Source organism: Mustela nigripes, chromosome 1, assembly GCF_022355385.1.
Source record: "Mustela nigripes isolate SB6536 chromosome 1, MUSNIG.SB6536, whole genome shotgun sequence".
Taxonomy (NCBI): Eukaryota; Metazoa; Chordata; class Mammalia; order Carnivora; family Mustelidae; genus Mustela; species Mustela nigripes.
The window spans coordinates 161,703,344-161,775,432 of record NC_081557.1 but is presented as its reverse complement, the minus strand read 5'-3'; the positions used below and the strand labels follow the sequence as shown (position 1 = coordinate 161,775,432).

Genomic DNA, 72,089 nt, shown 5'->3' with positions numbered 1-72,089 from the left:
TGAAATCATACACAATATTATCACCATAGCATATGTGTCATTTTAGATTTTTTTTATTCTTTAGTTTTATATCTGTGTAGCTGCTGTGAGTCCGATGTCTCTATAGGGTTTGAGAATTCCCTCAAGTGAATTTCTTCTTTTAAATATCTTTACTCTAGAGAAGCAATGGGGTTTTCTATAGCAATAACTAGAAATAACTATTATTAGGATCTAATAGCTATTAGTACTATTGCAGTGGTATATGGAACAATTTCTTTTCATGAACCATAAATTCTGACAATCATAACTCAAATTTGAAAAATGTGCAAAAAGCATTTAAAAATCACTTTGTAAATTATTTTGACTTTAATTATTTCTTTTCTTCTGTTGTTCTCAAATGAATATTTGCTAGTATAAAAGTAATACATAAGTACCGTAGCATTGTAAAAAGGATTCTAGATTCAGAACTTTTATCTTGGCCCTGTAACTTATAAGTCACACAATTATCATCAATCTTTTTGCACTTTAGTTTCCTCTTCTGTAAATAAAAACATTACGTGATTCTTCTAAAGATTAGATGGCCATAGATTATACACTCTGTGACTGTTAATTTTCTCATCCTACAAGTTATTTTGAAATATAATGCTCCCTTTTTCTGGATTATGAGTTGACTTTATGGGTATGGTCAAAAAGATCAATGCAGAAAACCTGCTTATTTGAGCTTTCCTGGGCACAAGTGTCCTTTGATTGATGGCTATATACAAATACCTTTACCTTTTTTACCCCCAGCACTGCCTCCGTTCTTAAGATTGCTTGATTAACTACAAAGTCTGAAAAATGAAACAAAACAACTTAAGGCTTATAACAAGCAATGGAGAATTTATGAAATTCTTTGAATGAAGAATTTATGAAATTTGTAATTGTATGAAATTACAAAACTTATTTAAAACTATGAGTAATTGATCAAAAGTTTTACCCGGAGACACTAGGGAAGAAAAGTAATAAAAGTCATCTAAATTTTTTAAATTAAATTAAAAAAAATTTTTTTATAAAGATATAATGTATTATTAGCCTCAGGGGTACAGGTCTGTGAATCACCAGGTTTACATACTTCACAGCACTCACCATAGCACATACCCTCCCCAATGTCCATAACCCCACCACCCTCTCAAAAGACATCTAAATTTAAAAGGAAGACATAAAATGATCTCTATCTGCAGATGAGATAATCTTACATGTAGAAAACTAAAGATTCCAAAAAAAAAAAAACTGTTAGAACTAATTAATTCAACAAAATATCAAGATATAATATCAACACCCAAAAATAAGCTGCATTTCTATACATTGACAATAAATAATCTGAAAAGGAAATTATGAAAAACAATTCCACATATAATAACAACAAAAAGAATAAAATGCTTAGAAATTAACTTAACCAAGGATATGAAAGATTTGAACAATCACAACTATAAAACATTGTTAAAGAAATTAAAGAGACATAAGTGGAAACACATCCCATGTTTATGTATTGGAAGACTTATATTGTTAAGATGTCAATACCACCCAAAGAAATCTACAGATTCAATGCAATCCTTATCAAAACCCCAGCAATGTTTTTTTTGCAGAAATAGAAAAACCAATCTCAAAATTCATATGGAATCAAGGGACCCCAAGTAGCCAAAACAATCTTGTAAAAGGAGAACAAAGGGGCACCTGGTTGGTGCAGTTGGTTAAGCATCTGACGCTTGGTATCAGCTCAGGTTGTGATTTCAGGGTTGTGAGACAAAGCCCCATGTCAGGCTTCTTCTGGCCCTCCTGCTCATACTCTCTCTCTCTCTATCTCAAATACATAAATAAATTTTTTTTTTAAAAAAAAAAGAAGAAAAAAGAAAAAGGAGAATTAAGTTGGAGGAGTCACATTTCTTGATTTCAAAACTTATTATAAAACAACAAGAATCTAAGCATTGTGGTACTGGCATGAAGACAGACATAATTATCAATGAAATAGAATAGAGAGCCCAGAAATAAAACTTCTTATATATGGTTCAGTGATCCTTGACAAGGGTGCCAAGACCATTTAATGGAAGGACAGTCTTTCCAACAAATGGTGCTAGTAAAACTGGATATCTACATGCAAAAGAATTAAGTTGGATCCTTACCTAACATCATACACAACATTTAACTTAAAATGGATCGAAGGTCTGAATGTAAAATTGAAAACTAAAAAACTCTTAGAAGAAAACATAGGGCAAAAGCTTCACAGAATTGGATTTGGCAATGATTTTTTTGGACATGTCACCAAAATCACAGGAAACAAATGAAAAAATAGACAAATTGAACTTCGTAAAATTTTTTTAAATTGTGTATCAAGAGGCAATATTAGTAGAATAAAAAGGAAACCCACAGAATTGAAGAAAATATTAAGAAATCGGTATATCTGATAAGGGATTAATATCCAGACCACATAGAGAACTCCTAGAACACAGTAATAAAAAAGCAAAGAACCCAATTAAAAAGTGAGGGAAGAATTGAATAGACATCTCTCCAAGGAAGATTACAAATGGACAATAAGCACATGAAAAGATGCTCAACATCTCCAATCATTAGGGAAATCAAAACTACAATGAGACTTCTTCTCAAATCCACTATGATGGCTATTAAGATTTGAAGAAACTGGGTGGTGCCTGGTTGGCTCAGTTGGTTAAGTGTCTGGCTCTTAATCTCAGCTCAGTTCTTGGTCTCAGAGTTGTGAGTTCAATCCTTGCGTTAGACTCCACACTGGGCATGGAGCCTACTTTAAACCAAGAAAAAGATTTGAAGAAATTGGAACCCTGGTACATTATTAGTAGATGTGCAACATGGGACAACTGCTGTGGAAAGAATATGATGGTCCTCAAAGAGTTAACAATAGAATTACTATATGATCTAGCAATTTTACCTCTAGGAATATACCCAAAAGAATTGGAAGCAGAATCTTGAAGAGGTAGTTGTATTCCCATGTTCACAGCAACATAATTGACAGTAGCTACAATATGGAAGCAACCCACATGTCCATCAACTGATGAAGGGATAAACAAAATGTCATAAACTATACAATTAAATACTATTCAACCTTAAAAAGGAAGGAAATTCTGACACATGCTACAACATGGGTTAACCTTGAGGACATTAAGCTAAATAAAATAAGCCAGTCACAAAAAGACAGTAATATTTGGTTTTACTTACATGACATACTTAGAGTAGCCAAAACCATAGAGATAGAAAGTAAAATGGTGATTTCCAGGAGCTAATGTAAAGAGCAATGGAGATTTATTTTTCAACGGGTATAAAATTTTATTGACAAGATGAAAAGAGTTCTAGAGATAGTGGTGATGGTTGTGCAACATTATAAATGTAATGTACCCAATAACACTGAACTGTACACTTAAAATTGATTAATACAGTACATTTTATGTCATATGTATTTTACCAAATAAAAACAAATTGAAAAAAGTTTGAGTAATGATTATCCCTAAATTTTCTCCATCTCTTTTCATTTATGTCCATCCTTTACAGTTTTCAGTACCATGCTTTGCCTAATATACTGGGTATGACCTGAAGAACCTTGTAGGTGTGTTCTTTGTCCCCCATTTGTCCTCCATTTGTCTCATGGAGGGAAAGAATAAAGAACATCCAACCTTATTTGCAAAATTAAGTTCTGGCAGCTTAAAATGGATTCTGGTTTCCACTACTGCAAGAACCAGCAGAATTCCTGGTTCCTTATAGATATTGAGGGATACCCAAATATGCCACCATAAAATATACCTCTTTGGCATATGGATTATTTTGAAGTAGAGGACATTGAAAACTAGCAGATGCAGAAAAAGCCCTAAAAATAGGACACACGTTTTCTTATTTTAAAGGAAATTACATTTATAAAGGAAATTTTATTTTTTTGTTTTCTTTTTAAGTTTTTATTTATTTATTTGACAGAGAGAGCACAAGCAGGGAGAGCAGCAAGCAGAGGGAGAGGGAGAAGCAGGCTCCCTGCTGAGCAAGAAGGTCTCTGGATCTCTGGGATCCAGACCTGAGCTGAAGGCAGACCTAAACCTGTTGAGTCCTCCAGGTGCCCCTTTATTAAGTTTTTATTTTAATTACAGTTGGCTAACATCATTGTTATATAAAGGAAATTTTCACTTCTGGAGATGTCCTCAAGTCTCTCCTACCACTTAGAGGAGGACCCTTAACAACTGATCAATCCAGAAGGCACTAACTTAAATCTGCGTAACAAATCTCACCAAACAATCCCTGTTTACCATACTTTTCTTAGTCAATTCCACATAATTTGCCTATTTTCCCTTACCTACAACATCCTCTTTTTCTTTCTGTGCACCAACCATGGTTGGGTCTCTTTTCAATCTGGGTTGAATTCATGCTGGCCCTGTACCTGTGTCACTTTATTTTTTTCTCTTTGATAAAGCTTAAGGCTAAAAATACCTTAAGTTGAATGTGGAACCAAACATTCCTGTCTGTTTTCTTTGGTTGGCCTGAGAAATACCCACTAGCCAGGGATGTATATGTAAGTTTATCTTTTAGGTAGAGATTAACTATTTAATGATTATTCTAAACTAGTGGACCTTTTCTTATAAATGGCCATATAGCTATAATAGCAGCATGTTCTAACATTTGTTAATTTTCATTTTTGGTCTGAAATTCTTAGCTCAACTGTCTTTCAGAGGCAGATAATACTTTAAGGAGTCTCTGCCCGTTGCCTTTTTGACTTAATCGTATCCAATGGAAAGTCAAAAGTCTTTTATTAGGTGACAATTGATTCAGGTATGTATCACCAACGGGTACTAAAACTATCCCATTGATAAAGAATTGAGTATCTAGATGGTCTCAAAGTATCTAATCACAATTACTAATTAATTACAAAAGGAAAACTAATGATTTTATAATGGAAAAACTTGTCAAACATCACCTTAAGTGAGCAATCAAAGTTAACATCACCAATAGTGGGAAAAGTCAACACCATATGCTTTGTGATGTGAAATAATGATAAAAACACAATTTCACATTTATAGTATTCCAGTAAAAAATGCATAGCCTAAATATAATCATCAGATGAATCTAAAGTGGGGACATATAACTGGCCTGCACTCTTCAAAAATACCAATATCACAAAGACTAATGAATCATTTTAGACTAATGGAGATAAAAGGGACACAAACACTAAATGTAAAGTGTGACCCAGACTGGATCCTGTTCCAGATTTTTGTGTGGTTTTTTATTTATTTATTTATTTTTTTGCAGTAAATGAAATAAGAACAACTGGCAAAATTTAAATTTAAATAATATTGTTTAATGTTAAGTTTCCCGATTTTTTTTTAAAATTTATTTATTTATTTATTTATTTGAGAGAGAGACCGAGAGAGAGAGAGAGAGCATGGAGGGGTGGGCAGAGGAAGAAGGAGAGAGAAACTTAAGCAGACTCTCTGCCCTGAGCATGGAATCCAACACAGGGCTCAATCTCATGACCTTTAGATCATTACCTGAACCAAAACCAAGAGTTGGACCCTTAATTGATTGCGCCACCCAATGCCCCTAAGTTTCCTGATTTTGGTCATTTTATTGTGGTTATGTGATCAAATTACCTTGTTAGGAAATAAACGGAAGCATTTAAGTGTAAAAGGACATAATGTCTACAACTTTTTCCCAATAGTTCAGAAAAATTGTAATACATATATTCTTTTGAAGACTATTTGGTTTCTTTTGCAACTATCCAACTCTGCTGTTTTAGCTGGAAAGCATTCATCAATAATATGAATATGAATGAGTGTGACTGTTACAATAAAATTTTACTTAAAAAAACAGGCGGTGGACTGAGTATGGCTTGTGGGCTGTAGTTCATCTATCTCTGCACTAGACTGGCATGTCCTTGACATTAAGGATGGTGTGTTCTTATGTCTCTGCTTCTCTAGTGCCCAAAACAAGACTTACCATTCAGGAGGTCCTCAACAAATATTTGACTTGTAAATGAAGATTGTCCTGTCCTACCTTTGTGCTGGGTCTTTGGTTTCACAGGTCATATAACTTTGACCTAATCATTTGCTACTTCTTTCCATAGCCACAAGATCTCAACTTTAACAGTAATGACACGAGCTGTGCCTACTTTGTAAGTCTGCTGTGGAAATCAGAAGTAAGAGCTTTTTTTTGCTGTTGTTTTTTAAAGTAATCTTTACATTCAACGTGGGACTCCAGCTCACGAGCCTGAGATCAAGAGTTGCATGCTCTACCCACTGAGCCAACCAGGTAACCCCAGAAGGAAGAGCTTTGATACTATTTCATATGAAGGCCAAGTTGACAAAAATTCCCATGGAGGTCATGGGAAAGAGTATATTTATTTTACCTATTTCCTGGTAAACCTGTTAGAGTTTAATTATAATCCTGTTCCAGAGCAAGTGATGTTGAGAGGTTTTTTGTTTGTTTTAATTACAATCTTACTCTGAGTCTCTGACAGAAAGAACTTGGTAACTTGGTTGAGAAAACAAAACACTCAGAAATGAAAAAATTATGGGACAGAAGCAAATCTTCCATATACCTGACAACATTTATTTCATTCCTCCCTGCCTCAATGCTCAGATGTCATTGATCAATTAGACGTAATCTCCTTTTCCTCTTAATTCCCATGATACTCCATCAACAGCCTGGATTATAATTATTGTGCACATATTTCCTCTATTGGTTTTCCCACCAGGGATAGCCCTGCCAGCAGGACAAACATATTCATCCCTGTATTCGGGTGCCTGGGTGATTCCATTTTTCTTTTACTTCCATACCCTTTCAATACTTCCTTCCCTTTTTTATGGATATATTCTTTCATTTGCCATGCTAATATACTCAATAAGATACATCTTGTAAACTTGACAAGAGTTCTGTCTTACGGGTGACTTTGCCTATAAATGAATTGTATGTAAGTACATAGTTTCATTCTTTGAGGACCATCATATTTACCCAATATCCATATTCTTTAGAGACCACCCCCAGTGGCACTCTGTACTGACATTTGCAGAAAGTAAATTAATGTTTTACTTATACCTGCATTGAGGTTGGCATCATGTTCTGGACATCAATATTCTGATTGTGTAAGATGGTGTTTAGGAAATCTCTTGAGCATTGTTCCTCTTTGAAATTATTTCACTTGAGTTTAGGTACCCTGCTGTTGTATTATGCATTTGCATATTTCCATTGTGATAAACATCTGCATTCATCCTTATTTCCTTCCTTCCTGTTTCAGGAGATGAAGTGTCCCCCCCCATTGCTCAGCTCACAGCAATCTGGCTTCTGCTTATCCTCTACCTTCTTCACTCCATGACTGAGATTATCTTTACTGATATAAATAATGCATTAAAAATGCCAAATTCAGTGGATCCACTTCAGTCTTTATCTTACTGAATCTCTCTTACTTGTGATTGTTGGACAAACAGTTTTCAAAAGTTTATCCTCTATGTTCTTGGCTTTCCTGACATTATTCTGATTTTAATCATGCATGTCTAACCAATTTTTTTCTTTTTCCTTCACAGGATCCTCTTTGCCTACAGATCTTTACTCTTGGTTGTTTCTGAGGGTTCTTCTATCTTCAGGCATTGTTTATCTCTTTTTGTCTTCTTATGTTGGGTGGCCATTAACAAGGTTTTAATTCTCTCTCATATGCTGACTTTCAAATCTCTGTGTCAATCCTGATCTTTCCTTTCATACTTACATAACTAACTAGTTAAAAATTCCCGAGTATTGACAATGTTTTGGGATTTCACAACATGATAATAAAGCATCACTTTTGTTGACCAAACTTTAAGTTACTCAACAATATGTATAGATATTAGGTATAAATTTTTCATGTCATTACAGAAATGTCTTCCATATAATCTTCTTTTGGATGTTTTCTAGTTCATTAGATAGATGGATTAAAAAGGGGAGAAAGTTAAACACTTTATTAAATTTTTGAGAAATTAAATAAGTACACAACTACAGTTGGATATATGTTATCTTAAGTTTCTCATTTCAAATTTCAGGTTTGTTTTACCTAACACTGGGTCTCTAAAGTAAATGTACTAGTTTTATATTAATAGGTCGATCACAATATTTTGTCCGTAACAGATACCCTCCCTCAAAGTGGCTTCAACAACAAAGAAATAATCTCACATATCAGTTATTCTAGAGGTGGAGTGGGTTCCAAGTTTAGTCTCTTCAGTCACTTGAGGACTTAGGTTTACTCCACTTTCTAATATGCTTATGTCCTACACATTATTACCAAGTAAGTTTATCCTGTGACAGTAAGGATGATTTAGCTTTAGGAATTTCAACAAAATATTTCTATACATCCACAAGTTAGTTCCAACCGCTAGGTCCAGACACACTAACATTTGAAAAAAGAAGAGACCATTATTTTGTCCTATGGCTCTTTCATAGAAATACAACTTCCTCAGAATCACTAGCAGACTATATTTTACAACCCTTTGGACACTGGATTTTTTTCTATTGCTGTCATTACAAATTACCACAAACTTAGTAGCCTATAGCGACACTCATTTATTATCTCATACTTCTGTAGGACAGAAGTCTGGGTAGACTCTATTGGGCTCTCTGTTTAGAACCTCACAAGGCTAATGTCCAGTTGTAGGCTGGGCTGGGCTTCTTTCTGGAGGATTTGAGGAAAAAATTCACTTTCAGGTTCATTCAAATTTTTCACAAGATCGAGTTCCCTGTGGTTAGAAGACGGAGGTCCTCATTTCCTTGCTAGCTATTAGCGAGGGGTTGATCTGAGCAATTTGGGGCTGTCTGCATTTCTCACAACTGGTTCCCTTCAACCCTTCTTGTACTTGGAATCTCTCTTCCTTCTGCTTTTTAGGGCTTGTATGATTAGATTTTAGGTTAACCCGGAATAATTTCCATATCTTGAGACAACTGTGCCAAATAATAGGACATAAACATGAGAGTGATATCTCTCTTTATTCACAGACTTCAGCGATTAGGGTAAGGCATCTTTAAGAGCAAATTTTCGAATTATGCCAATAGTAGCCACAGTTAGGTCACATACCCTTTTCTGAACTAATCATTGCCAAGGGGAATGAATTACCATGATTTGCTCAGATTATTTTCTGGGGTGGAATGGATATGTTGGGGAAAAACCCACAAAGTTCTCCACTAAGTGCTCATATTATAATGCTTCTCTTGAGAAGTGACAAATGGGCTCATATATTCTCTCTACAATGTACATATTTTTCTTACAAAAAATAATATATCCTGTTAGTACTCTATTTTCCTCCTTATTTATCATAATGCATAGTACACATTGGTTAAGATATCAGTTATACATTATTTTAGGGGAGGAGAAAAAAGTTTTTGAAGCGAAGCCTAGCATTTAGGAAAAAAAGAACAAAGTCTGTCTTTCCTAGTCTATCATGGTATTTTAAAAAAAGATAGCTTATTAACCTGTTGGGTTGATGGATGGCAACAATGTTATGGGTACAGATTTGGAATTTCTTTCATGTCTTTATGTAAAGCATGTAGTAGAATTTGGCAGATATGGTGCTGGTATTTGTTCAGCTGTTATAGGTGAGTAAACATTGATGTCTGGGAAAAACTTTCTGTAAGAAATCACTGTCCACTTAGCATTACTGTTGATGAACTATTTATGGAATCATTAACTTTCAAGGATCTCCAGTATTGCTTCGAGAGCTCCTCTCTAATAATTATCTAACTTCTTGTTTTCTCCCTCCCTCAGTCTATGCACCACACTGCTCTGCCTAGTTTGTTGAAATGTAAGGGCGATCTGGCTGTATTTACTCTGTTAATGCTTACTGTAGCCTAGGAAAATCTAGCTAACAATGTAGATGTCATTTTCCTTACCTCCCTTTTCATACATGCTCCTCCACAGCAAAGGCTGTTTCCTTTGCCCATGATGATGACTTTCCTCCAAAGAGGAAACCTTCTCGTTATGCAAGAGTAAACATTTCCCTATTAGAGTCCCTTTCATGAGGATTTACCACAGTTGATTGTACCATCCGGCAGAGGTATTCACTATGTAATTAGGGAAGATTTCTCAAGAGCTCGAACCAGGGTCGGGAGATAGTCTAGGTGAGGGATACGTTCTGCTTATTTGACTGATATGTGTCTTGCATGTCAAGATATAGCTCAAGAGGGAGCCTGGGTGGCTCAGTGGGTTAAGCCGCTGCCTTCGGCTCAGGTCATGATCTCAGGGTCCTGGGATCGAGTCCTGCATCGGGCTCTCTGCTCAGCAGGGAGCCTGCTGCCTTCTCTCTCTCTCTCTGCCTGCCTCTCTGCCTACTTGTGAGCTCTCTCTGTCAAATAAATAATAAATAAAATCTTAAAAAAAAAAAGATATAGCTCAAGAACTGATAAACTTTGTCAAATATAAATAATTTCAGGAAATGAAGTGGTAGTGAAAACATAGTTAGACCTGGGACTTTTGCTGTAAATATGGTACTTTTAGCCAACAAAAGGTCAATTGCCTGCTAAATTAGGTAGGCCTTAGACATTTTCTACTGTTTCTGGTTGAATTTGTTCATTTTTAAGTATGAGGAAACAAGGGTCTTAACTGGATATAATTAGCTTAAGGCAAGCAGTGAAGTAAGAAAAATTCACTAACACCTGACTTAAAGTATTCAATGTCAGTGGAATCATTAGTCCACTTTATTATAGTGTTTTATTATATACTAGTATAAAAATGTACATTTGGTAGACGTCAATATTTAACATCCATAGATTTTTGATGTATTTCACTATAGAGAGATGACTATTTTCTCTGGGTTTCTTAAATTAATTATCCAATGCAGGAATTCTGGCTATTGTGTTCACGAATAAGGCCATAAACATGGTATATTGGAAACATTATATTGTCAGAAACTTTTTATTGATATATAGGTTTTCTGTTAAATTATTTAGATGTAACTATTTATAAAGCTGAATTATTTTTATTTGTGAATTAAGGAGAGGATGAATGACTATTAGCATAAATTGGTGAAATTGTGCCATCTAGTGCCTTTATTGAAAAAACTTTTCCAGGATTTTAAATATAGACCGATTCTGGAAACTGAATCTTAAATATACTAATTAAAAATGAGTCTAGAAATCTATTTTTCCAACCCCTAAATACTAGTGATAAAAATATGAGTACAAAAATGAAAATAAATTTAGGACACTTGTTACTGGGAGAGTGTATTCCAGGCACAGGAAAGAATTCTAGTGAATCCCTAGGAACTGGCGTGGTCATTCCAAGTATTTCCTCAGATTTGTTTACTGCACCTAGTATAACATTCTCTGTGGAGTGTGTGTATTAGTGGAGAGTAGGACTAAGAAGAGACAGTACAAAGAAGGAGATTCTTAGTTGGTGGTGGTGAAAGGGACAATCTTAAAGATTGAGGCTGAAAGATTCTTCTCCCTGTCTGATATATTGCCACCTCAGGCCCTATCCTGAGAGCTGGGGGAAGACAGAGTTGTGTGATGGCACGTGTTTTAATGAAAGGGGAAAAGAGTTGTCATTACAATAAATGGGGAGAGATGAGGGAGAAGGTACAAAGAAGGAAAGATTTCATTTTCGTGTGTAGCTGAAATTAATTGACAGAAGCCTTTGGAGGAGTCATGTTTATCTGGGTTTGCGTTTGTGTGAGTTTGGAATTACCTGACGACTTTTAGAGAATTTTCACATGCTAAATAAAGGTAGGGGTAGAAGCAATGAAAGGTAAATTCAGGAACCTTATAAAATAGCTGTATAGAAACATAATGACATAATGAATATCAATTTCTTTCAATCACAAGTATGTTAGGAAAAATTTCTTGAACTACCCACCTGTATGTCTCCCATATATGGGAGATATGCAGATTGCTTGTGTTAGTTATTTTGCCTATTCAGTTAGGCTAAAGAGTTCTTTTATCTAGTAACCTTCATGTAACTACTGATCATGCACCATCTTGTGACTTCTATTATTTTCTTGACATTTTTTGTATCTTGAATTGCCACTTTATTAATGTTTTTAGGACTTGCATCAACAGCTGTATCCATATCTACAAAAATGTGTTGCATACCTCTCAATATCTTATTCATAATAGAGGATTAATAAATACTTGCCTTATTTGCTGGGCATGAGTAGAATTTTCCTTCACCCAGGTAAAGACATGTTGTCAACAAATCCTTTATATTACAACCATGAGAAGAAAGAATATTTCACCAAACACATTTGAGATTTCATAAGCACTCATTTAAGATCATTACCTTACTTTTTATATTTTGTTGTGGTGGAAAAAAAAACCATAAAATTTACCATCCTAACCATTTTTTAAGTGTATAGCCCAGTAGTGTTATGTATATTCATATTGTTGTGCAAAGGATCTCCAAAATCTTTTCATGTTTGAAAACAGATCTCCATATCCATAAACAACTCTTCATCTCCTCCTCCACCAGCCCCTGGCAGCCACCACTCTTCTTCCTGTTTCTATAAATTTGACTACTTCAGATACCTCACAAAAATGGCATCATGTAGTGTTTGTCTTTTTGTGACTGGCTTATTTCATGCAGCATAATGTCCTCCAGGATCATCCATGCTATAGCATGTGGCAGGACTTCCTTCCTTTTTAAGGCTGAGTAATATTCAGCCTTAAAAGGTAATTATTTTTGAAGTACTGAGATTTTAATGAGATTTACTTAATGAATGAGAACTACAAATCATTTTAACATGGTCTGTCTATATAATAGAAGAATATAGCTATATATATTTAGTAAATCACTGTACAGTGCTAAGATAGTATTCTAACAATGGAGAATCTTCTAAAACTATAATATGCTCCTTTGGGACCATTATGCAAGACAGCAGGTTTTTAAAAATGCCATGTAAACATATTCATTTTTTAATATTTTATTTATTTATCAGAGAGAGACAACAGCATCTGCCTTGATCTCAAACCCACTTTTCAGAGTATCAGAAGAATGAATAGTTGCCACTGCTTTCTGGCAGGTGATTTATTATGCAGATTGATTTTGGTTAAAGTTAGTAAGAGAAACATGTTATCTGTCCATTCCTGAGAAACTCCTCAGTGTGAAAACTTCATTTGACCCATTTTTACATAACTTATTTTCCTTCATGACTCTACATTTTTGCTGTACAACCTCTCCAACTGCCTCTCCACATCTTCCATGATGGACCTCACTAAACCACATATGGCTCCTTATCCAATCATTGTTTACCTCATTTGGCATTGGATTTTTCTCATCACTGTCATTTGAATCAGGTGGGATGGTACATATTTCCCAAAGGACCCCAAACGAGGTATGCAGGTGTGCTGCAACCTTTATTGCAAACACTTCCTGATTTACCTCTCACCATGCTCTTGCTTTACTTCACTCGTGGCATTAAAGCACAAACATTTCACAGCTCTGCCTGTTTTCTTTTCCTGTTTTGTCTCTTTCAACCAAAGTTTCACACATTAAATTTTATTAAATAATCCTGAAGCATTTCCCTCATTTTGTAAACAATGAATAAATGTGATATTTATCTATTCCTTCCTCACTCTTCTCCTTCACCCACATTTTCTCCCCATTTTTTAGGAACTTCTCTTTGATTTCATCAAATGCCTTTCCTGCGTCTATTGATATGAACATATATTAATTTTGCCGATAATTTGTTAATGTGAAGAATTATGTTTCTGAAGTTCAATCATTCATGCAATCATAGATTTTACCTATTTGGTCTTATTATCTTTTAAAAACATTGCTAGATTCTATTTGCTATCATTTCTTTAAAATTTTTGCATATATATTTATTATAGAGATTAACTGTTTGGTGGAATTTGGTAGAATCTTGGAGCATCTTTTGGTATTAAAATTATACTAATTTCATGAATGAAAATGAGATTTTAGCTTTATAATATGGAGTATGTGAAATAATATTGGAATTATCTTTTTTTTAAGGTTAAATAAGACTTAGCTATGATTTTTACCTGGTTTTCATGCTTTTTTCTTTAAGGATTTATTTTTTTAAGAGAAAGAAAGAGCATATGCTCACATGCATGAGTGGGGGGAGGGGCAGAGGGAGACGGAAAGGAAAGAGAGAATTTCAAACTGACTCTCCGGTGACCAAGGTGCTCTATGTGAGGTTGGATCCTACAACCATGGATCATGACCTGAGCTAAAATCAAGAGTAGAGCGCTCAACTGACTGAGCCACCCAGGCATTCCTTATGCCTTATTTTAAATAAACTTTTTATTTTTGAACAGTTTTAGATGTCCAGAGAAGATGTGAAGTACAGAGATACTCTCTTTATAACCCACACCCAATGTCCTTTATTGACATCTTTCATTTTCGTGATTTATTTGCTATAATAACGAGCCAATATTGATATATTGATATGTACCAATCCATACTTTATTTGGATTTCCTTAATTTTTACCTAGTATCCTTTATATATTCCAGAATCTCATTTAGAAAACTACATTGCACTTAGTTCTTTTGTCTTCTTAGGCTCTTTTTGGCTATGACAGTTTCTCAGACTTCCCTTGTTTTTGATGACAATGACAGTTTTGAGGAGTACTGGTTAGGTATTTTGAGGAATTTCCCTCAATTGGCATTTGTCTGTTTTCCTCATAATTAGACTGTGGTTATGAGTCTCAGGGGAAGATCATAAGGGTACAGTGCTATTTTCATCACATCAAAGTTACATACTGTCAACACAACTTATGACTGTTGATGTTAATTTTGATCACTTGGCTGTAGTAGCATTTGCTGGGTTTTTCCACAATAGTTGTTCTTTTTTTGTTTGTTTCAAGACTTTACTTATTTCTTTTTTTCTTCATTTTTCTTTGAGAGAAGTTGGTGTGTTAACTTCAACATTTGAAGAATATTTCTTCTCCTTTAGGGAGGGAGTATGTACATAAAATACTTGTTATTTCATGATAACTTTGTATTTCAAAATTTATTAAGGTTCCTTTGCGGTCTAACAGAAGATTTTGTGTATCAAGTCCAATTTTATTTTTCACAACTTATTTTTCATCTATCCAATTCTGAAAGAGGTGCGTTGATATGTCCACTACTACTGTATTTTGATCAAGTTCTCTTTGCATTTATAAGAGCTTCTGCTTTATGTAACAGCTGTAATATTTGATGCATATGGTTTTGCTACTATTGTATCATCTTCATAAACTTGTTTTTCCCCCAGTTTTATTGAGATGCAATTGACATGCAGCACTGTATAAGTTTCAAGTGTACAGTATACATAAACTTGGTTTTTATCAGTAGCTTGTATCTCTCTTAGTCTAGTTTGGTACTTTTAACCTTAAATCTCCCATAGTTGATTATCTCATCTTAATTTGGTCTGAATTTCCTTGGTATCATTTTCCCATTCCTTTATTGTCAATGTATTTTAGTGATTCTTATAGATAGTAATTTCTATCTGAGATTTTTAAAATTAATCTGATTATCTCTATCTTTAGTGGGAGAATTTAATGTTTTACACTTAGTGCAATGATCATATGCTTGATTTTCTTTCATTTAATTTTTATTATTTATGTTACTTTTTATGCATTTATACTGGCTTGATATAGTGATTACTCATTCCACTTTTTTTTTAATGTGGATACTCTATTACAAGATTTTCATTCTATTATTGGTTACCTCTCCTTTCCTGTGCTCCAAGTCAGACATATTTCCTCACTATTACTTGAAAATAAGATAGTCTTTTTTTTTTTTTTTTTTTTTTTTTTTTTTTACTAAAACATTCTGTTTTTCTCTTGGTCACTCTCCACGGTAAGATGAAGCCTCTAGAATATTTTCATTTTCCTTATTCTTTTCTTCTCTTTCTCATCAGCCATGATTTCCACAACACTTTGTGTTACCTCTTCCTCTAGATCTCCCAGTTCCTAGTTTTTTCTATATAATTTGTCAGACTGCAAATTAGTTTTTCATCAGCCATGTCATCTTAGTTTCTAGAGTACTTACTTAGAACATATATAAACAGTTATATTTGGTCAGTTATTGTGTGTTAATATTTAAATATAATATGATATATTTACAGAAAGTTTATTGACCAACACTATTTCCTCTCTTCTTTATTGTGTAAGACAACACATTACCTTGAGGTTTTTCATATATTTTTATATAGATAATTTCTTTTTTGGTTAGTGCCAAACCATGAGTCTCTTCATTTGCTATATATGAATAATAAACAGTACTTTCTAAATTCTCACATATCCACACGTCTTACTTATGTGCTGACACATGCATAAAATCATTATTGGGCATAGGCTCCTTTGGTTTCCATCCACTTTTTTTCCCTTAGTCTGTGTATGTTTTCCTTTGTCTATGATGTTGCAGTGTTGAAAATGAGAATTCTAATTTCATTCTGATCCTTTCCCTTTATAAGCAACTTATTCTGTCTCTTCCATAAGAATTTTTCGGCTATGTCCAGATATATGCCATTTCTCATTAATAGCAACTCAGTCTTCGTCCTTTTAATCCGAAGACTCAGGTCTTATTCTGAGGATTATTTTTCCTTTCTTTCTTAACTTCCTCCAATGCCCCAATTGTCTTTTCTGCTTTTGGAATGTCTATTATTAAAAAAAGAAAGAATTATTATTATTTTTATTATTTGTATATTCATTCTTCTGGATCTATCTGTAGGTCTCTTATCTGTTCCTGTACATTCCTGTGTTTTTATGTTTTTTTGTTCTCTGTTTTGACATATTTCTTCCATTTGGTCTCAAGCTCATTTGGGTTGCAACAATTACTAGCCTTTCTTTCAATTAATCTATGCAATTGTTCAGCTGGGAAGTCATATGTTTAGCTTCAGAATCTCTTTCCTGTGCTATAGTTAACCATCTCAAGTGCTCTTATTTTACTAGCTGTCATCTGTCTCTGCTAGCACCTACAGAAAGTGGTCTGAATTCTATTTATTTTGAAAGACCTTCCTCTCACCAAACATCATCTTAGATGATTACCTAGATGTATTAAATCTATTTTATAGGTATATTATATCTTTATTTGTTAGCTTACTGGGGTCAGGTGGCACCCCACTGGTGCCTTCAATGATAGAAATTTTGGAAGTCATGGAAGATGATGACTATCTCATGTGGGAGGAAGCCCTCATCCTATTTTCCCTACTGGAACATTCATAGAACCCAAGCCTTTACCTGTACCTGGCTACACAGAGACCTCAGAAAGGGTTTACTTAGGAGAGTAAGATATATTAAAGTTGGTAGTTGAGGGGAAAGAGGTCACCTTTAAGTTCCTATAGTCCTAGATTCCCTGTGTAAGACGCATTCTTTCAATTAACTCCTTAAAAACCACTTATTTCACTGAAATTTCTGGAAATTCAAAATAATTTAATAAACATTTATTGAGCATCTTTTTACATATGTAAGAATCATAATGAGAGTACAGTGGGGGTAAAAGGATATCTTCAGCTGATTATCCATTTTATTTCTCATATCCCTTTTTAAAAAAAGATTTATTTTTTTAAAGAGTGTTTTTAGTTTTACAACAAATCTGCAATGAAGGTATAGAGATTTTCCATATGCCCCCTTCCCCCATACATGCATAGCCTCTCCAATTATTAACATCACTCACCAGAATATTACTTTTTTTTTTTTTTAACTGAGGATGAATCTATATCGACACATTATAATTGCCCAAAGTCCATAGTTTACATTAGGGTTCATTCTTGGTGTTGCATGTACTATGTATTTGGACAAAGGTAAAATGAAATACAGCTATCATTATAATATTATACAGAGTATATTTATTGTGCTAAAAATCCTGTGCTCCACCTGTTCATCTCTTCTTCCTACTCCGCAACTGGTAGTAGCTGATCTTTTGTCTCCATAGTTTGCCTTTTCCAGAATCATACAGTATGTGGCCTTTTTAAGAATGGCCATTCAGAATGGCCATATGCATTTAGGTTTCTTTTATGTTTCTCATGGCTTGATAGCTCATGTCTTTTTAGTGCTGGATAACATTCCAACATGCCTGCATGTACTGCGAAATATCCACTCACCTACTGAAAGATGTCTTGCTTGCTTCCAAGATTTGACAATTAAGAATAAAGCTACTATAGGGTCTCTACCCAGAGACCCTCCACCTGCTCTGTTGCACCACCCATGGTGCTACGTCGGAGAGCCATGGCCTCTTTTCATTTGGTCCTCATCCAACTTCAGGTTTCTTTCATCAAATCAGATAACCTCACTCAAGCCTGTGGCCTTGTCTGGGAGGCAGCAAGAGGAGGAGCCAAAATAGTTGCTCTTCCAGAGTGCTTTAATTCTTAAATTTGGTATGAAATATTTTCCTGAATATGCAGAGAGAATACCTGGTGAATCCACACAGAAGCTTTCTGAAGTAGCAAAGGAGTGCAGCATATAGCTCATTGGAGTTTCCATTCTTGAAGAGGATGCTGGGAGATTATTTAACACCTGTGCTGTGTTTAGACCTGATGGAACTTTACAGGTAGAGCACAGAAAGCTCCATCTGTTTGACATCGGTGTTTCCGGGAAAATTACATTACAAGAATCTAAAACATTGAGTCCTGGTGATAGTTTTTCCACAATTGATGCTCCTTACTGCTGAATAGGCCTGGGCATCTGCTATGACACTGCTTTGTAGAGCTTGTGCAAATCTACATAGAGGGGCTGGCAGCTGTTAGTCTATTCTGGAGCTTTTAATTTGACTTCCGGACCAGCCCACTGGGACAGAACTGAAAAAGCTGGCTGAAATATGCCAGTAAATCCCCATTTTTAGCCAGAAATGATCAGACCTGTATGCAGTGGTGGCAACAAAGCTCTAAGGTTTAGCTTCTAACATGTCATGAAACAGAATAATAACATTTCTGCAATTTAAAGAACTTCCTGTTGAATTCTTTACAGTTGTTTTTTTTTTAAATTTTTAAAAAACACCAGCCTTTTCCCTTCCTGGGAACTCTCTATTTAGATGATGGAGCATCAGCACACCGTCTCTTTCACATCACATTAAACAGTTAAAAAGGACTTCCTGCTACCCCTTCCCCCGCCAAAAAATAAAGCTGCTGTAAAATCATTGTGTAGGATTTTATGTGGACATTAATTTTCAACTCCTTTGGGGAAATACCAAGGAGCATGATTGCTGGACTATATGGTGAGTATATTTAATTTTGTAAGAAAACTGCCAAACTCTCTTTCAAGGGGCTGTATCATTTTGGGTTCTCTCTAGCAATGGTCCTATTACTCTACATCCTTGTCAGCATTTGGTATTGTCAGTTCCCTGGATTTTGGCCATTCTAATAGGTGTGTAGTGACATGATGGTTAATTTTATGTGCCAACTTGACAGGCCTATAGAGTGTTTAGAAAGCTGTTAAAGCATTGTTTCTGGGTTTGTCTGTGCTGTGTTTCTAGAAGACATTAGCATTTGATTCAGTAGACTGCCCTCATCAATGTGGGCAGGCATCACTCAATCCATAGGGGGAATGAATTGGATGAATGAATGGAACAAAAAGCAAAGGAAGGGTAAATTTTCTCTCTTGAACTGAGACAGCCATCTTTTCCTGCCCTTGGACATCTGAACCCCTTATTCAATGGGCCTCCAGACTCTGGGACTTACACCAATGGCCCCCAATTCTCAGGCCTCTACCCTTGGACTGGGAGTTATACCATTGACTTCCTTGGTTCTCAGGCCTTTGGACAGGTACTGAATTATATCATCAGATTTCTTGGTTCTCTAACTTGCAGACTGGAGAATTGGGACTTCTCAGCCTCCATAACTGTATGGGCCAATTCCTGCAATAATTTTCTCTCTCTCTCTTTCTCATTTTCTCTCTCTCTCTCTCTCTCTATATATATATATATACTCTCTCTCTCTCTCTATATATATATATCTCATTGGTTTTGTTTCTCTGAAGAAACCAACATAAGTAGTATCTTTTTATTTTGCATTTCCCTGATGATATATGATGTTGAACATCTTGCCATATGCTTACTAGTCACCTATAGATCTTCTTTGATGAGGTATTTAGGTCTCTTGTCCTTTTTTTAAAATTGGGTTGCTTGTTTTTTACTGTTGAGTTTTAAGAGTCTTTGCATATTTTAAGTAATAGTGCTTTATCAGATGTGTCTTTCACAAATATTTTCTCCCAGTCTGTGGCTTATCTTCTACTTCTCTTGACCCAGTATGTTTTCACTTAGACATATGATCTTATATGTCTTCATATTAATAATTGGTACTTTAGTATAGATGTGCTTACTAGTATGGATATGTTTAATGTACTCTAACAAGTGGAAAACTCTGATTCATGGTACTACATCTGAAAATCTGGCTCCTTTAATTCCCAAACTTTTCCTCTTGGTCTCCTTCTATCTGATAGAACAATACTTCTTCTTCTTCTTCTTTTTTTTTTTTTTTTGATAACATTTTTATTTATTTACTTGACAGTGAGAGAGCAGAGGCAGGGGAAGCAGCAGAGGAAGAGAGAGAAGCAGGGAGCTAGATGTGGGGCTTGATCTCATAATGCTGGGATCATGACCTGAGCTGAAGGCAGATACTTAACTGAGACACCCAGGTGACCCTCAGAACAATACTTCAAAAAAATTTTTTTTTAATTATTTATTTTTGTCGGAGAGAAAGAGAGAGAGAGAGAAAGTGCACAAACAGGAGGAGTGGCAGGCAGAGGGAGAAGCAGGCTCTTTGAGCAAGAAGACCAATGCGGGACTTGATCCTAAAGCCCTGGGATCAAGAGCTGAGCAGATGGCAGACACTTAACTGCTGAGCTATTCAGAAAAATACTTTTTTTTTTTTTTAAAGATTTTATTTATATACTTGAGAGAGAGACAGTGAGAGAGAGCATGAACGAGGAGAAGGTCAGAGAGAGAAGCAGACTCCCCATGGAGCTGGGAGTCCGATGTGGGACTCGATCCCGGGACTCCAGGATCATGACCTGAGCCGAAGGCAGTCGTCCAACCAACTGAGCCACCCAGGCGTCCCAGAAAAATACTTTTTTTTTTTTTTTTAAGATTTTATCCATTTATTCGACAGAGATCACAAGTAGGCAGAGAGAGAGGAAGGGAAGTAGGCCCCAAGCTGAGCAGAGAGCCCAATGTGGGGCTCGATCCCAGGACCCTGAGATCATGACCCCGAGCTGAAGGCAGCAGCCCAACCCACTGAGCCACCCAGGCGCCCTGAAAAATACTTTTTAAAAAGACTTTATTTTTTAAGTAAGGCTGGGTAAGGCTCGAACCCACAACCATGAGATCAAGAGTTGTATGCTCCACTCTCCACTGACAGCCAGCCAGGCACCACAGAACAATACTTCTTAAAAAAGCAACAAAAAGAGGAGCCTGGGTGGCTCAGTGGGTTAAAGCCTCTGCCTTCAGCTCAGGTCATGACCCCAGGGTCATGGGATCGAGCCCCGCATCAGTCTCTCTGCTCCGCAGGGAGCCTGCTTCCTCCTCTCTCTCTCTCTGCTTGCCTCTCTGTCTACTTGTGATCTCTGTCTGTCAAATAAATAAATAAAATATTAAAAAAATAAAAGTATTAACTTAAAAAAAAGCAACAAAAACTATCAGCAAATGTGGATGTCTGTGACCACATTTAGGAAATAAATAATTAATATAAGCATGGTTCATTTTTTTTTCCTCAAGAAGAAGCCAGTACTCCTGTGTTGTTTCAGAACATTTACAAATTTTGGTTTGCTCATTAAATTTAAAGTACTAACCTGGTATCAAAAGTAATATTACTTTGTTGGTGTTTCATTTTATATTTTACTATCTTTTAAAAAATATTCAACAAACATTAAAAATGTACTCTTTAAAATGTGCTATCTAAATGCTGTAATTAGGGGCTCCTGGGTGGCTCAGTGGGTTAAAGCCTCTGCCTTCGGCTCAGGTCACCATCCCAGGATCCTGGGATCGAGCCCCGCATCGGGTTCTCTGAGTGGCGAGGAGCCTGCTTCCTCCTCTCTCTCTGCCTGCCTCTCTGCCTACTTCTGATCTCTCTCTCTAAAAAAAAAAAAAAAAAAAGCTGTAATTAAAAAATGATGTTTCCTAAAGTTTAACATTCATAGATAAGACGTGAAGGAAGGGCATTTCTAGGCAGAGATAAAGTCTTGAACAAAAGTACAGAAATGAAAAGGGCAAGGTTTGTGTGAATGTTATGTAACTTATGTGAATGGGGCGTGCAGGAAGATACAGAAATGGAAAAGTGGATTGGCTTGTTTGAAACACCCAGTGCCAAACTTACACAGTAGCAAGAAATTTCTGAGCATGGGAGAGATATTTTCAAAATGGCACTTAGGAAGATTAACCTAACTACAGTGTGTGGGATAACTTGTAAGAGACAAGTTACCAAAGGGATTCCAGTTGAGATGTTAGAATACACCACATCAGTAGGGTTGAGAACATCATCAAAATGACAGCAAGAATGCAGTGAGGGGTAGATTTCAGAAAGATCACAGGCAGAAACAATGGAACTAGCAGCTGTTTAGATGTGGGAGAAAAAAAAAGTAGTTGTCTAAGAGGTTTTAAGCCTGATGTATGGGAAGATATTGCTCTTCTGAACAGAAATAGGAGACCAGGAGTATGATGAGGCCATCAGAGAAAAAAATGAATTAAGGTTTGGGAATATTTAACTTGAAGTGAAGGTGGATCACTTAGCAGATACTTGGAAATGCCTGAATCTCAAAGGCGATACATGGTTTGACAATGAACGATTGCATATGGGGAAAGAGAGAGGATGGGAGAGAAAGAAAAATGAGAGAAAAACAAAAATTAGAGGAGACAGTAGATGCTGTTAAGGGATAGTATATGAGAACCTGGAAATTAGAGTACCTTGGACACCAAGAGAAAGGAAGCTTTCCCAAATAGGCAATTGTGGAAAAAACTGAGGGTGTTTCTCTTTTACACAGACTCCCTGTTCCTTAATAATAGAACCTGATACCCAGAGATGGGCTATGTTTTCCAGCCTCTTTTATAGCTATATGTACCTGCTGACATAGTTTGGGCCAATGAAATGTAAGCATGTATTTTGTATGTGTTACTTCTTGGAAGTCTCTGAAAAGAAGGGGGGCTATACTTTTGTTTTCTCTTCCTGCTGCTTATAATGCCTGGAATTCTAGTAGGTAATTTTTAGACCATGAACTCAGCTTAGACTGGGAGGCATACATCAAGATGTGGAGCAGCATAATAGAGCACTGTGGTTCCCTGCCACGAAGGAGCCACCGTATCGCCCCTGAAAGACTACCTCCAGAATTTCCTTTTTAGATGAATTAACAAACATACAGCCAATCTCAAGTAAGAACTGAGGAAAAAATTACTGGGTGTGAAAGTAAAGCATAGCTGGGGACATGTCCCTTATAATGGCTATGAAAACAGGTCTAGAGGGGGGCCTGGGTGACTCAGTAAGTTAAGTGCCCAACTCTTGATATCAGCTCAGGTCTCGAGCTTAGGGTTATGAATTCAAAGCCCCACACTGGAACATACTTAAAAAAAAAAAAAAAAGAAAGAAAATAGGTCTAGAGTCAAATGAACTAGTTTGAAATGCAGCTCCATTATTCATTAACTATGTGATATTGGGTGACAAATTTAGTGGCTTTCAGCATACTAATAAAGACAGTAATAGAGCCTACTTCATGAGTTATATGAGAAAAGATTTAGATTATTGGTATAAGATGCTTCACAGTGCTAGCATATAATAGGTGTTCAATGAATGTAAGTGAAAAAAAATCAGGTGGTCACTGATAACATGGTATAATTTTTAAAACACATTTCATGAAATTTTTGTATTTCAGAATCATAATATGTCTGCAGTTTAGAGAAAGAAATTTATATTAAATAAAATACTGAACATAAAATATACTTTATGAGCTTCAAATGATTACATAAGTATTTTCACCATTTTAACTTGAATACATATCACTTTACAATGTGACTACTAATAACATTGACAAAGTATATTCTGTTGTATAATACATGCCAAGTGATGTATCACCATTATTTGATTTTTATTTAGGAAAAAAAGCAAAACAATGGAAACCAAATCATGATGGACTGAAGAAATTAGTTTTCAAAACCAATTCTGTTTTATAATATTTATAAGGTATTTAAAGCTATTGAAGGAAGAATTCCCACATCTCATGCAAGACTCCAGATATCACTGCAATCTACTTAATCCTCAGAATATTGTATGGAAAAATTGGTGACTATGGAGTTCTTCATTGCAGGAAACGTATTTGATAAAGAATCAATCTGATTTATTTATTCTAGTGGTAGCCAACATGGAGGAATGGGAAGAATCCAAATTTTGTAGTCAAATAAATCTTAGTTCAAATATGGGTTCCATTTCTTACTAATACCGTGGAAATAACTGTATAGGGTAGTTATTTATTTATTTTTTAAAAGATTTTATTTATTTATTTGACAGACAGAGATCACAAGTAGGCAGAGAGGCAGGCAGAGAGAGAGGAGGAAGCAGGCTCCCTGCTGAGCAGAGAGCCCGATGTGGGACTCGATCCCAGGACCCTGAGATCATGACCTGAGCCGAAGGCAGTGGCTTAACCCACTGAGCCACCCAGGCGCCCTGTATAGGGTAGTTAATTAGCATTAAGACTATTTTGCAGGAACTGAGAAGTGCTGAGTCAAATTCTTTATTTCGTCTTTATATGTAATTATAATTCTATGTTAATGTATTTATTTTTTTCTGCAGCACACTCATTTAAAACTATTCAGGAAATATTTACTACAATGAGAGATAATGAAAAGATTTACTGTTCTCCTTTAAAAAGATTTTCCAATCCCAAAATATGGTGTACCATTCTTGTTACTGAATCGTAAGAAAGAAATAATAGCCGGGAAAGGTAGAACAGCTACAGTGATTAAGGAAATAGAGGAAGGATTTTCTTTAAAAACTTTTAAAAACTTCTTTTTCTTTAAAAACTTTTAAAGAAAGACTCTGTGTTAAGAATAGAGATTCTGAGAGACACCAAGTATTACAAAATTATAAAGAGTGTTGAAGGTGTATCTTTATTTAGATACAGAGGTGTGTTATTTATTTATTAAAAGATTTTCTTTATTCATTAAAATATTTTATTTGTTTATTTGATAGAGAGAGAGAGAGGGAACACAAGTAGGGGGAGTGACAAGGGAGAAGCAGACTTCCCACTGAATGGGGAGCCCAAGGCGGGGCTCAATCTCAGGACCCCAGGATCTTGACCTGAGCAGAAGGCAGACACTTAACGACTCAGGCACCCAGGAGCCCCCAGAGCTGTGTTATTTAGATAGATCTGACCACAAGACCCAGCACCATTATAGTACCATTCATCAGTTACCCTTCTATGAGGTCCTTGAGAAAAGAACATGCACTGAGGAAACAGGCAAGATAGAAAAACACTGTATTTGTACCTGGTACAAAGGTTTTAAGGTCACTAAGTCCTGTTTAGAGATCTGCAAATGAGCTAGGATAAACCGTATGAAGAACTCCTTCTGCCTAAATTAGGTTAGGCTCACTGGCCAAAAATCAGATCAGAGAAAAAGCAGATAAACCTTTCTTTATCACTTCCATTCCCAATCTCAAACCCAAATATATCCAAGGAAAGAGTAATCAAGGCCAAAACAGACTTGAACAGCCAGAAGGAGGTTGTCAGTCCACACCAGTGTTTACTACAAAGATGGCCTAGACTTCAAATTGCAGTCTGGGTTTCTATTCTTGTTTGGGTTAAGGGAAAATGAAGTCCCTAAGGAATGTCCACCAATAGAAAGCTAATTTACAGCACCACTGGCTCATCCTCCAAAGCATACAGATTTTTCTCTTTTCATCTGTATTGTAAAATGCGGTAGTAAATGGGTTCTAGATCTCAATGGGTTATCTGTGGAAGATTGGGAAAATAAGGCTTAAATAACTTTGAGGAAATTATGAGGCTTTCTGCAAGCATGCAAGGAGAAACAAGTCCACAAGAAAGAATTATGGATCAACATCTAGTTTCTTAGGAGGAAGAGGCAATTTCTAAAGTCCTGCAATATATATATTTTTATTTTATACATCTCTCTTGTCACCTCATATTACCGCTGATACACATCTCTTTCTCCATTCCTTACAGAATGGAGAATGAACTTGTCCTATTTTTGTATCACCACAGCCTCGCAGCAGTCTATAGTATATGCCTATATATCTCTGTCTCTATCTCTATGCATTTGTCAGTGTGTGTGTGTGTGTGTTTTAAGAAATTATTTGACACAGAGAGAGATCAGAAGCAGGCAGAGAGAGAGGGGAAAGCAGGCTCCCTGCCAAGCAGAGAGCCAGACGAGGGTCTCAGTCTCAGGAACCTGAGATCATGACCTGAGCGGAAGGCAGAGGCTTAACCCACTGAGCCACCCAGGCGCCCCTGCCAATTTGTTTTTTAAGTAAATGATTATTCAGCTAGATACTGAGTAGGAAAAAGAAAAAACATATTACAGATATATCCTGTAGAAGCATACAGCTTTGTATGGAAACATCTCACTTTTATGGAACGACTGTCATAACAAATGACCCACAGAACTGGGTATCAAATCGTGTTCTGCAGAGCATTAATATAAAACTTTGTAGTAGAGGGGCACTTTGGTGGATCAGTGGGTTAAAGCCTCTGCCTTCAGCTCAGGTCATGATCCCAGAGTCCTGGGATCGAGCCCCACATCGGGCTCTCTGCTCAGTGGGAAGCCTGCTTTCTCCTCTCTCTCTGCCTGCCTCTCTGCCTACTTCTGTCAAATAAATAAATAAAAATCTTAAAAACAAAACAAAACAGAAAACTTTGTAGTAGATACAAGTTAAAGTACTGTAGCTCATTGGGGGTGAGGCATGGTCAAGAGAGTATCTATTTAAGCCTTTAAAGATAATTAGAATGTGGAAGGGCTTCTTGCTGGGGAAACAAAACAAAACAAAACAAAACAGGGCGCCTGGGTGGCTCAGTGGGTTAAGCTGCTGCCTTCGGCTCAGGTCATGATCTCAGGGTCCTGGGATTGATTCCAGCATCGGGCTCTCAGCAGGGAGCCTGCTTCCCTTCCTCTCTCTCTGCCTGCCTCCCTGCCTACTTATGATCTCTGTCAAATAAATAAATAAAGTCTTTGAAAAAAACAAAACAGCCAGAGGACATTTTAAGGTGGATTCTGACACAGACTCAAGACCATTGCACAAGCCAGGTTCCTTTTACCTGAGGTTAAGAGTCTCATTGGTTGGGGTGGGGGTGGGTGGACTGGGCCTTTTCAAGCCGTTGGTTATAAACAGAGTGAGGAGACGCTGTTGCCGTTGCCTGGCATGTGACAACAAACAGAGCTTTCTGTCACCGGCCTTTGCATTGCTTCTCTTGGTGAGCTTTTCCTCTCTTTCCTCCGGTTCCCTGTTTCTTGTCACCACCACTTCCTGAGATTCTCTTCGAGGTTTGGGATTCTCTGTACGATAGAGCCAGAGGTGTTTTCCCTCTGTGGGTGCGCATGTAGGTGTAGTAGCTGGGGGGGCTGAGTTTGCGGAACCCAGGCTCTGCGGAGAGAATGGTTTTTTCTTTCACAGTTTTTGCTATGTCTTTCCCGCCGCTCTAACTGGCTCCTAGAAGAAAGAGATCATGGTCAAGCGAGCTCTAACCCCTTCTAACGTATTTTCTAGAGCTCTTCCGACAAGCACAAACCTTAAAGCCGTTGGCGCCGCAAGACGACCTGGGCTCTCCTTTTGAGTACGCGGTGAGCGAAGGGCGGAGCAAGGCGGGCCGTCCGCAGCTCAGTGCGCGTGCTCCGAGAGCTTGGCGGGGGAGGAGTCCTACGCCCCCTCGCTCCTAGAGACTTCCGGGGCGGAGAGAAATGGGCGGAGGAAAGACCGGAAGTACAGAGTCCGGCGCCTACTTTTTAATCTCCTTTCCTAGCGGAGTACTTCAGTTTGCGCCTGGTGAACAGTTAGATGGTTGTGAGGGGTGTCTTATTCCTGGTCGCCCTCCCTTTTACTGTACCACGGGGTTCTAAATTGACCTAGAGAAAAATCTGACCCCAGTGAGCGGGTAGGGAGACAGCGTCTGTGGTTAGCTCGTCCATTTATTCAAGTTCTGTTCGACCCTCTTCAGACCGTCGTCAGCTTCCTTTTGCTCCTCGCCTCTAGTGGCTTTGTTTTTACCCTTTTTGCAGCGGCGGCTTCTCCCGCTCCGCCCCTCCCTCCCAGAATTATGTATGATCGAGCTCCCCGCTGGTTCAGATTGGCTGAAGGTGGCAGCACTGAGGAGCATGTGGGTCCTGGATCCTACCAGGTACCTTTCCTGAAGCAGCAGGCAACAGGTAAGAGGTAGGGAAAGGCAAGCCTCCCGTGACGGACACCTCACTTTCAGCCAAGCTCGCTTCTGTGTACTTGTTAAACACAATGGTACCTTAATAAGTGTAACAAATTAAAGACCGTGTTCAGCGGTGTCAAAATAAAAAAGGCTTGAAAAGCATCACAGGATAAGTATTTTGGGTTATGGTTGGTGGTGAGTACATTGTTAGGGAAGTTAATGTTTATAACAACTCAGTTGTATTAAATATACGCATAGGCTCTAAGAACCTTGATATTGATATCGATGCTGAAAAGCAGCAAAATTAAAAAATTAAAACAATGACAACTCTGCACTCCAGAGAAACCTAAATCAACCTACTACCCTAATGTCATCGGTCATGTAAACACAGTAATGGCATTTGTTTAAAAATACAGTGTAACAACAGAGGAATGCAGATTAACAATGGAAAAACTATAATTTGGATGGTAGTAAGCTTCTCACATTCTCTCTCACCTATACCCAACATTCACCCCACATACATTTCAGTAGTTTCAACTTTGCATTTTCTAGAAATTCATGCTCACTCACCTCCATGCTTTGGTAGCTGCTGATACTTTGCCCAGTATGCTGTTCTTCCTTCCTAACCTCACTGAGTCCTACTTACTCTTAGACTCAGGTAAAGTGAAATTGTTCTTTGACTCTACTATTTCTCAAGTCTTTCTTTGACTCCTTAATGACTCTTTCATAGGACTTTGATATTCTATCTTAATTATCTGTTAACTTATCTGGCTGCCACACTAACTGTGATTCTCTTGGGGGCAATAGTCATGATCTTGTTACTCTCAGCTTTAAATTTTTTTTTTAAGATTTTATTTATTTATTTGACAGAGAGAGAAATCACAAGTAGACAGAGAGGCAGGCAGAGAGAGGGAGAAGCAGGTTTCCCGCTGAGCAGGGAGCCCGATGCAGGGCTCCATCGCAGGACCCCGAGACCAGGACCTGAACTAAGGCAGAAGCCTAACCCACTGAGCCACGCAGGCGCCCCATCAGCTTTTAAATTTTAAAAAATAACAAACAGTAATTCTTGGAATAAAATTTAAAAAAATGTTTAATGGGCTACACAAAGCAGAATTAAAAACTCGCTGCATGACTTATGTGAACTCTGCTTAGAAAGCAGTAAGTGGAGTGTTGCAAGACCCTGCTTTTACTGTTTTATAGAATTTTGCCTTGCTGACTTGTGAAAGAAGCTAGGAGATTCTATGCTTAGCAAAGAAAAGCAGCTGCATCCTATGGAGCCCTATTTTAGTAATACTTAGCGACAACATGGTAATAATTAATAGAAGGTACAGGTATTATTTCTCTACTGGATAATTTAAAAGTAGCTATTATATCTTTCCTAGGTTCACTTGTTTTACCCTTCTTTAAGATCAGTGACACACTGGTCTATGGAGAAATATACACAGTTAATTCAATTAAGGGTCAGGTAGATTTTTATAGAGAATGATGTAGGTAGAATAGATGTTAGGACTTTATATAACTTGTTACCTTGAACCACAGTAGAGCAAAGGAATTTATAATCTTAGATCTTCATAAGAAAGATGCAAATACTTGTTATTTCTAACTTTTCTCCTTCCTAATTACCACTCTCATATTACTGTAGCCTTCTTGGTCAATCTTCCAGTTTATTATCTTCACATTTTCCTCAGGAAATTCTTTTCACCCCAATCTGTAAACTTCATTGCCTCAGCCTTCAGCCATTTAATCAGAGAGACTCTTTTCAACCCAGGATTTGCAGCCTAAAAAGAACACACTGAGCTGCTCCGATTTCACAAGTAGGAGAGAGACTGGATGTTCCAATTCCAGATTATTGAGAGCTATTCCTGATTTTCTCGCATTTATCTAAGAAGGAAGGATATTTTTTCTTATCAAAGCAAATTTTCTCCTGATGCAACCAGCCTAGTCAAATATGATAAAAATATAGTCTTTTTAGTAATCTGACATCTCCTGGCATATTATGCTAAGGAGAATTTAATTGCTTTTTGAACTTGATTTACATAATAAATGGCACCCACATCAGCTGTATATTAATTATCTATATTGGTTCTATATTAGTTATCTAAGCTGGGTATCACTAGCTCCTAAATATAGTCTTTCCCAGATTTCTTCTTTGGTGGAGGAGTGGTTAGCTTTACCTGCTATAGAGGCATGAGCTGTCCATGGTCTGCACTCATGCTCATGAGCTTATGCCACCAATAATGATTTATCTTATTAGCCAGTCAGAATTTAGGGAGACCACCTCAGGGAATGCAATCTGTCTTTAAATAAACAATATATATGTGATTGCTGTATATGTTATCGCTGAAGATGAGTATGTTTCAGAGGTCTAGTTATTGCTTTTATATGAAGAATGACCCTTTTGTTTTGAGGCTGTAGCTGTGGCTATGGAACTTGCCCTTTAATCACATGCTGCCCACCTTCTTTCTCAGAATGGATTAACTTTTATTGCTTCATGCCAGTTTGATTTATCTTCTGCTGTTGGTGCCTCAAACTCAGTATTTCCCAGACTGAACTTATTTCTTTCTTTTCAAATCTTTCTTTCTCCTGTATTCCTAATTTCTTCTTTCTGACTGACAGTTTGATTTATCATTTGTAGTTGGCACTTCACATGCCGGTATATCCATATGTCCCAAATCAAACCTTTTATCTCACACTCCACTAACCCTAAGTCCCCAGAACCATCTTCTCCTATATTTTATACCTTAATTATTGGCAGCACTGTTTGTAGTATTATTATTTGTTATTCTGGTTTTCTCATTATTAGAAGCCAGAGTTTTAGCTTATTCATTATTATACCCTCACTGCATCTCTCCACACACAATAAAGCATTCACTATTGTTAAATGAATGACTAAAGGTATAGTTTAGATTATCACCTATGAATTCTGTATTTATTGATTAGTATGCAGGGCACTATGATAGGGTGGTCAAACATCTTAATTTATATGGGAACGTGGTTTTAGCACTGAAAGTTCTATGTCCTGAGCATGCTAGAACAGTTAGCCACTTTAAATGTAAACATTATGTAGACAATTGTGAATAAAACAGACAAGTCCCTTCTTTCATGGAGCTAATCAGTATAAACACTTTGTTTTTCTTGTGGTTTTACTTGAGGTCAGTATTTCATGTACACTTTTAGCCTATTGATGAAAGATTCTATATAATTAATTTTGGAAAGCTTCACTGAAGATTTTTTGAGTACTGGCTTCCTTGAATAGATGGGGCTATTGAGTGTTTGTTGTTTCTTTTCTATTTTTCTATGAATTTCAGTATTTTGCAATTAATTTCACACTTGTTTAGGTAGATTCAGTTAGATTCTCTGCCATGGTATTAGGACAGCTGCCTAAGAGCTAGTCTGAACTTAGTTTTCTTAGTTTTCATATTTATCTCACATTACCTCATGTTGTATGATCCTAAATTAAAAAAAAAAAAAAAACCCAAAACCCTTTACTTGAAAGATTAAACACTTATGTAGAAAATTTCATAAAAATTATAACATCAAAAGTAAATACTCAAGAAACATAACATTGCCCAATTTCTCTTTTAATTATCCTTCTTTCACTCCCCTACAGGTGAGCCCTGTTCTGATTTTTATGGCAATCGTTTTTTTGCTGGTCTTTATGAATTACTAAATCCTGTTGATGAAATGGCCCCTTTATCATAATGCAACGTCTCTCTTATCCCTAGTATTCACTGTTCTAAAATCTGCTATGTCTGATTTTAATATAGTCACTCCAGCTTCCTTTGATTCATGGATGCATGGTGAATCTTTTCCATCCTTTTATTTTTAACTTTATGTCTTTATGTGTTATGAGGGTTATCTGTAGACAACATAAAGTTAGGTCTTATTTTATTATCCAGTTGACAATCTCTGCTGTTTATATTGGGGTACTTAGAACTTTTCTATTTAATTTAATTATCAGTATCGTTGTGTTTAAATTTAATCTCTTGATATTTGTTTTTATCTTATCTCTTCTTTGTTTCTTTTTTTATCCCTACCTTGTTGAATGAGTTTAGTTGTTTTTTAATTTTTTTAATGATTTTGTTTTCACCTTGACTATTGCTTTACTAGCTATACTGCTTTATTTTTTAGTGGTTGCTCTGAGATTTACAATATACATCTCTAACCTATCACAGTGTACCACTTCACATTAGTATATGAACCTTACTAGAGCGTTCTTCCATTTCTCCCATCTCATCTTTTGTGCTATTGTAGTCATATATTTTACTTCTATATATGCTATAATGTCACAATAATTTGAAATTATTTTTGCTGTAGTTATTTTTTTAAAAGATTTTATTTATTTATCAGAGAGAGAGAGAAAGAGGGAGAGAGAGCGAGCACAGGCAGACAGAATGGCAGGCAGAGGCAGAGGGAGAAGCAGGCTCCCCGCCGAGCAAGGAGCCCTATGTGGGACTCCATCCCAGAATGCTGGGATCATGACCTGAGCCGAAGGCAGCTGCTTAACCAACTGAGCCACCCAGGCGTCCCTTTGCTGTAGTTATTTTTAAAGAGATTAAGAATTGAGAAAAAAATCTTTTATTAACTCACATAAATTTGTCATTAACTCTATCAGTGTACTTTTTTTTTTTTAAGGTTTTTATTTAAGTAATCTCTATACCCAATGTGGGTCTTGAACCCATGACCCTGGATCAAGAGTTGCACACCCTTCTGACTGAGCCAACCAGGTGCCCCATATCAGTGTACTTTTCATTACAGAAGTTTGATTTCAGTATTTTTATATCTTCCCTTTATTTCCTCATCCTGTTGATCTTCTACTTTGTTGAACACATGGAGAATATTTATAAAGATATTTTAGTGTTCTTTTAAAAATAATTTTTATTTAAATTCAATCAATATTTAATGTATTATTGGTTTCAGAGGTAGAGGTCAGTGATTCATCAGTTTTATATAATACCCAGTGCTTATTACATCATGTGTCCTCCTTAATGTCCATCACCCAGTTATCCCATCCTCTCCATCTTCCTCCCCTCCAGCATTCCTGTTTGTTTCCTATGCTTAAGAGTCTCATGATTTGTCTCTCTCTCTCTGATTTCATCTTCTTTTATTTTTATCTCTCTTCCCCTATAATCCTCTGTGTTGTTTTTTAATTTCCAAATATCAGTGAGATTATATGATCACTGTCTTTTCCTGATTGACTTCTTTTCCCTAGCATAATACCCTCTAGTTCCAACCATGTTATTGCAAGTGACAAGAGTTCTTTTTTTCTTTTTCTTTCTTTCTTTCTTTCTTTTTTTTTTTTTTTTGATGGCTGGGCAGTATTCCATTGTATATAGATACCACATCTTCTTTATCCATTTATCTGTAGATGAACACCTGGGCTCTTTCCACAGTTTGACTATTGTGGACATTGCTGCTGTAAACATTGGGGTGCACATGCTCCTTTGAATCACTACATTTATAGCTTTGGGTAAATATCCAGTAGTGCAATTGTGGGTCATAGGGTAGCTATGTTTTCAACATTTTGAGGAACCTCCATACTGTTTTCCAGTGTGGTTGCTCCAGCTTGCATTCCCACCAACAGTGTAGGAGTGTTCTCCTTTCTCTGCATCCTTGCCAACCAACATCTGTCATTTCCTGACTTGTTAATTTTAGCCATTATGACTGGTGTGAGGTCATATCTCACTGGTTTTGATTTGCATTTCCCTGATGCCGAGTGATGTTGAGCATTTATTCATGTGTCTGTTGGCCATTTGGATGTCTTCTTTGCCGAAATGTCTTTTCATGTCTTCTGCCCATTTCTTGATTGGAATTTTTTTTTTTTTTTGGATGTTGAGTTTGATCACTTCTTTATAGATTTTGGATATTAGCCCTTTATATGATATGTCATTTGTAAATATTTTCTCCCATTCTGTTGGTTGTCTTTTGGTTTTGTTGAATGTTTCCTTTGCTGTACAAAAGCTTTTTATCTTGATGAAATCCCAGTAATCCATTTTTGCTTTTGTTTCCCTTACCTTCGGAGACATGCCTAGCAAGAAGTTGCTGTGGCCACTTCCATATAAATTTTAAGATAATTTGTTCCAGCTCTTTGAAAAAAGTTGATGGCATTTTGATAGGGATTGCATTGAATGTATAGATTGCTCTAGGTAGCATAGACTTTTTAACAATATTTGTTCTCCCAATTATGAGCGTGGAATGTCTTTCCATTTCTTTGTGTCATTTTCAATTTTTTTAAATCAGTGTTTTATAGTTTTTGGAGTACAGGTCTTCCACTGCTTTTGTTAAGTTTATTCCTAGGTATCTTATTTTTGGTGCAGTTACAAATGGAATTGTTTTCTTGATTTCTCTTTCTGTTGCTTCATTAGTGGTGTATAGAAATGCAATAGATTTCTATAGATTGATTTTGTATCCTACAACTTGACTGAATATCACTTATCAGTTTTACCAGTTTTTTTGTGGAGTCTTCAGGATTTTTTATATATTGTATCATGTCATTTGCAAATAGTGGAAGTTTTATGTCTTTCTTACCAATTTGGATGCCTTTTATTTCTTTGTATTGTCTGATTGCTGTGGCTAAGATTACAGTATATATTGAATAAAAGTGGTGAGAGTACACATCCTTGTTTTGTTCCTGACCTTAGGGGGAGAGATGTGAATTTGTCATGATTAAGGATGATGTTAGCTGTGAATTTTTCATATATGGCCTTTAGACTGAGATATGTTCCCTCTCAACCCACTGTGTTAAGGACTTCTATTACAAATGGATATTGTACTTTGTCAAATGCTCTTTTCTGCATTTATTGAAATGATCATATGCTTCCTATCCTTTCTCTTATCGGTATAATGTATCACATTGAATGTTTTCTGAATACTGAATTACCCTTGCAACTTAGGAATAAATCCCACATGATTGTGGTGAACGATTTTTTTGTTGGATTCAGTTTGCTAGTATTTTAAGGATTTTTACATCTATGTTCATTAGAGATTGTAGTTCTCTCTCTCTCTCTCTCTCTTTTTTTTGTGGTGATTTTGGTATCAGGGTAATGCTGGCTTCATAGAATGAATTTGTAAGTTTTCCTACTGGAATAGTTTGAGAAGAATAGGTATTAACTCTTCCTTAAAAATTTGGTAGAATCCCCCTCTGAAGCCATCTGGTTTGGACTTTCGTTTGTTTGGAGTTTTTGAATACTGACTCAATTTCTTTACTGGTTATGGGTCTGCTCAAATTCTCTGTTTCTTTCTGTTTTAGTTTTTGTATTTATGTTTCTAGGAATTTATTCTTTTCTTCTAGGTTGTCTAATTTGTTGACATATAGTTTTTCATAATATTCTCTTATAATTGTTTGTATTTCTGTGGTGTTGGTTGTTATTTCTCTTCATTTGTGATTTTTTTTTTTTTTTGAGTCCTTTCTCTTTTTTTTCCTTGATAATTCTGGCTAGAGGTTTTTCAATTTTATTGATTTTTTTTTTTTCTTCTCAAAGAACCAGCCTCTGGTTTTCATTGACCTGTTCTTTTGGTTTTTCAGTTTCTATAGCATTTATTTCTACTCTAATCTTTATTATTTCCATCCTTTTGTTGGGTTTTGATTTTGATTATTCTTCTTTTTCTAGCTCCTCTGGGTGTAAGGTTAGGTTCCTTGAGATTTTTCTTGCTTCTTGAGGTGAGCCTGTGTTGCTATGGCGTTCCTTCTTAGAACCACTTTTTCTGCATCCCAAAGATTTTGGACCATTTCATTTTCATTTTCATGTAATTTTTGATTTCTTCTCTCATTTCTTGGTAGACCCATTCATTGTTTAATAGCATGTTATTTAACCTCCCTGTATTTGTGCTATTTCTAGATTTTTTTCTTATGATTGGTTTCTAATTTCATAACATTGTGGTCAGGAAAAAAAGCATAGTATGACTTTGATTTTTTTTTAAAAATATGTTGAGACTGGTTTTGTGGCCTCATATATGATCTATTCTGGAAAATGTTCCATGTGCACTTAAAAGAAATGTGTATTCTGCTGTTTTAGGGTGGAATGTTCTGAATATAGCTGTTAAATCCATCTGGTCCAGTGTGTCATTCAAGTCACTGTTTTTTAATTGTTTTTCTGTTTGGATGATCTGTCCATCAGTGTAAGTGGGGTGTTAAAGTCCCTTACTATTATTATATTACTATGCATTATTTCTTTTATGCTTGTTGTTAACTGTTTTATGTATTAGGGTGCTCCTATGTTGGGTGCCTACATATTTGTTATATTTTCTTGTTGGATTGTCTGTTTTATTATTAGATAGTGTCCTTCTTTGTCTCTTGTTACAGTCTTTGTTACAGGCTTATTTTGTACAATATAGCTATTGCTACCCTGGCCTTCTTTTGATATCCATTTACATGATAAATGTTTTTCCACCCCCTCCCTTTCAATCTGTAGGTGTCTTTAGGTCTGCAGTGAGTCTTTTCCAGACAGCATATACATGGGTCTTGTTTTTTCTCTATTCAGTCAGTCACCTTATGTCTTTTGACTAAACTGTTTTTAGTCAATTTATATTCAAAGTAATTACTAATAGATATATATTTATTGCCATCTTTTTTTTTTTTGTTTTGTTTTGTGGTTGTTTCTGAAGATTTTCTCTGATCCATTCTTGTCTTTTTCTCTTTCATAGTTTGTTGGTTTTTAGTGATATAACAAAGAATTAATTCTTGATTTCAGTTGCGTTTTAGTGAATGTGGACTTCAAAAGAAACACATTATTTCCTGTTTCAGGAAGATTGTTATTATTAGCCCAGATTAGTAAATTTTAAATTGTAGTAATTATTGCCATATATTCTGACAGTAGTGTACATTTTCCTTTAGTGTATAAGAGTCTCACAAATTTTGTTCCCTCACTTTCATTCTTTTTATTACCCATTAAAGATAACTGCTCTGCTCTCTCCCATATCTTTTGTGATATTTGTGTTGCTTAAATTATACTCATTTTCTTGATACAGTTCTTGTTTTTTTTTTTAATCAGTCTTTCAGAAGACTAAGTCTGTCTACTAAGTTTATCAGGTTTGTCTAATTTTATGATTATTTGTTCCAAAGAAATTTGTATCTTAGATTTGTAAACCTTTGGGGTCAGGCAGTCAAGAAATACTTACCAAGTATCAACTATGTACCAAAGCAAAGAGACATTATTAATTACTTGCTGTAAAGTCACTTTAAATTATTTCAGTCTAAGTTGTTGCCACAACTTTATATATGCTATTCTCTATAAATAATAGATGTTGCTCCAAAATGTAAAATGCTGGTCTTCTGAGGATGAAAATATTTTATTAGCTAAGCATAACTGTTGTTTTCATCTTAGCCAAATATTCTTAGAAGAAAAAAAGGCTTTTGCTTTTTATTTCTTTAAGTATTTTTTCTGTTTGGGACTTTGAGTTCTGTAAGTTCTTTTATTTAATATATGTTAATAAATGTTCTGCTGTTAATCAGAATTTTAAAAAATACAGCAACTTCCGTGGCTGTATTCTGATAATATAGTGTTCTGATAATATAGTGTTCTGATAATATAGTCTCCACAGTTGAGGTTACTAAATGATTTTATATATTTTGAATCCTTTTTCTCTGAAATCACTGGGACCCTATCTTATCTTCCAGTGATATGATTTTACTTTTATAGGTGGCTATGCACCATTCCTTTCTTTGGCTGCCAGAGAAAGTACTTTTACTGTTGCCTCTAACACTGAGAAAGCTGTTCCAGGGCCGGGGCACTATAATGTTTCAGAAGCACAGGTAAATTTATAACAGTTATTATAGTTGTTAGAGTTAATAAGAATTATACTTTCCTCCTCTCCTAGACTAATATGTCATTTGTCATATTTTCTTTTCCCTTCATATCCTCTTCTTTCTCCTTTTAATCTATATTTTGTTATTAGAATATGAGAAAATTAAAAGTGTTTATTGTTGATTGCCTGGTTGGATGTTCTTCATTGTTCCATGTATTCTATAAGACATAAAACACTGTTACGTTCTTCATGGTTCTTGGGATTCTTGAGTGGGAGAATAGGACTATTGAATGAATTATGGCGCATGAGAGCTGTGCAGATGATCAAGATATGTAGATGGAGGATGGCAATAGAATTAAAAATAGTTTTTGTGCATATTCTTAAGGTATAGCTACTTTCATTGCCTCATCTGGCTCCTAAACAGTCTTGAGAGTCTATGACCAGAATATCTTTGATGATCCATTCATGTTTAGAAACAATATCTTCATAATTGTGAATATCATCTTTTACCCTTTTCACATTCATTTTGCCTTCATACATCATGACTCTTAATTGAGCTTAGCAGATCTTTATTTCCTTTGTTGGAAGCCCAGGTGCTATCATTGATAACTTAATTGTTGCGTTAGACTTCCTGAGTTGGTAATAGCAACCATTCTATCAGGAGATTTTGCTTAGAAACAATAGATTTTTAAGAGTGATACTAGATTTACAATAGTATTTGTAGGAAAGGTATTTGGGTGGCTTATGGGCTTGAAGGATTAATTGTATAGTTAAGTCCTTTTTTAAAAAAGATTTTATTTATTTATTTGACAGAGGACGATCACAAGTATGCAGAGAGACGGCGGGGGTGGGGAGAAGCAGGCTCCCTGCTGAGCAGAGAGCCAGATGCAGATACAGGACTCAAACCCAGGACCCTGAGATCATGACCTGAGCCGAAGACAGAGGCTTAGCCCACTGGGCCACCCAGGCCCCTGTATAGTTGAGTCTTAAGGAAGGACAGGACTTAGACAATTCCAGGTATTTCAATAGTAAGAGCTGCAATCAGGAACTGCCATTAGATAACTTAATTCTATAACGCCCTTCCATTTTTTTATGTGTCACTCTATTTAGGATTAAAATTCTTAGTAGGGAGAATCTGTTTGGTCCAGTCATTCCTGGGATAGGGAATCCTGTGTTTGGAAGCTTCTCTAAAACCACAAAGTATAGGGGAGGTTTGATTGCCCCAACAATGGTGAATGTGGATGCTGTTATGGGAAGATAATGGATGGGATGCTGGACAGATAAAAAATAATAGATTACCATTACAGTTTATCCCTTGACTGCCCAGTTCTCTTCTCTCTCATGTGTACTACATATGCATATAATTCTTCTTTCCACATATCCTATTTAAAAAACACAATTATTTTATGTATAATTTTCAAATATAACTTCACCAAAGAAGCTAAACTGAGGTCTAGCTATTGCATTGAGAGATGATATTACATTGTCACTACCAAATGGATCTTTAGATTAAGGCCATTTCTACTTTTGTTTTTTTCACATTCCTGTTCCATTATTCTGCAACCTATAGGTTAAATATAAGTAAGTATAACATGAGATACTATAAAGAAATGGTTAGTAGTGTGGGCTCCTAAAGTAGACAACCGGTATTTGAAATCTGTCTCTGCTACATACTAGTTCAGACAGATTTCCAAATAGGTAGACTTAATCTTAACTGCTTAATCTCTTTGAGCTTTAGGGATACTAGGGGTACTAAGTTTGTGGACCTTTTCTTTTTTCTTTTCTTTCTTTCTTTCTTTCTTTCTTTTTTTTTTTTTTAAAGATTTTATTTATTTATTTGACAGAGAGAGAGATCACAAGTAGGCAGAGAGTCAGGCAGAGAGAGAGAGAAGCAGGTTCCCCGCTGAGCAAAGAACCCGATGCAGGGCTCGATCCCAGGACACTGAAATCATGACCTGAGCTGAAGGCAGCAGCTTAATCCACCCAGCCACCCAGGAGCCCCTGTGGACTTTTTCTAAGAGTTACATTCATCAGTAAGCATTTTAGAATAGTGGTTAATTATAGGTAGCATCTTATAACTTTTATCCATTATTAGTGTTGCCATTTTACAATAGACGAGGGAAAAAAGGAGAGGGGAAATGAAAGAAAGTGATGTAGGAAACAAGGAAATGCAGATGGGGACTTGTTAGTTTATGTAATTGATCTGAAGCTATAGATAAGATTTTTTCATTACTCATTCTGTGTTCCCTGTCTCTTTAGAGGGACTTGATCAGGTGGAGTTTTCAGCCTGATGTGGTAACCAGAATCTTTAGTTCTAAGGGGTCTGAGCTCTTGAGTCACAGGCTTCCTTCTCAAACCTTTAAATAAACTTGCTCTTACCATTTTCAGTGGGCATTATAGTTTGAGGAAGCTCTGCAGGGTTTCTCTGTGTTCCATCCTACCGCAGTGCATGGCTTTCCTTAGTCCTGTTTCTCAGTCCTGGTCAGGGTTAATCACCTCAGCCAATATACTCCTTATTTTGCTTTCTAGCACACAGAACCTGGAATGGCCAGTTGATGTCTCAACTTCCAATTCAGTGGAACGTTTATGTCTCTTTTATGGGTTCTTAAAACTTACAGAATACTAGCACCTAGAGGACAAAAAGCAAAAAATAGTAATGGGTAATGAGATGTCATCATTAGAAGTGTCACTCCTGCTTCTACTCTTTGGCCCATGGCCAGCATATTATGGGTATATGGGCTTGCTGTAACTCCACTATTCCAAGAGGGGAATGGAATAAAATACACAATAAGCAGATTTCAAGCTTGTTAAGTATGACAAATATCAGGATGTTGGAATATTATAATAATAGTGATTTTAGTCAATTCCACATATAAAATAATGTAAAGTACAACTTAGACCAGGTTTTATTTTATTCCAAATTGGGGTACATTTCTTCTATTTCAAGAATAAGGAACTAGGAAATGTACATTTTTAATACAATGGACAATCTAAGAAAAAGAGTTCTAGTATTCTCTGTTTCTTCTTCTTTTTCTTTTTTTTAAAAAAATTATTTATTTATTTGACAGAGATCACAAGTAGGCAGAGAGATAGGCAGAGAGAGAGAGGAGGAGGAAGCAGGCTCCCTGATAAGCAGAGAGCCCGATGCAGGGCTCAATCCCAGGACGCTGGAGTCATGACCTGAGCTGAAGGCAGAGGCTTTACATCACTGAGCCACCCAGGCGCCCTTCTGTTTCTTCTTAAAACTATAAGCCAATGCCAGGAGAAGACTGATTTCCTTGGTTTCAAAAATGACTGTGCCTTATTTACTCAGTTGCTGTTGATTTTTTTGGGTTGTTTTAGGCTAAATTCTTTTTGTTTGTTTGTTTTTTAGAATCAGAATTATATTTTCTTCCTTTAAGTTCTTCCTTTAAGCTTATTATGATCCTATTTTAAAAATTTAATTTTATTTTTTCAGTGTTCCAAGATTTATTGTTTATGTACCACACCCAGTGCTCTATGCAATACATGGCCTCCTTAGTACCCATCACCAGCCTCACCCATCCCCCTGCACCCTTCCTTCCCAAACCCTGTTTGTTTCTCAGAGTCCACAGTCTCTCATGGTTTGTCTCCCGCTTTGATTACCCCAAACTCTCTTCTCCTTTCCAACTCCCAGTGTCCTCTGTGTTATTCCTTATCCTCTACAAGTAAGTGAAACCATATGATAATTGACTCTCTCTGCTTTACTTATTTCACTCAGCATAATCTCCTCCAGTCCCATCCATGTTGATTCAAAAGTTGGGTATTCATCCTTTCTGATGGAGGTGTAATATTACATTGTATATGTGGACCATATCTTGCAGAACTTTTAAAGTTCCAAGAAGTGTAAGTTTATCATGCTATTTAAAAAAGAAAGTCCATAGTTATTTTAAATGACTGAATTAGAAAATGTTTGTCATGTGACAATAGTTATCATACTAATATACAAATAATTAATATGCTTGATAATAATTAAGGGGATAATCCTATTGGAAATTAATGCCAGTATTTAACAATTTATTTTATACCTTTTTTTTTTTTGAGAATAGGTTGAAATGTTCCTTTCTATTAGCAATTACCTAGTAAATATTTGGAAACTTCAAATGAAATTTGAGAAGACTGAAAATGTGGTTGTAGTTGTGAAGGCCTGCTTCCACTGTATGTAATACTTGAAGTTCTTATAAAAGCAAAACATTTGGGAGTTAAAACTGTGTGCCCCAATTTAGTCTTCTCTATTTCTCTGTTTCTGTTATGGTTATCTCACTTTGATTATGGTTGTCACCAGTATGCCAAAGTTGGGAGTGAGGATAGGAGTATTCTTTTTGCCTCTCCAGCTCTTGACTTGTTATGGGCAAATTCACTTTTTTCTTTGTCTCCTCTAGCATATCTGAAGTGTGCTAATTTTTTTCAAAAGTAAGTTCCCACAATTTAAGGGGAATTAAGAAAATAAAAGACACGGAAGAATGAAGTTTACAAAGTACAAGTTTCTGATTCTTTGATAGATAATTAGCTTATTAAGTCACAAACCTTATTTTGTTCCTATCCTTTTTCCAAAAATGAATCCCACCCCAAAGAGTCAGTTCAAATTTCATTTATGTTTTCTGGCTCTAATTCTTTTCTAGTTTGTGACCTGTTTATGCATGGCTGATACCATCTTTTTCCTTGCTATATAAGACTTAGATGTGGAGATCTCTTCCCTGGATCCAGATAAATAGTTTCCTTCATATTTCTCACTATCAGGGCCTACTAATAGATGTCCAAATTAGGTTTGATTTTTGATCTGAGAGATACATTTCACTAGAGCTGTATGATGGGATATCAGATTGATTCAGTAGATGGCCTCACACTTCCGATGAGACTGCATTCTGTATTGTTGGGCAATTGGTGGCAATGTAGTAATTCATCAAATAACCACACCATATAGACAAAAGCATAGGACTCAAGAAGTAGGAAGGCTGTTGTCTCATAGTTTTCATATAAAATGTATAATTACCTCATAATATAATTTTTGGGTCCTTTATCTGACCCTGTAGTTCCTTTTATAACCTCTGGTAAAATCAGTAGAATTGATAATTAGGAAATATGAGTAATTAGAAAAGTGCTGGTTAATTTCTACCAGTTTTTAAAAAATCAGATTAATTTTGCTATCTTCTGTTGAAGTTCAATATAAATTCAAATTACTGTGTGAAATGTAAGATCATAGAGACTACAGTAATGACTTTCAAAGAATCAAGATTTGAGGAGATTTTCTCTTTTACCATGCTTTTACTTTTTATCTAACTTGAAATGCTAATGTTTTTGCAAAATCATTAAATTTTGTTATAGATCCAAACTCTTTTTAAACAGGAATTATGGTCTTATTAAAATAGTTATCAGGCAGTGGATTGGCTACCTAAGAATATAATTTTGACTCAGTTTTTAAAAGAAGACCTCTTGTGTATTTCTTAAAAGCTGAAAGCACCTGATTAAGATTCAAACTAGAGATGGGCTCAGTTAATAGTGATTATGAACATATGGTGTGTATACCATGAGAAAAGGTCTGTTGGTAAATAAGTGACTTAAAAAATCTCATCTGGGGGCTCAGCCTAGATTAAACATCTGCCTTCAGCTCAGGTCATGATCCTGGAGACTGGAGTCTTGGGACTGAGTCCCAGGTTGGTCTCCCTGCTTAGTGGTGAGTCTGCTTCTTCACCTTCCCTATGTTCCCTTTCTCTCTCTCTCTCATCATTTCCTCTCTCCCAAATAAATAAAATCTTTAAAAAAAAGATCTTATTGGATCTATCAAATGCCAACCATTATTACTATGAATCGTCTTTGAAATGATTATATGGTGACTTTAAATTGAAACTAATAAGATTCTTTTTCTGAATTCTTTTCAGAATTTTTCTTTTTCTGAATTCACCAACTATTACTCAGTTGATAATTTTTTGATTCTAGAGAATCCAGACATGGGGCATGGAGAGCTACGGGAGATTCTTCCCAGTCCCTCCTCTGCATTAAACAATGTTTAAAATTAATCTGAGTATAAAACCAAACTATTAGGGGAGGGCTAGCAAGATGGCAGAAGAGTAGGAGACCTAAATTCTGTCTGGTCCCAGGAATTCAGCTAGATATTTATCAAATTATTCTGAATACCCATGAACTCAACAGGAGATTAAAGAAAAGAATAACAGCAAATCTTTGAATAGAAAAGTAACTACTTTCTGGAAGGTAGGACATTTGGAGAAGTGAATTTGAGGTGATATTTGGGAAGATAGACTGTGGTGGGATGGTCAAGCAATAAATTAGCAGAGCACAAAATTGGAACTTTTAGTTAGAAGTCTGCTTAGTGAGGGACGTCATTCCAGTGGTTAAGTGAGGGGTGGAACCCTTGCTGGGACAGTGTGGTCTCAGGACTCTTGGGGGTCGTAGAAAGACTGAGGGTACCTGAGTGCAGCAGAACACCCAGGTATTGGAGTCGGGAAGGGGGCTGCAAAGAGTGAACCAAGAAGTGGGCTCTCAACTTGGGATTGCCATAAACTGTGATCCATGGCATAGTTGGGCCACTGCTCTTTGAGCAGAGTCCCAACAAGGGGCAGATCCTGGGAGACTCTTGTTCCTTCCCCAGAGGAGTGGTGTGGGAACATGCTACAGGAATCTGCTGGGTTTGAAAACTCCAAATAGTGCTGTGTGCCAGAGATAGAAATGCTTGGTCACAGGCTGGGTAAGCTCAGAGTGTGGCCAGAGACTAAGGAGTGATTTACTGCTTTTCTCTGAGAGAGCAGTGAGGAGTGGGGGCCCGATTTCTCTTCTCCTCCAGGGCTAGAGATTGGGAGGCTGCCATTTTTATTCTTGTCCTCTAAAGCTGTGTGGAAGGCCTTCAGGGAACAAAACCTATGGAGAACAATCCCGAGCAGATTACATAGCATGGCCCCTGGCAAGGGTGGTGCAATTCCTTCTGGGGCAAACACATCTGAGAATCACTGCAACAGGCCCCTCCCCTAGAAGATCAGTAAGAACATCCAGCCAAGACCAACTTTACTGATTAATGAGAACTGCAAAACTCCAGTGCTAGGAGAATACAGCACATAGAATTCATGGCTTTCCCCCCATAATTCTTTATTCTTTTGAAGTCAATTTTTAAAGTTTTCTATATTTCTTTCTTTTTTTTTTGAATTCTTCTTCTTTCCTTTTCAACCAACTTCTTATCAATTCCCTTTTAAAAGTCTTTTTTAATTTTCATTTTTATAGTCATCCCTTTAATGTATTTAACCTTATTTTATATATATATATATGTTTTTCTTTCTTTAATATTTTGGGATACAGTTTCTTCTAACAGACCAAAATATACCCTAAATCACTTAGTTTATAGCTTTGGTCTGTTCATCCACCTGATAACATTCTCTCCTTTTTAAAAAAATTGTTTTCTTCTTTCTTTTTCAACCAACTTCTGATCTTACCAATTCCTTTTTAAAAAATATTTAAAATTTTTCATTTTTATAGTCATTTCCATCCCTTCATTGTATTTACCATTATTTTCATGCATGTAGATATATAGTTTTTCTTTCTTTAAAATTTTGGGAGGCAGTTTCTTCTAACAGGCCAAAATACACCTCAAATCCAGTGTGTGGCTCTGTTCTCTTCATGGTCCTGATCATATTCTTTCTCTTCTTTTTTTTTTTCCTTTTCCTCTGGGTTTAGGTTTCTTCTGATTTGTTTAAAAGATTTGCAAATCTTCTGATTTCCACATTTTTCTGGGGATGTTGTTACCCTTTTAGCATTTTTTTCCCTCATTCATCTATTCTCTGGACAAAATGACAAAATGAAAAAAAACTCATCTCAAGAAAAAGAATAAGAAGGGTGCCTGGGTGGCTCAGTGGTTAAGCCGCTGCCTTTGGTTCGGGTCATGATCTTGGGGTCCTGGGATCGAGTCCTGCATCAGGCTCTCTGCTCGGTGGGGAGCCTGCTTCCCTCTCTCTCTCTCTCTGCCTGCCTCTCCATCTGCTTGTGATCTCTCTCTGTCAAATAACTAAATAAAATTTAAAAAAAAAAAAAGAAAAGAAAAAGAACAAGAGACAATACTGACTGCCAAGGACCTAATTAATATGGGCATTAGTAAAATGTTAGAACCAGAGTTCAGAATGATTATGAAGACGCTAGCTGGGTTTGAAAAAAGCATAGAAGATAGTATAAAATCTCTTTCCGGAGAAGTAAAATCTAACCAAGTTGAAATAAAAAGGCTTTTAATGAGGTGCAATAAGAAATGGATGCTCTAACTGCTAGGATAAATGAGGCAGAAGAGAATTAGTGATACAGAAGACCAAATGATGAAAAATAGAGAAGCTGCGAAAAAGAGGGATTAACAATTACTGGATCACGAGGGGAGAATTCAAGAGATAAGTGATACCATAAAGGAAAACAATCTACACATTTAATGTAATCTCTATCAAAATACCATCAGCTTTTTTCCTTGAGTTAGAACAAATCATCCTAAAATTTGTATGGAACCAGAAAAGACACTGAATAGCCAGAGGAATGTTGAAAAAGAAAACCAAAACTGGTGGTATCACAATTCAGACTTCAAGCTCTATTACAGTTTTGTAATCATCAAGACAGTACTGGAGTGCTTGGATTGCTCAGTCATTAAGCATCTGTATTCAGCTTGGGTCATGAACCAATCCCAGAGTTCTGGGATTGAGCCCCTCATATGGCTCCCTGCTCAGTGGGAAGCCTGCTTCTCCCTCTTCCACTCTCCCTGCTTGTGTTCCTTCTCTTGCTGTCTCCCTCTCTGTCAAATAGATAAAAATATATATGTAAAAAAAACCAACAGTATGGTACCGGCACAGAAACAGACACATAGATCAATGGAATGGAATAGAGAGCCCAGAAATGGACCCTCAACTCTATGGTCAACTAATCTTTGACAAAGCAGGAAAGAATGTCCAATGGAAAAAAAAACACCAGTCTTTCAACAAATGGTGTTGGGAAAATTGGACAGTCACATGCAGAAGAGTGAAATTGGAACATTTTCTTATACCAAACACAAAGATAAACTCAAAATGGATGAAAGACCTCAATGTGAGACAGGCATCCATCAAAATCCCTTAGGAGAATACAGGGAATACAGGCAACAACCACTTTGGTCTCAGCCGCAGCTACTTCTTCCTAGAAACATTGCTAAAGGCAAGGGAAGAAAGGGAAATAATGAACTATTGGGATTTCATCAAGATAAAAAGATTTGTAAGGCAAAAGAAAGAGTCAGCAAAGCCAACAGACAACTGACAGAATAGGAAAAGATATGGCACATGACATATCGGATAAAGGGCTAATATCCACAATCTATAAAGAACTTATCAAACTCAACACCCAAAGAACAAATAATCCAATCAAGAAATGGGCAGAAGACATGAACAGATATTTCTGCAAAGAAGACATCCAAATAGTCAATAGACACATGAAAAAATGCTCACCATCATTTGGCATCAGGGAAATACAAATAAAAACCACAATGAGATACCACCTCACTCCAGTCAAAATGGCTAAAATTAACTAGTCAGGAAACAACAGGTGTTGGTGAGGATGCAGAGAAGGGGGAGCCCTTCTACACTGTTGGTGGGAATGCAAGCTGGTGCAGCCACTCTGGAAAACAGTTGAAAATAGAGATACCCTACAATCCAGCAATTGTGCTACTGGGTATTTACCCCAAAGATACAAATATAGTGATCTGAAGGAGCATGTGCACCCCAATGTTTTATATATATATATATATATATATATATATATATATATATATATATACATACATACCCCCCACACATACACACACATATGTGTATATGTATCACACACACACGTACATAATACATACATACACACAATAGAATATTATGCAGCCATTAAAAAAGTAAATCTTACCATTTGCAATGATGTGGATGGAACTATAGGGTATTATGCTAAGTGAAGTAAGTCAACAATTATCATATGATCTCCCTGATAGGAGGAATTTGAGAAACAAGACAAGAGGATTGTAGGAGAAGGAGGGAAAAATGAAACAAAACAAAACCCAAAAGGGAGACAAACCATAAAAGACTCTCAATCTCAGGAAATGAATTGAAGGTTGCTGGAGTGGACGAGGTTGGGGGGGATGGAGTGGTTGATGGACATTGGGGAGGGTATGTGCTATGGTGAGCACTGTGAATTGTGTAAGACTGATGAATCACAGTCCTGTACCCCTGATACAATACATTATATGTTAATTTAAAAAAAAAAGAACTATTGGGACTTAATCAAGATAAAAAGCTTTTGCACAGCAAAAGAAATAGTCAACAAAACCAAAAGACGAAAGGCAGAATGGGAGAAGATATTTGCAAGTGACATATCAGATAAAGGGCTAGTATCCAAAATCTATAAAGAACTTACCAGACTCAACACTCAAAGAACTAATAATCCAATCAAGAAATGGGCCGAAGACATGAGCAGACATTTCGCAAAGAAGGCATCCAAGTGGCCAACAGACACATGAAAAAATGCTCAACATCACTTGGCCTCAGGAAAATACAAATCAAAACCATGATGAGATATAACCTCACACCAGTCAGAATGGCTAAAATTAACAAGTCAGGAAATGATAGATTTTGGTGAGGATGCACAGAAAGGGGAATCATCCTACACTGTTTCTGGGAATGCAAACTGTTGTTGCAGGATGGAAACAGTTCAGAGGTTCCTCAAAAAGTTGGAAATAGAGCTACCCTATGACCCAGCAATTGCACTATTGGGTATTTACACCAAAGATAGAAATGTAGTGATTCGAAGGGGCATATGCACCCCAATGTTTATAGCAGCAGTGTTCACAATAGCCAAACTATGGAAAGAGCCTAGATGTCCATCAACAGATGAATGGATAAAGATGATATGCTATATGTATACAGTGGAGTACTATGCAGCCATCAAAAATTGAAATCTTGCCATTTGTGGTGATGTGGCTGGAACTAGAGGGTATTATGCTAAGTGAAATAAGTCAGTCAGAGAAAGACAATTATATGATCTCACTGAGGTATGGAATTTGAGAAAGAAGACAGAGGATCACAGGGGGAGAAGAGGAATAAATGAAACAAGATGAAACCAGAGAGGGAAACAAACCATAAGAGACTCCATCTCAGGAAACTAACTGAGGGTTGCTGGAGTGGAGGGGTTTGGGAGGGATGGGGTGGCTGGTTGATGCACATTGTGGAGGGTATGTGCTATGGTGAGCACTGTGAATTGTGTAAGACTGTTGAATCACGTACCCCTGAAACAAATAATACATTATATGTTAAAGAAAAAGAAAAATGTGCTGTTAAAAAAACCAGGAATAAACCAGCTAACCAAATAAAAACCCATGCAGTTGCCACTAAGCCTATGTAAGCATCCCTGGAAATGACCAAAAAGTAGTTCATGAAAATAATTAATCCTAAACAAGCTTGGAAAGGTTGCTTTTTCCTTGCAGTGTGAGTACCAATATTCTTAGCTCATTTCAGAGATACGTATTCTTTTGAGGCCTGCTAGTGTATGCTCTTCATTCTTGCTCTACAACTTTCAGGATTCCTTTGTTTTGATTCCTGTTTTAAAACTGAATTTTGCATTCTCTTGGAGTGTCCTAAGTATAGTAAATTTTAATCTGAATTCATAGTTAAAACTGATGACTATAGCTGTTGTCCTCTCTTATTATCTCTTTACTAGAATGATGTCTTTAGTCAAGAGCCTTGGGTTTTAAAACTGTTTGTTCATATTAATATGTAATACTTACCAAATAGTATTAATTATCAAGTGCTTCTTTTAATTATTTCATTTTTTTCTCTCCAATTTAGTATAATATAAAAGGAGGTCATAGTCTACAAAACCGGGAGAAGCGTTTTAAGAAGTTTGTTTCAGATAGTCCAGGACCAGCGAGCTATGATCAGTTTTATCCTGGAACATTAGATATCATGAACAGAAAAGCACTACAGGTAAAAGAGCATCTTCAATCAGTATGTTGCTATTTTAAATTATACTTTGACATTTCTTTTAGTTAAAATAGAAAAGGTTTAATATTTTATGTGGTAAGTACATTAAGAAAAACTTTACTATAAAAATTATTTTTATTAGTATCCATATTGTAGTTTATAATTAAATTAATATTCAATGTGTATAAACTAGTTTTTTATTGTATTAACAACTGACTTCGTTTTTGCTTTTAATAAATCTATTATCACTTCCAATTTCTATGGTAAATGGAAAGTAAAGGAGATTTAAAAAACCACCCGAGTGGTCTACCTATATATAGAGAGAAAACTCTGTAATAAGTACTGTTAATAATACAGTGAAATTGAAAGCATGATTCCTGAAATAAAAAAAACTTAAAATTTAGATGAGAGAGAGCTATATAGATTGTTACTAATGCAAGATGAAATATGATAGGTGCTAAATGAATAACCGTGTAATTGAATTCCATAGGAATTTTAAAACTACATTAATTTTGTTTTTAGAGGGACGCCTGGGTGGCTCAGTTGGTTAAGTAGCTGCCTTCGGCTCAGGTCATGATCCCAGGGTCCTGGGATCGAGTCCCACATTGGGCTTCTTGCTCGGCAGGGAGCCTGCTTCTCCCTCTGCCTCTGCTTGCCTCTCTGTCTGCCTGTGCTTGCTCGCTCTCTCTCCCTCTGTCTCTGGCAAATAAATAAATAAAATCTTAAAAAAAAAATTTTTTTTTTTAGAGAGAGCAATGGGGCTGGGGGATAGAGGAAGAGGGAGAATCTGAAGCAGGATCCATACCTAGCATAAAGCCCGAGTCAGGGCTCCATCTTATGACCCTGAGATCATGATCTTAGCCAAAATCAAGAGTTGGATGCTTAACAAACTCAGCCACCCAGGCCTCCCAGTGCCATAGGAATTTAAAGGAAGACTACTACATCATGGCAAAGTATACTTTGTAGAGGATTTATAGAGAAGTTTGGCCTTGAAGAATAGAGTTGGACTATACCTTCCAGGCATGGAGAGCTATAGAGGTGAAGGTAGTGTAGTAGGGTCCATAGAAGACCCAAGATTGTACTGACCCAAGTAAAAAATTCATGTAGGAGACTAGCAGATGACATGTTTGGAAAAATACATTGGTGTTATATAATGAATAGTTGTTTTTTTTTTTTTTTTTTTAGTCTGTGAAGCCAGGAAGGTTTTCTGGCTGTCCTCTTTTATTTTTTATTTTTTTAATTTTTTATTTTTTATAAACATATATTTTTATCCCCAGGGGTACAGGTCTGTGAATCACCAGGTTTACACACTTCACAGCACTCACCAAATCACATACCCTCCCCAATGAATAGTTTTTATACCAAAGGCCTAGCCCTTTGAAATAAATAATCTAGATTTTGGTCAGTTTATTTAGAGTGGTTCTCTTTTCTTTTTCCATAACTCCTTCACATAGCTCATTTTAATTACATTTTAATCAGCTTTGTTTAGGGGACATATTTTAGAGCTAAGTGCTCAGTTGAATAATGTCAGTACAATGACAATGAAGTTAAGGTTTATAAGTATATTTAAATATTTGCTATTTCATAAGTGGGGACAAAGTAAGTGTTCATTTGCTTATGCAAGGATTTATCAGATCTTTTTAGAGAAGGAAACACTTACTTTATTTGACTTTAATCTTTTGCATTTTCTTAATAACACTGTGATATTTTCTTCTGAAAAGTAGTAAGTTTTTTTTTTTCAAGACTTGTGAATGCTTTTTAATGGACAAATTAGGAATTTCTTCCTTCCCTTCATCCCCTTCCTTCCTTCCAGTTTAAAATAAATAAGTCATGGAGAGGAAAAGTACAGCATAGGGAATATAGTCTGTAACATTATGACTATGTATGTGTGTCATATGTCACCATACATATGTCACCATATGTATGGTGACAGATGGTAACTGCACTTGTGGTGAGCATTGTGTAATGTATAGAATTGTCCAGTTACTATGGTGTGCATTTGAAACTAATATCAGACATTTTTTTCCAGAGACTGTGTATAATAGACATAATTCTAGGCCCTGGCAACACATAGAAGACAAATCATTGCTTCCCAGGATCTATAATTTTATTTTTTATTTTTATTTTTTTAAGATTTTATTTATTTATTTGGCAGAGAGAGAGAGAGAGAGAGATCAGAAGTAGGCAGAGAGGCAGGCAGTTGTGGGGGTGGGGGTGGGAAGCAGACTCCCCGCTGAGCAGAGAGCCTGATGCAGGGCTCAATCCTAGGACCCTGAGATCATGACCTGAGCTGAAGGCTGAGGATTAACCCACTGAGCCACCCAGGTGACCTGGATCTATAATTTTAATAGGGAAATTATATAATTCAGTATTAAATATTTGATGCAATGCTATTTTAATAAACATATATCATAATAAAATGTCTGCTAGTAGACCAAAGTAGAGAGTTTTTGGAGGGAATAGTGATATCACAATCAAACTGGATCTTAAAGGATTCACTAAGTGTTAAAAATAATGGGATAAAAACACTACAGGAAGAGAAAGCCATGTGAATAAAGACATTGCAGTTTTTAGTGGGTTGGTATGTCTGGGGAAGAACAGAGTTCTTTAGAATATTTGGAGTATAGGATCTAAGGTAGGAATAGAGGGTAGAGAAGGAGATAGGGGACATATTTTGGAAAGTCTTGATATCATGGAAATAATTTTTGAAAGTAGTTGGAGAAGCTATTCAATATTTCCTGTTATAATTTGATGATCAGTATATGGTCTCTAATGATAAAAAAAAGTAAAATTCTGCCAGTGATAGTATATTTATAACGTAATTATCTATTGGGCATGTGGGCATGCATACACTAAACTATAGCATTTATTTATTCAGAAACAACAGAGGATCAATATATTCTTAAGTAGTTTTCCAGATAACTAAATTGTTTATTTTTTAAATTAAAAAATTTTTTAACTAAATTGTTTAAATGCCAGCATTTCATTTGCTAAATTTTATACTAGTATTTCTACTATATGTTGCTTTCTCTTTTTGTTTAATTTATAAAATATTTCATGCTAAAGGAAATTTAAAAAAATGATAATCACCCTAAAACTTCTGACTATAACTTGGATAATTCTGTTAATTTTTGCATAGCTTTTTAAAAGTTCATCATTAAATCATATATATTACTACATATACTTATGTATGATTGCATGTGTCTTACTTAGACATACATTCTATTTTTCTGTTTCCATTTAGGATTATGTCATAGACATTTTTCTTGCTATCTGGTCAGCATAATTAGGATATTTATATAGAGCACCAGTAATATGGAGGTAAATTAGGAGCTGATTTAGCTGAAAGAATGAAGCTGGGAAATGTTACAGAAAAATATAAAGTTCATTTTTGCCGGGGAGATACTATGATAGTATAGCACAAGTAACCACTTTGAACAGGCGAATGATGATGAGACTAGGAGTTAATGCCTGCTTTTAGCATCAGTATTACTTATTTACTAAGTAAAATAAATAACTGAGCCAAGTGAGGGAGACTCTTCCTCTTAAGGTGGCTTTAATGGTAATACTGTATATTCTCTTAATTTATATGATTAGGTGAGACTTGAATTTACTCCTTTAAATTACTTTTATAGAATCAACATTTCTGGTTTATATTATGAAAGTCATTAAGTCAATATTTATATTTGCCTTTTAGTAAATTTTAATATTTGGTTCTTTATTCCTTTTCTTACCTCTAAGTAAATAATGTAAAATGTTTTCTTATAGAAAATTTCAAGAGTACCACCTACAGTTTACAGAAGTGTTGATGTTCCTTCAATTCCTTCTTGTGGATGGTCATATGGTTATGATATTAATGAGGATGGCAGTATTATAAAACATTCTCCACCTGCTAGTGACAGTACACTAGGTCCAGCATACTATAAACCTCAATTTGTAAGTAAAATGTATTTTCTGTTGACAGTTGGAAGATTGTTTGTGATTATGCATGTTTTAATTAATGTAATGCCAACTTCAGTGATAAATAGACCCCCAAATCTCAGTGGCTTAATACAACAGAAGTTCTTTTTCTCCTCATTCATATAGGTATTCCTTGTTGATAAGAGACTTTCCTCTATGTAGAGATCCAGGGGAACAGGCTTATTCCATTCATGTCACTATCATCATCGAAGGGCTTTAGTTCATCTGTATCCAGCTGGCAAAGGGGAAAGAGAATGGAGAACTGCTAGTGGGAGGATTTTGTAGCCAAATCTGGGTATTAAAGCTTAATCACAGAGGCACACTTAAGGCCAAGAAGGCTGGTAAATATAGTCTAACTACATCTAGGAAGAAGAGGAAACAAGTTTCACTTACAAAAGTGTCTGCTACAATGTATAATCTTATGCAATACATAGATATTCCTTTCCTGAATTTGGAAGGGAAAAGGGATTTTTTAAATAAAGGAATTTGAATCTGATAGTATAAGGATTATTTATTTCACAAAAATTTTTTTAAAAAGTTAAGGAGCTTCTCTTTAATTAAAATATCAAACATATTATAGCACGTCCATCTCATGCAGGTTTTTCGGTTTAAACCTGGCCAAAACTGAGCCAAAATTTCATTTAGCCAATTAAAATATATGAATTATCCATGAGTATAAGTGATTTGTCTGGTTTTACTTAGTTACAAGACTGAAGTACGTAGTGCTTTTGAACTTAACATTTTTATACTTTTATGAGATCTGGAAGAAGTAATCCCCATGAGGAAGATGGCCAGAATTAAGCATGGACTTAAGGAGAGGCTGAAGAGTGACAAACCTTGGGCAAAGAATAGGTATTCTCAGATTTGGCTTGACTTTCAATTTTAGTACTCTATAAGTTTTGTTTGTATATGTCTCCATCTTTGGGCTTAGACCCAAATATCTTTAGAAACCATTTGGTTTGTGGCTATACTGGGACATTTTTGCGTCTTAGATTCTTTGAATTGTTAAGAGTTTTAAAAAATAGGTATTTACTGTAATTTATATAATTACACATAGAACAGTACAAACATAACAGATACCCTTGAATGTAAACTAGTGCAGCCACTGTCGGGGTGGCTCAGTTGGTTAAGCATCTGTGTTCAGCTCAGGTGATGATCCCAGGGTCCTGGGATGGAGTCCTGTATCAGGCTCCCTGCTCAGTGGGGAGCCTGCCACTCCTCCTGTTTGTGTACTCTCTCTGTCTCTGTCAAATAAATAAATAAAATCTTAAAAAATGTCCTTTAATTTGGAATGGTTCTTTAGTCTTTGTCTTTTGTAACCTTGACTTTTTGAAGAGTATAGCCTATTTACTTTGTAGAGTACTTCTTAATTTTGGCTTTATGTATATTTTATCATGATTAGAATAAGTTTATATATTTTGGCAGGAATACTCCAGAAATGAGTATTCTCAGTGCATCACATAAAGAGGCACAGGATATTTGCTTATCTCATGATTGGTGATGTTAATTTGAGGTGGTATCTTCCAGTTATAGTGTAAATTACTGTTTTTAAAAAATTTATAAATATTTTGTGGGAGTTACTTTAAAAATAAGTAGATATATTTTTCGTCATCAAACTTTACTAGTTAAATATCCTTTCATGATGCTTGATTCAATTTTGCTGTGATGTTTATCAAGGGGTGGTTTTATGACCCATCTTTCCTTTAACATGTGTTTGTTGGCACTTTAAAGGAGAGCTTTCCTTATCTTTTTTCCCATTTATATCATCACGGATTCATGAATTCCTCTTTTACTAAAAAATTTATCATTTATTACTCATTATTTATTCCGAGGTTTAAATTACCCCAGAATTGATCCTTGGGAGCCCTTTTAAGCTAGCATCTCTTGTCTTTTTGACATGTCCTCATCATTCCTTGAGCATTTCTTTACCTTCTGGTGCAGTAAGATGTTCCAGGTTCACCAATTTTTTTTCCCCTGCTCCAGCTTTGGAATCAGACATTTCTTTAAGGAGCCCTATTTCCATTTAGTGGAGAATGATATTTCAAAACAAGATCATTATACTATGTACATGCATTGTTCCTGCGGTGCTTCAGGCTGTCAATGGACAGGATTAGAAATCCATACTTATTTCTTATTTATCTATTAAAAACTTTGAGTTTATGCTGATACCTGATTTTGATAATTATGTTGTGGTTATAAAAGACAGTATCTTGTTCTTAAGAAATTCTAATCCAGTACCACAGGTTTGTTCTAGTTTTTGCTTTTCAGTGAGAGACCTTTATTCTATTATTCTCAATATATTTACTTACTTGCTTAGTCCTGTAAAACACTGAAAGAAATTTCATTGCTAACCCATCCCTGCAAAAAACAGACTTGACAAGATAGAAAGCTCTTATCTATAGGTAAGGCTACTGCACTGGAAGGTAGACTAATAGACTGCCTATATGAACATTGAAGGTGTGTGCTGACACATGCACAGAGCACCACTGCAAAAGTTGGAGACTTATTAGTTCAAGGCATTTAAGGAAATGACTTGTCCTACGATTGTCCATTACCTGACCACTTAGCTAACCAGGCTGAAACTTCAGTAGACACATATGACAAAAAATGCAGAATCTAGAGATAGTCCAGGGACATCACTAACCAAACAAGCACCAACAAACACTTCAGTGGTAGGGGGAGATTCTGATTTCTATAGTTGCCATATTATATTATCTAAAATGTGCAATTTTCAACTTAAAAAATGAGAAATGCAAAGAACAAAAAAATACGGTCCATATGTAGGAATAGCAATCAATAGAAACTGTTTTTGAGCTTGAGGAAGCCAGTATGTTGGGCTTATTAGACCAAGTTGTTAAATCAGTTATTTTAAATAGATTCAAAGAAGTAAAGGAATCTATGTCTAAAGAACTAAAGGAAAATGTAGGAACAGTGTCTCACTGAATAGAATGTATCAATAAAAAGTTAGAAATTTTAGAAAGAAATCAAATAAAAATTCTGGAATTGAAAAGTAATAGTTATGGTCTTGAAAATTTACTAGAGGGATTCAGTAATGGATTTGAACTGGCAGAAGAAGGAATCAGGAAATTTGAGGACAAATCAATTGATACTATATAGTCTGACAAAGGAAAAAGGAATGAAGAAAAATAAACATAGCTTGAGAGACTTGTGGGACACCATCGTGCTGACCAATATATGGATAATGGAAGTCCAGGAAGGAAAGAAGAAAAAAAAAGGGTCAGAGAGAATGTTTAAAGAAATAATGGCTAAAACACCCCAAATTTGTTGAAAAAAACATTGATATATACATAAAAGGAGCTCAGTGAATTCCAAGCAGGATAAAATATAAAGGGATGCATACCTAGATCCATTATAGTCAAACCGTTGAAAGCCAAAGACAGAGAGGTGTTAAAAAAGCAGAAGTGACAAGGAGTTCTCCAGTAAGATTAACAGTTTATTACCAGAAACGATGGAGGCCAGAAGGCAATGGGATGATATTTTCAAAGTGCTGGGAAAAAGAAAAAAAGACGGCCAATTGAGAATTCTGTTCTTGGAAAAGGAAGGTGAAATAAAACATTCCCAAGTAAACAGAAACTGAAAGAATTTATCTCTAGTACTTCCTCTAAAGAAATGCTAGAGGCAGTCCTTCAGGCTGAAATGAAAGGTCATTAGGTAGTAACTCAAATCTATACAAAGAATTAAAGAACAATGATAATGGCAAATACATAAGCCAGTATTATTTTATTTTTAGCTTGTAACTCCCCTATTTGATTTCTGTTGATTATGGAATTCAGTAGAAATGATACTTTTTATGTTCAAGTACAGTTGTTTGTTTTCATTATGTTCATTCAGTCAACATATGCACATCATAAGGTTTTGTTATAGTGTTCAGCAATTCATTAGTTGCATATAGCCCAGTGCTCATCCCAACATGTGCTCTCCTTGACACCCATCACCCAGTTACCCTATCCCTCCACCCCCCTCTATTCTGTAACCCTCAGTTTTTTCCCCAGAGTGCAGAGTCTCTCATGGTTTGGACTGTTTTATGCTATAAAAGTTACGAAGAACCAGGTTATCTCTGGAAATATGGATAGGAAGGACATTGTAATTTACAGATGTGTCTCCTATTCTCAGAGACTTCTTCCAGCTCTGGGGTCATTTCTTCTGACTCTGGGGTCTTTTGTCCCATGAGTATCTTGCCTTCTTTATCTATGCCGTACCTGGTTTTCCAGGCCTTGACTATCCCACCATCCTGTAAATAATCTCAAAATAATTAGTCTTCTTCAGCAGACAGTGCCAGTATTTTAGATATTTGAGTAAGATGCTTAGAAGAACAGTAGAGATAAATTATGTAAAAATTGCAGTGAAATTAGAGAAGTCCTATGGTTTAATAGCAGTATATTCTGTTCAAGGTGAGGAAAAGTTAGGAGATGTAGTTGAATGGAGTGTAGCACCTCGGTTTGTTTCTTGGCTTCACCACTTAATAGTTATTTGTCCTTGCATAAGCTGTTTTTTACAATAGTCCTGGATCTTTGGCCTTAACTTAAACAATTCTCTGGATACTTTACCTTAAATCTCAAAATGGTTATTCTTTCTTTAAAATTAAACTTTTCATATACACTATTTCTTTGTTTTGGAATAGTCTATCATCTATTCAAGGGCTAGAACCTTGCCTCCAAGCTTACCTAGATGTACAAAACCTGGATTACCTTAAGAATTGTTACAGTTGAACCACAAAATCACTACAGTGTAAATTAACTTGAAGAGTTTCCTATACCTAATGAATAAACATTACTTTGACATATAAAATTTATTTTATTTTTCCTGTAGCAAAAAAAAATACAGATTCCTATAGACTGTATAGGAATTGTGAAATTGATACTGTAGTAATGTTCATTTAGATTTTACCCAATTTATGATAATTCTATGTATCTCTTTAGTTGCTTTGTGAGATAATCTCATATATGGACTCAGTTTCTAGATGAGTGAATTTTAATAGAAGATTAAGAGAATAATCCAAGAGGTGTGAAATAGTTGTGGTTCTTCCCTGAACTGGTGAATAATATATGCTGGAGATATTTTACATAGTTTAAATAGAAAACAGGCTTTGAAATTAAGAGTTGTGTAAGACTCTAACCAACAAATGATAAGTTTTAGCTTATTCAATCTGTAAGGGAAAAGTCTGTACATAAATTACTTTGTATAACATTTGAGTTATAAAATTTAGTGTCTCTCTTGTGTTCTCTCTCTCTCTTTTTTAAAAGATTTTATTTATTTATTTGACAGAGAGAGATCACAAGTAGGCAGAGACACAGGCAGAGAGAGAGAGAGGGAAGCAGGTTCCCTGCTGAGCAGAGAGCCTGATGTGGGACTCGATCCCAGGACCCTAAGATCATGACCTGAGCTGAAGGCAGCGGCTTAACCCATGGAGCCACCCACACACCCTCTTTCTTTTTTAAGAAGAACCCAGGTAACCATTAGAAGCCTACTTTTTAGAGGTGGACTTCACAAGCAAAGTTCGTGGTGGAATTATGGCACGGACATTTGCTAATGATAACATGCTGGGAGCTACCGGTGTGCTGCCACGCTGGAGAACGGTCCATTAGTGTTTGAATTGATGCACTTTGGGACTTTTAATTCTTCAAAAATTCTATTTCCATACTTAATTATGGAAAAGACATGGTGGAAAAGTTGCATAGCCCCTTCATACATTTTATTGTCAATGGGAGTGGCAGTTAGTAATTCTTCTTCAAGTTATATTACAGCATTTACTTAAAATAATGCAGCCCCCTGCTGAGTTTGCTTCAGTTAAGTCATATTTTATTTGCTAATGATTTTCCAAGTTGACAATGACCTTGAAGTTGGTATTGTCAACACTTCTTGACATAAAGAGAGTATGATTTAGAGTTAAGAGTGCATTAGTTTATTTTTCATTTTCTGTCCTCCATCTTTAAGAGGCTTCTAAATTAAATTTCAGATTGAACATTTACCTGAGTAACCTCTGTAGTCAAGAGTTCAGTGAAAAAATTAATATGATTTGGGTAAAATGAATTTTAGTGTAGGTACAGGAAAAGGATTTTGCTAATGTCTTGAATGGTGTGTATGTATATTTATACATGATCTTTCCTTCTGCTGGATTACTTTAAGAATTATTAAACAGTTGAACCACAAAATCACAATAGTGTAAATAACCTGAAGAGTTTCCTGACCTAATTCTATTCAAGGTCTTGAAATGCTGTGTTGAAAGAATTAATATAAAACTTTAACATGTATTTTTTAGGCTATAAAAATGTGATGTAAGAGATGATTTACCAAAATGCTGTCTTAAAATGCTGATTTAAAAAAAAATCTATAGGCTATAGTAAATAAACATAGTAGATATGCTTCTGCCTGAAATATATAAAATATCTTATATATCTAACATGGTTATGTTATATTAGAACAGAGTTCTACATTTGTGTACTTTACTTATTATGCCTAAAATCTGCACAATTATGGAATTTCTGTTAATTTCTAATTAGAAAATAAAATATAGCACAATGAAGATGTTTTGCTCTTTCTGTACACAAAACTATGTATTTTGAAATGCATGGCTATGTTAGATAAATCCATTTGAAAGATAATCTACAACACTTACTTTAGAAAAAAGAAGTCTTGTGTGGCTTGACATTCTTTCTTTTCCTAAAGCTCTGTAGGGTGCAGCAGTCTTTGGAGTTGCCACTGACCCAAAGGAGCAGGCTGCTTTTCAGCTACTCTAGTGGATGCCACAGTTTCTTCCAGTATTCATCTGCTACCATCTGTAGCTCTGTTGGACATGTCAGGGTGTTCCATTTTTCTATACTCTCATGCTAGGTGTTACATTTGTCTCTGTACTCCAGATCCAAAGCCTTTGGGTGATCTGACTGCCTTATTTCCTTTTGTGTTATGCTCAGGAGTGCCAAAGCAATGTATACTCTAAGTGCTATAGAGATTGGTGAGATAGCTCTTTCAAGTTTTCTTCATAACTCTGTTCCTTCTAGTACTGACAAAGATCTGGGCTTGAGAATCATGTATCAACTAGACAACCTACTTATGATAATAATGGTTATAATATCACCTTACTTTGATATAGTACTTTATAGTGTTATAGCTTCATAAGTGTGTTAAAGCTGAATGTCTATAGTGAAGATAGGAAAATACCTCTCTGCTCTTTGTGTTGTAATTCATTAGAAGGAATCTACATATTAATAATCTAAGTACATTGAGGCCCTTATAGTGCTGGAAATATTCCTAGTGGAAATAAGAATTAATTCTTTTTATTTATGTAACAAGTTTTCCCAGGCTTCATTGGATTGTGGGTTACTAAAACAAGTCACAATTTTGTTAATAACTCTAATGTAAGTATCTTCTCCTATTGATTTAGAGGTCTTCTAGCCTTCTGTAACTTCTTTTTGGGTGTTGCCGGGAGTTCTCAGGGGCTGTCTTGACCACACTCCTGAATAAGTCTGTTTCCACTGAGACAGCTGCCATTCCACTAGGCACTTCAGTGTCTTACCAGATGGTGCTGTCTGCTGGGAATTTCTACCAATGTACCTGATCACAGTTAAAGCTGCATGATGAGCTGGGGTGAAGTTGGGGAATAATGTCTTTCTCTTTTTGTTTTACATTGTATTATAGAGGTATAAAAGTAGCACTGAGTTTTACCAGTGTTTAATGAAAGAAATCTTTCAGATTTTTATCATAGCCTTTTGGTACCCTCCAGGACACAGGCAAAAATCCAGTGGGAATTGTTAGAGGGCTAATTCAGTCCATAGAAAATATTCAACATTTAACATTTGCCACTTTTTGGGCAGTAAGATTTTCTTACTGGATGAGGGTCCTTATGATTAGCTGCTTCCCATAGGATTAGTTTTCACATTCACCTTCTGGTTGATTTGCCCTGTTAGTTCACTAGACATTTAAAAACATGTCTGAATCTTACTTAGATTTAATTAATAACTACCCTCAGCTCCAACATCCTCTACCACCCCAAGCAAGGAATAAACAGGGGAAATCAAAGCAGGGGAAACCTGTAGAAAAACTGCAGTTCAATTTCTCTGTGGGATTACATCTGTAAAAAGAATCGACAAAGGTCCTATTTCACTTCATGGAAACATCAAAGTTCTGTCAGAGATTTTATTGGCCCCTATTTAATTCTTTAAGACAGGTGGGTGTAGAAGGGAAAGTTTAGTTTTATTGTGTTGTATTCTGTAACATCTGAGGGATAGTTAATGGTAAGTTTTAGGAAGTAAAAGGCATTTTCATATAGTAGGGAATTGTAGTGCTGTACCAGATGCTTTTTGGATTTTGTTGTGGCATCCCAAAGCTTTCTGGAATGGTACTGCTCTAAATAGAGTTTGTCCTCATTAGGGGCTAGTGGCAGAGCTTCCAATTTATTTCCAACCATGCATGCCAAGAATAGTGTGGGTGAACATTGTCTTTCATCTCTTTATGTAATGGCCGTGGCGCAAATCTATGAGGGTATTAGTAGTTTTGAGAATTCCTCCCTACTTTCCACTAAAGAGCCCATCCTAATCTCTGGTTTCTGTCTTATTGGGTTCATTAGTAGGCTTCAGAGGAGGTTCTTTTCACATGTGGTGAGTTCTATTTCTGGTTGTAGTCTCTGCTATGTTATATTTTCCAGAAATTCTTTGAAGATTTGGAACATGATTGATACTATCTCTTAGATTCTAGTACTGGTGATTTGTGTCTATTTTATAAAAAATTTTTTGAAATTTTGCTAGGAGCTTGGCAGATATGGGTTTGATTCACCATTTTGAATTGGATTTATACTTTATTCACGAATATTGCTGTTTATTTTATTAATTATTATTTATAATGATAATTGAGAGAGGTTGGTACCACTGTTTTAGAAGAATAATACTTACCTGGGACAAGTGACCCTGCTTTATGCAGTTGAGCTACAAGTTTCTTATGGGGATTTTATTTTTTATATGTATATAAATTGGATTATTAATCCAAGCTTATTTTAAAACTATATTTTTACAAATATGAATTAAAAAATAAGGTAAGTAGGCCAGAGTTTACCTTTTACCCTAGTTAAGAAATGATTTTTAAAGAAGTTTTTGAATGCTCAATTTAGAATCTAGTAGGTGAACAAAAGAGAATTTCTATAAGGGAAGTTACTGTTCTTATATTTCATTATTTTATGAAACCATGTCCTTTAACTTCCCTAAAGTAAACTTTTTAGGGTCATGCTTAAATTTTGACATTTACTATAGTGGATGCAAAGGAAACATGCTTGTTGATATCTCTTGTCACAAATAATTTCTTTGGCATTAGAGGTTGAGTCTGGACCTCAAGCATTAATAGAATAAACTGGGGATAGTATTTAATTCGTTTGTCATATATTTGTTGCTATTTGAAAACTTGCATGAATTTGTTATAGTTTAAATGCTAGGTAATTAAAAATTATCTACTATCTGTTGGTGATACTTGAATTTGATTTCTGGAAATTAATTTAATTTCTATTTAGTTAAGATCATTTTTAACAGACTCTCTATTCCCTAAATCATATAGTTCTGCCCTACCCTCCCTTTTTAAAATGATGAGGTGCTCATGTTTATTGCCCTTAAGGTTTTAGATTGCTAAGTGTACTGCCAAGAGAGCTGTTCATATTGGTTGAGGATGACTAGAGATACCTCTCTAGGAATCCTGGCTGACTCAGGAGTGGGATAGGGCACAACAATTTTAATTTAGGTTGAGAGAAGAGTTTTGCAATTGTTAGCAGAACCTCCTTGACTAAGGCTGTCCTTCCTTTAGATTTAGACTTAAATGAAGTTAAACATTGTTTTATGGCTTATTTAAACTATGTCTCATCTTTACCTTTTTTTTTTTTTTTTTTTAAGGATTTTTCCAATACAACTTTAAAATACAAGGGGATACATTTTGGCAACTCTTTGGGAAGACTCGAGTTACCTACAAAGTCAGGGCCTGGTCCTGGACAGTATAATATAGTCCAGTAAGTAAAAAATACATACATACATATGTAACTGTAGTATACCTCTAATGTAGTTCTTGACTGTAAAGTATTCTAATATATTCATTTGTGCCTGGCTCTGGTGTCCATTCTTCTGACTAAATGATAGATTTAGAAGCCATTCTCAGTGTGGGCTCAGAGCCATGGCATCAGTTTGGAGGTTATATTTATGAAGTTTAACTAGGAAATACATTTCTGGTAAAATAACTCATTCTGTCTTTATTTTCTTCTACTCCCATTCCTACTTTATTTTCTCCTACTCATACTCCCATGAGGCCTTAGACGTGGGTCCACGGAAGACAAAATTCAATGACAAATAACATGTGGTTCTCAGAATCTATCACCTGTTTTCATCATTGTAATTTTTAAACAAGATCCAGCTTATCTACCTGATTCATTTTCTCTTATAGGATGAGTTTTTTTTTTATAGGAAGTCCCCCCATAATTACCTATTTAATTAGTTTCCTAGATAGATTCAAACATATCTATATACCAGTGGTGGCTGTAGCTGAGACTTTCTTAGTCACCCTTGCTAATGTTCATTTACTGAACATTGTTTGAATTCTTTCTGTGTGGTAGTACTACACATAGTAACTGGGAATAAAAAGAATAAAACATAGTTCTTATTTTTTGGAATTTATACCCTATTTTCTTTTCTTCTTCATTTTTCTAAACTCTCCTAATATGAGAGGTACACCTTGTATTTTTATTCTTTCAATAGTACACTAGAACTTTAATATATTTAGCTTAGTGGGGTCTAACTTAATGTCTTTGTCATTATTCCAAACAAAACAGTCTATGAAATGTTCTGATTAGCTCTGTTCATCCTCTTGACATATGTTTTCGTTCTTCAGTGTTCTAATTTTATCCTTTTTTCTTTCAGTTTGTCTGGTTTGCTTATCTATCTTTCTGTCTGTCTGCCTGCTTGCCTGCCTACATGCTTATCAGTTTTATTGAGGTTTAATAAATATAAGGCAAAAGTAACTTTTATTAAAGGTATGTAGTTCTTTGAAGATTGCTTTCCTTCCATTCCACTACACTTCTAACTAAATACTGCAGGCATATCTGGGACTCTGTTTAACTTTATTGCTCTGATTTTACTTGGCAGTTTTTCCCAACAGTCTCTTTTGTTTCTCCAACCCTGTCCCACTCCCATTCTAATTCCTCATTTTTTTAATGTTACTTCTCTTTGAATTTTTTTATATCCTGTGTTTTTCTATTCATATTTTCACTTTTGCTTTGAAATGTATCCATATAGGGGGCATTCTAGACTGCTTCATATATGTCACCATTTCCATAATTTGTTTGCTCTTTGATTTTGCTGCCTTCACCTTACCTTTTATTTGGAGTTGTCTTGGTTCTCTCTGGTAGTTAACATTTTGTACCTTTTTATTTTTCATTTTTCTTAATCTTTTACTTACTGATTAAGTCAGAATGATTCTGGGATATTTGATACAGTATAAAAGTGGAGATACTTGGTTACTGTAAATGGTAAGATAAGCATCTAGGTCTCTTTTTGGGAAAGATACAGACCAAAATGATATGTGACCCTTCTGATCTCTCAAATATAAATTTGTTATCCACAAAAGTATTTGAGGTTTTGAAAAGAAGTTCATTTGTTGAATTTTGTGTGAAAAAAATCAGTGAAGTCAGCTTTCATCAGTGAACCGAGATGTTAAATGGGTATTTAAATCATAGCAATGTCAAACAGATTATTTGCAATTATATAACTTAAATATTTGTTTTTATGTTTTTTCTTTTACCTGTTTTAAAAAAGTTTATGTTCAATATAGTTCATTGAAAATGTTTAATTGAGGTTTTTTTTTTTAAATTCTGTTTAAGAAGTAGAAGAAATAGTATAGTCAGTATAGCCCATTTAAAAATAATTCTTGCAAGAGCACCTGGGTGGCGCAGTTGGTTGAGTGTCTGACTCTTGGTTTTAGAGCAAGTCATGATCTAGGGTCATTGAGACTGAGCCACGCATCAGGCTCTGTGCTCAGTGGAGAGTTTGCCTGAGTTTCTTTTTCCTTCTCCCTCTGCCCCTCCTATGTTCTTTCTCTCTAAAATAAATAAATAAATCTTAAAAAAATTCTTGTAGTAAGGATAGCTCAGTTATTGTGTACTTATGGGCCATGCATGGCATTAAATACTTTACCTGTATTACTTAACTTTAATCATTACAATCTTAATAATTGGTTGTTTCTATTTCCAGTCAGGTAAAGAATCTATTCTGAAGTTTAGAGAAGTAAGATGATTTGTATAAGGTCACTCTACAGCTAGTAGGTGCTAGGATTCACATCAGGCTGTCTGACTGCTGGGCTGTTAATCACTTTTATTTTCTTATTATTTCTTGAGGTTGTGTAAATTTCAGTGAAAATAAGCTTCTCTTTTATTTTTAAAGAACTTTATGTCCTTTTTTGTTTTGTTTTATAAATAGTTGAAATATCAAGGGATTTGAAATTTTAAGAACTTTTTATGTTAAACGGAATACTCAGGAAACTTTTCTGGGTAGCTTTTTATTTAAACTCCTAATATATATCCTACATCCTGTTTTTTTTTTTCCTGGAGTCATTATAAGTTTATTGTAATGCTCTGAATTAGAAAATGTACAACTAACCAACAGAGATTAATACATTTTACAAAATTTAGTGTATATTGGCCTAACACACCCAGCTGATCATAGTACTGCATACTTTTTAGGCAGACAATGTTGGTGTAAAACACTGTCTTTGCTTATATGAACAATAATATATTTGAAACTGAGAGCTCCTCAATTTTTCTGACTTTTCTAAAGGAAAAAGACACCTCATTATGAAAATATTAACATCAAGAAAGATCAACAACAAAATTATTGCTTAAATCTCCCACGATTTTATGAAGTAATAATATTACAGGAGGAAAAAAAGGTAAGTTGAAATGTAGCTATTTCATCTACTTTCTATATTTTAGGATCATTGACTATGATCATTACAAGGTTAGAGTACTCTTAGATCTACTGTGCCTCTTAGCTAGCTAGTTGTTACTCAATGAATATTATCGAAGGAATTATACTTTAATCTCTATGAAGTAACCACCATCTCTGCTTGAACACTTCTTGTGATAAAGAACTCACTAGCTCTAAGGTTTATTGTTTCAATAGTGGACAACTCCATTCCTTGCAGTTTCCTTCTTAAACTGATCTAAATTTGCCTGCCTGCTGCCTACTTTTTCTCCATTTCCCTGTGACTTCTCTTCAATCTCCTTCTCAGTCTTTTTCTAGTAAAGATAAATGTTCCAAATATTTTTGACTATTCTTGTTATTTAAATTCATGATAATTTATTTTCCTTTGAAGTTATCTAGGGCTCTTCTTTGGTTTGTGGGTCTCCTTCTTTCTCTTTCTTGCTCTCTCTTTTTAATATGATACTGGAACTAAGTGTAATATTCTTGGTTTATTCTGATTTGCACATAGTAGGATTTTCATCTTCCTTCTGGATAGTGTATATTTATTAACATAAAACCTAAGATTTCAGTACTTTTTTTTATAGCTATGTTTCAGTTTATTCTTTTGGAACTTGTAGGCAAATGAAACCATAGACTTTTTTATCCTTCTTTACTATATTACTATATTTGAACACAAAACCTTGAACAATGTAATACTATACAGCTATAAAAAGAATGTGATCTTGCCATTTGCAATAACATGGTTGGACTCAGGGTATTATGCTGAGTGAATTAAATCAGAGAAAGATAAATACCTTATTATTTTACTCTTAGATGAAATCTAAAAAACAGAACTTATGAATAGACAAGCAAAAAGCAGAATCAGACTTATAAATAAATAGAACAAATTGACAGTTACCAGAGGAAAGGGGTGTGGGGGGGGTTGGGAAAAATAAGTGAAGAAGAGTGGGAGATAAAGGTTTACAGTTATGGAATGAATAAATTAGGAGAATAAAAGGGACAGCATGGGGAGTATAGTTAATGATAATGTAATGTTTTATGGTGACAGACAGTAGCTACTTGTGGAGAGCATAGCATAATGTATAGAGAAGTTGAATCACTATGTGTACATCTGAAACTAATACAACATTGTGTATTAACTATATTCAAGTAAATAAAAAACCTTGAGGATTATAGAATAAAAATTTTAAATTGGATCATTTAGAATAAGGATAAATGATTCTCAGCTGAAAAATCAATAACTATTTCAATACGATTTTTCTTTGCATTTGATTTCCTTGGTCTTCCCCTGAATATCAATCAGCAATGAGAAATATTGTTTCTAGAAATGAAAAGATACAATAACATAATAACACAATATGATTGATTTTATAGAATTATAATTACAAATCTCAAACAGTGTAAAAAGAGTTAATGTAGAATCATGAGTGATTATAGCCTGTAGTTTTCTGTTCTTGTAATGTCCTTGTTTTGGTGTTAGGGTTATGATGGCTTCATAGAGTGAGTTAAGGAATATTCTTTCTGCTTCTATTCTCTGAGTTTGTAGAGAATTGTTGTAATGTGTTCTTTAAATGTTTGGTAAAATTTACTGGTGAACCCACTTGGGCTTGGTGTTTTCTTTTTCTGGAAGGTTATTAATTACCGATTCAATTTTTAAAATAGATACAGATGTATTTGGATCATCCGTTTTTTCTGTTGTGAGTTTGGGAAGATTGAGTCTTTCAAGGAATTGGTCCAATTTATCTGGCTTACCAAATGTATGGGCATAGAGTTCATAGTATTCCTTTTTTTTTTTTTTTTAAAGATTTTATTTATTTATTTGACAGACAGAGATCACAAGCAGGCAGAGAGGCGGGCAGAGAGAGGAGGAAGCAGGCTCCCCGCTGAGCAGAGAGCCCGATGCGGGGCTCGATCCCAGGACCCTGGGATCATTACCTGAGCTGAAGGCAGAGGCTTTAACCCACTGAGCCACCCAGGTGCCCCCGTAGTATTCCTTTATTATTCTTTTATGTTTATGGGATCTGGAGTGATGTCCCCTCATTCACTCTGATATTAGTAAATGTCTTCTCTTTTTTTCTTAGTTTACCATGCTAGAGACTTACAGATTGATCTTTTCTAAGACCCAACTTTTGGTTTCATTGATTTTCTCTATTTATTTCTCATATTCAATTTTATTGATTTCTGCTCCAATTCTACTCATTTATCTTTTGACTACTTCTAATTTAATTTGGTCTTCTTTTTTATTTTCCTAAGGTGGAAACTTAGATTTTCCTATGTGCTTTCATTGCTATACATGATGTCAATTATATCTATTTTTGATTATGGTGTTATTGATTCCAACTATGTCTTTACTGATTTAAGCCTGCTACTCTGTCTATTTCTGAGAAAGGGTATTGAAGTCTTCAACTGTGATAGTGGATTCATTTATTTTTACTTGCAGTCCTATCAGTTTTGCCTCATATAGTGCTGCTTTGTTGTTAGGAACATACATGTTAAGAATTGTTATGTCTTCTTGGAGAACTGGCCTCTTTAGCATTATATAATGATCTTCTTTAGCCCTGATAATCTTCCTTGCTTTTAAGTCTGTACTCTAAAATTAATATATCTACTCTTGCTTTTTTTTGATTACTGTTAGCATGGTATGTTTTTCTCCATTTACTTTTAATTTATATTTGTCTTTATATTTAAAGTGGGACTCTTATTGATAGCAAGACTACTATACAAGTCTTATATAGTGGGTCTTACTTGTTGATCCACTCTGACAATCTTTTTTTTTCTTTTTTAAGATTTTATTTATTTATTTGTCAGAGATAGCACAAGCTGGCAGAGTGACAGGCAGAGGCAGAGAGAGAAGCAGGCTCCCTGCTGAACAAGGAGCCTGATGTGGGACTCCATCCCAGGACCCTGGGATCATGACCTGAGTCGAAGGCAACATCTTAACCGACCCAGCTACTCGTCGCTATCTCTGTCTTTTAATTGGTGAATTTAGATCATTGACATTCAAGGATTATCGATATCATTCAAGGATATCGATAGTTGGATTAATATCTACCACATTTGTTACTGTTTTCTATTTAATGCCCCCCTTTTTTTGGTCCTATTTTTCTGCCTTTTGTGTGGTTCTCGCCTGTTTTCGCCTTCTATTTTTTTTTTTTTTATTCATTAGAGCATTTAGGATATTAATCCTACTGGTTTTAAGTTCCCTATCTGATGAGGGCACTCTCCCTGCCATGTGTGGCTCTGGTGCTTGGCCTGTTTCTTCTAATTTCTTGCTTTTTAATATTTGTTGTAATTTTCTCTTAGTAACTGGGTGTCTTATTCTGCTCAGGTTGCTATAATAAAATAGCATATTGGATGGGTTTTAAATAAGAGAATTTTATTCCTTATACCTCTGGGAGTCTGGGAAGTTCAAGGTGAAGGTGCTAGCAGGTTTAGTTCTATTGAGGACTCACTTCCTGTTTCATAGGTCATTTTTTTGCTGTGTCTTTACATGGTGGAAGGGGCAGGAAACTATCTTGGCTGCCTTTTTTTTTTTTTTTTTTTAATAAGGACACTAATCCCATTCATCAGAGCTCTTTGCTCATGAGTTAATCACTTCCCAAAGCTGCCACCTCCAAAAACCATCACATTAGGATTAGTTTAACATGAGTTTTGGGCATACAAACATTCAATCTATGTAACTTGACATGATGTGTTAGGTAAAGGAACTTTTGTAAATATGCCTTTAGTAATGTGGTGGTAAGGTATGGGGAAGGGGATAAGTGCTATAGTTCTATGATTAGCTCTCAGTCTTTTTAGGGAGTCTGTGCCTCTGAACTGGTCTGTGAACTTCACAAGTGTTTCTCAGTTTTTTCCTCTCTCTTAGCTGGGTCAGAATGGCTGGCTGGTGTGGGTTGGAATTAGGTATTTCCTTTATCTTATATGGAAAGCTAAAGGTGACTGGAATTAGGCATTTCCCTATGTCTGTTATGTGCTGATAATGCTCTAGTAGGTTGGCTTAGTTTGATTTTCATGAGAGCTTGCTCCTGTATATTTCAAAATGCTTCCTTTCTCTCTTCCCCTGCCAGATGCATGAAAGGGTTTTTCTCCACTATTTACTATGAGAGCCTAGTTGAGCTCCCAGAAGTAAATTAGAATTATGGGGTCCTCCCCTATGATATGGTCCATGGAGTTTTAACTCAGCCTTTAACTCTCAGAAGAATGGAGCCTCCAACAGTTCTTCAATTATAGTTTTGGTATTCCTATACTGGCATTGTTTTCCACAGTATTTTCTACCTTTAAATCTCTGCTATGTTAAGCTGTGACACTCTGTATTTACTAGTCTGTTTCTCCAATCTTTGGGCAGTGGTTTGTCTTGTATTTTTTGCTCTCTCGTGGATCTAAAAAGAGTTTGATTTACGTTCTATTCAGGTTTCTACATGCTGTTAGGGAGGAGTGGCAATATCCAAATTCCTTATGTGTGGAACTGGAAACTGGAATTTAGGAAATTATTATTTTTTTAAACCAGAACATTTATTATGTGACTAATCATTGAAATCCTTAAGATGAACTTAAGGTGCACCTTAAGATGGTGCAACAGCTGCCTTCTTGGGTGAAGGTGCTGTTTCTTCACAAAATCTATGTCTGCATCTGTGGTATACAATTTTTAGGGGCCTCATTTGACCAGTCCTAGTGGTATTTCATCTTTTAGTCTTAGCACTCCAGTTATTTTCTCTCTTCTGCTTGGCAGGGTAGCCGTATGTGCCACAAGTCAACTTTTGACATGAAGATGTGGTAGGGCTGAGGGCCACAGTAGTGGCACAACGTGTGCTTCTTATTGTGATGCTTTTCAATGGGTGATGTCCCCTTTGTTACCTTTTTTCTATGATTGAGATCAAAGAATGGAAATGAATCTTTTTTTTTTTTAAAGATTATTTATTTATTTGACAGATAGAAATCACAAGTAGGCAGAGAGAGGAGGAAGCAGGCTCCCTGCTGAGCAGAGAGCCTGATGCGGGACTCGATCCCAGGACCCTGAGATCATGACCTGAGCCGAAGGCAGAGGCTTAACCCACTGAGCCACCGAGGCACCCGGAAATGAATCTTTTATTTATTTATTTTTTTTATTTTTTATTTTTTTAATTTTTATTTTTTTAAAGGTTTTTATTTATTTATTTGACAGAGAGAGATCACAAGTAGGCAGAAAGGCAGG

General features: G+C 35.6%; 1 protein-coding gene and 2 pseudogenes across 1 annotated transcript; 2 read left to right on the top strand and 1 right to left on the bottom strand.

The window, feature by feature from the left end:
- Positions 1 to 18,141: 18,141 nt before the first annotated feature.
- LOC132026835 (omega-amidase NIT2-like) lies at positions 18,142 to 18,727 on the top strand (annotated as a pseudogene).
- A 9,141-nt stretch (positions 18,728 to 27,868) lies between these two features.
- Positions 27,869 to 63,943, top strand: LOC132026775 (sperm-tail PG-rich repeat-containing protein 2-like). The gene is made up of 5 exons (XM_059415069.1): positions 27,869 to 28,264; positions 37,896 to 38,008; positions 49,845 to 49,982; positions 53,748 to 53,915; positions 63,827 to 63,943. Exons 1-5 carry the CDS (start codon positions 28,156 to 28,158, stop codon positions 63,941 to 63,943), a joined length of 645 nt encoding a protein of 214 aa, XP_059271052.1. The 5' UTR covers positions 27,869 to 28,155.
- Positions 63,944 to 71,460: 7,517 nt separating this feature from the next.
- LOC132026711 (large ribosomal subunit protein eL37-like) overlaps positions 71,461 to 72,089 on the bottom strand; it is a 27,073-nt pseudogene continuing 26,444 nt past the window's right edge.

Excerpts from the sequence above, each read along its gene's own strand:
- LOC132026775 (XM_059415069.1), top strand. The coding sequence starts at position 28,156 with ATGTATGATCGAGCTCCCCGCTGGTTCAGATTGGCTGAAGGTGGCAGC. Across the intron at positions 28,265-37,895 it reads CCTGAAGCAGCAGGCAACAG|GTGGCTATGCACCATTCCTT; the intron begins GTAAGAGGTAGG and ends TTACTTTTATAG. Across the intron at positions 38,009-49,844 it reads ATAATGTTTCAGAAGCACAG|TATAATATAAAAGGAGGTCA; the intron begins GTAAATTTATAA and ends TCTCCAATTTAG.